At 36.9% G+C, this 72,089-nt stretch overlaps 1 protein-coding gene and 1 pseudogene across 1 annotated transcript; one reads left to right on the top strand and one right to left on the bottom strand.

The window, feature by feature from the left end:
• The first annotated feature begins 12,365 nt into the window (after positions 1-12,365).
• LOC104109577 (uncharacterized) lies at positions 12,366-47,702 on the top strand (annotated as a pseudogene).
• A 7,601-nt stretch (positions 47,703-55,303) lies between these two features.
• On the bottom strand, positions 55,304-56,304 carry LOC104097835 (steroid 5-alpha-reductase DET2). Its single transcript, XM_009604454.4, has one exon. The coding sequence runs from the start codon at positions 56,217-56,219 to the stop codon at positions 55,419-55,421; it is 801 nt and encodes a 266-aa protein (XP_009602749.1). The 5' UTR covers positions 56,220-56,304; the 3' UTR covers positions 55,304-55,418.
• Between the last annotated feature and the right edge of the window lie 15,785 nt (positions 56,305-72,089).

Below are 72,089 nucleotides of genomic sequence, written 5' to 3'. Positions count from 1 at the left end.
GAAGACCCATTTTGTGCCAATTACTGATCTGTCCAAAAGTCTTGGTACCAGATGTCAAACTTGGCTCCTTTTAAATTGGTTGAGTTCATCCAGCATTGCATTTACCCAGTCTGCATCCTGTAAAGCTTCAACAACATTTTTAGGTTCAATAAGATATAATAAAGCATTGAAAGCACAAAGATTCTTTAATGAAGATCTGGTTTTGATTCCAGAGGTTGGATCAGTAATTATGTTCTCAATGGGATGAGAACTTTTATACTTGTAGGATTTCACAACCAGCTGGTTTCCCTTTGATGTTCCTTCAGTGTTGTGTTGCTGTGGAACAGGTTCATAGACATGTTCCATTGAGGTTTGGGGATCATTTCCTCTTTGTTCTATTCCCCCTGTCAGGTTGCCCTGGGTAGAAGGACATGTTCCATCACATGTTCTTTCTTCCAGTATAGCTTCAGTCTGGGCTGTAGTTTCATTTAAGTTTCTCACCAGCCCAATTGCTTCATCATCATGTTCTGTCTCTCAGAAAGAATGTTAGTTTCATCAAAAACCACATGAACACTTTCTTCAACACACATAGTTCTTTTGTTATAGACTTTATAAGCTTTGCTATGTGAAGAATATCCTAAAAATACTCCCTCATCACTTCTGGGATCAAACTTACCTAGGGAGTCTTTACCATTATTGTGCACAAAGCACTTGCATCCAAATGCCCTAAGATGGGATATGTTTGGTTTTCTCCCTTTAAGTAACTCATAGGGAGTCTTCTCTATAAGAGGTCTAGTCATGCACCTATTTATGATGTAGCATACAGTATTTACAGCTTCTGCCCAGAAGCTATGGGGCAGTTTACTAGAAAGAAGCATAGTCCTAGCCATATCTTCAAGTGTCCTATTCTTTCTTTCAACTACTCCATTTTGTTGTGGAGTCGTAGGAGCAGAAAAATTATGATCTATGCCATGCGCATCACAAAAATCAACAAATTTAGCATTTTCAAATTCTGTGCCATGATCGGACCTAATTGATGCAAGTTTATTACCTAGTTGTTTTTGAGTTTTTCTAACAAAAGAAGTGAACATGTCAAATGCTTCATCTTTAGATGTTAAAAACAATGTCCAAGTAAACCTAGAGTAATCATCAACAAGCACCATCACATATTTTTTACCACCTCTGCTTAATGTTCGCATTGGACCATAGAGATCCATATGGACCAGTTACATTGTTTTGGTGGTGCTTACCACTTTCTTGCATTTAAAAGAGGATCTTACCTTCTTCCCCCTTGCACAAGCCTCACAAACTTTGTCTTCCTTGAACTTGATGTTAGGAAGTCCTATCACCAAGTCCTTGGAGACTAATTTGTTGAGTTGACTCAGACTTGCATGTCCAAGTCTCTTGTGCCAAAGGAGGGGATCATTGTCCAACACACTTAAGCAAGTGAGTTCATTTTCTGACAGTGTGGACAGATCTACAATATATATATATATATATTGTTCACTATATATATATATATTTGTTCACTCTTTTTCCCTGCAAAACAATCTTGTCAGTGGTAAGATTAATCACAAAGCATTTAGTAGAGGTGAATGCTACCAAGTTACCTCTATCACACAGTTGTGATACACTAATTAGACTGTATTTTAGGCTATCTATCAAATAGACATTCTCAATCGAGTGAGATTCAGTCTTACCTACCTTGCCAACCCCAATGATCTCATCTTTCTTCCCATTTCCAAAGGAGACATTACCTTCTTTGAGGTCCTCAAGTGAAAGGAACTGGTTCTTGCTTCCTGTCATGTGCTTTGAGCAACCACTATCCATGTACCATATTTGGTTGCTCCCCTTAACTTGGACCTGCAAAAGGAAATCAGGAGTTAGTCTTAGGAACCCAAACTAGTTTGGGTCCCTTTCTATAGGCAAAAGGATGAATTAAATTCTTTTTAGCCCAACCTGGCAGCCTATTTTTCCCTTGAACAAACTTTTTATTCTTTTGACTAGCCTTTTCTTTTGCAGTGCATTCACTTTTATAGTAACCTGTTTTACCACAGTGAGTACAAATCTTGTTCTCGGGAAGTGTAAGGTACTTACTTTTGGGATTCCATTTAGGTGGCAGATTCCCAAAGCCAAGTCCTCTTCTATTGCTACTATGATGTTCCTGTAGCCATGAAAGTGCATCGGAGGACCTGTTCCATTTACAAGTTATGTCTAGCTCATGCTTGACTTTGCCTAGATCCTCCTTCAAAATTCTAACCTGCTCATCCTTCTTATACAACTCATCTTTTTTACCTACATTTTCTTCTAGAGTGAGTTGTGTGCAATCAACTATTTTCTTACTTGCTCTTAATTTAAGTTTTAGGTTTTCAGATCTAAGTTCTAGGACATTTGATTCAAATGCATGAACCTGATTCTTTAATGCAGTATTTTCACTTATAGTCTCATACATTCCTTAGACAACTCTTCATTTTCATTGTTTACATCCTCAGATTCATCAATGAAATCTAGAAGTAATTCAGATAGCCTTTCTTTAGACAAAAATTTAATCTTGTCTTTGAGATGAATTACACTTACCTCAGATTCCTCATCAGATTCTCCAATGGCCATAAGTGCTTGTTCATCTCCATCTTCATTATCTGAGCTTTCATCTGAGTTTTCTCCCCACGCAGCAACCATAGCCTTTGTTGATCCTTTGTTCTTCTTGGGTTGAACCTGTTCCTTCTTCCTATTTCTTCGTTCAGCTCTTTCCTTCTTCCATTCAATTCCTATTGAGGGCAGTTCTTGATGTGGTGATTAGTTTTACCACACTTGTAGCACCCCTCATTGGTTTGCCTTTCAGGAGCCTTTGGTTTGCTATAGCTTCCACTTCTTGAAGGACCTTTTACTCTCTTTAGGTACTTCTTGAAGTCCTTTGTGATCATAGCCATTTCATCATCTTCTAGATCAGAACCTTCAGTGATTCTGAGTGCCAGTCTCATTTCCTTCTTAGGTACATCCATCTTCATGGTTTGCCTTCTAAGTTCATAAGCAGTGAGATTTCCAATTAGCTCATCCAACCTAAGAGTGGCAATGTTCTTCGATTCCTGAATGGCAGTGATTTTGCTCTCCCAAGTAACTGACAGAACCCTTGTCAAAATCTTCTCAACTCTGTCTTCTTCAGAAATAATCCTTCCAAGAGACTTAAGTTCATTTGTGAGTGTGGTGAACCTTGTATACATCTCTTGGATGATTTTCCCTTCCTTCATGGTGAAATTCTCATATTTAGAATATAGTAGTGTTCCTCTGGACCTCTTCACTTGAGGTGTTCCTTCATTGGCCACTTGCAAAGTGTTCCAGATTTTCTTAGCAGTGGTACAACTTTGGATTCTACTGTACTCATCTAGACCGAGTCCACAAACAAGCCATTTCTTGGCTTTATTATTCTTCTCTCATTTCCTCAAATCGTCAGCAGTGCAGTCAGCTCTTGTCTTTGCCAACTCTTCTCCTTCGGCAATTATCTTCATGGTAGCCAGTGGGCCATCTGCGACAATGTCCCATAGCTTATAGTCTTCTCCTATGATATGATTTCTCATCCTGTTTTTCCACCAAGAGTAATATTGACCGTTGAAAAGTGGTGGCCTAGCAGTGGATTGTCCTTCTCAGTTTCCAGGTGGTACACTCATCTTGATCTTCTCCGAAGGTGTTAGCCTCTTCAAGAATAACCCGCTCTGATATCAATTGATATTTTAACTTCAATACCATACAAGAGGGGGGTATGGTGATTTGTGTGGTGTCCGGTTTTTCGCGTGCACAGATTACAGAAGGATCTGGTTCTTCTATGTGTTCCTTATACTACTATTGTGGAATAATAAATGTAGTAATTAAATAACACAAGGATTTTTATGTGGAAAACACCCAACTCAAAAGGTGAAAAAACCACGACCTACTTCCCAATAGGATTTTTCCCAAACTCTTCACTAAATCACTGAGCCAAAAAGCTACATTTACAAAATACTTTTGTAAACCTAGGATTAACTCTAATCCCGTTGTGGCACACAACCTCTAACTGTTGCGACAACTTCAAGTTAACTCTAACTTGAATACTCTAAGTACCTATTATAATTGCCTCTAGATAAAGCTGAAAGGTATAATATGAAAGCATCTACTACAGTTGAACTAGAATAAAAGACAGACACTTGGAACTAGTTCTTCTATCTGATTCATGTAGCTTCAGGTTCGCACACTTGAATCACACACGAACTGCTTGCAAAATGCCTTGCTATTTTGCTCTCAATTCACATTTAACTTCTGCTTTTGTGCGTTCTTGTTTAATGAGAACATCTTGTGATTTATAGAGTTAGTAAAGTAAAAAATAACTAGAGTTCTAATGCTACTCTTCCTTGGTGGAAGAGTTGTAGTTAATCTCAACTTCTAACTCCTCCCTTATCTTGGATAGTATTCTCTTTGAGTAAGGAGTCCTTCTCCTTCTCAATTATACAACTTTTTCGATCAGGAGATATCAATTATATCAAGTTAAGCTTATCTCCTTCACGTGTATCCTACATACTCGATTCTGCCCGTGTATATGCACACAAGGGATGGACCTGGTTCATGCATGAGCTTCCTTTGTCAATCTTCAAAACTAACCTTCACTTGGGCCAACAGATTGATCGGTTCTTTGGGTACTTATGATATGATAAATTTCTACAGGTGTTTGTGGTAATAGTCTTTGGCTCGGTGACCTGCGTAGCTTGGTTGAGTTAGAGAGATTCAGTTTAGATGGCTTGGTTATGTGAAAATGGGTTTTGAAGAGTTCTTGATGGTTTTTACCACGGTTTGAGATGGATATTTCCTACCAGCGTGAGGAGCATATTGCGTATTGTGATTTTCTTATGGATAGGATTAAATGGAAGGTTTCTGATTATGTATTCTGCTGGACTCAGAGTTGATTTTAAGATTTTTGTACTTTTCATATGATGGCATGATCGGTGTGGTGTGTCGTGTGGGGTTAAGATTTGCATATGCAAGGTCACGGTCCAGATTTGGAGGGAAGGTCATGAATTTTGGACAACATGGACAGTTTCAGATATGTAGATGAATGTTATAACTACTTCGTAATTCCTGAAAAGGGTGCGCATTTTAGAAGGCACATTGTGTGTTGACTTACGAATGCTTCATTGGTATTGCGATACTCGCTTGATTGATTGACTACTGATATTCAAATTTTTGCTATGTGGCACAAAAGAATTTTAAAAGTATTCCTCGTAGGATGATCGTGTATGAGAGATGTGTTAGACATTCGGGCGGTGGAGTTGGGATCAGATATGGTGATTCGTGTATTCTATGGATTTGGAGACCGGGAATTTCTTAGAAGCAGATTATTTCGTGGTTATGGACTATGCATGTATGGATAAAGCTAGCCAATTGATAGTATGTGTTATAGTTAGGTCATTGTGGACCTTCAGAGGGTTATTTATCTATTTGTGGATGACCAGAGTTGATTTGGGGCTCATTTGGTGGACCCAATAAGGATGTATATTCTACACCAGGTCAGATTGGTTGACTTTGTACTGCTATTGTTGAGGGATGTGCTATTCGGTAGAGTTGAGCTTATTCGTGTTCTGATATGATCTATGTGTTACTCCTCTATACTACGAGCCATTGTGATTTGTTGGTTATAAGCACACATGGTCCAGTTCTGTTTGGGTCTTGTAGCGGGATTTGAGCGGGATGGCTATTGGTGTCTTGAATGGTTGATTACGCCTTGGTTATGTTCTCTCTGAACTGTGGTATATTGTGTTATTTTCTTCTTCGTGGTTATGGTCATGTACCTTGGGTACTTGATGTCGAGTTGCGTGTGGTTGTTGATTTTGTTCATGGTGGCTTGAGGTATTTCATGTGGACCAGTGTTTGGATGGCGTCACGTATTGCAACGAAGTTATGTTGGGATATGATCCCTTGTGTTAGATCTGTGGGTCTTGGTTCTACCATGTATGTTGTGTTCATAGCATTGCGGTTGTGGTGGTACTTGTTGAGTTTGCTGGGCGGTTCTCTCATTTGAGGCATTTTCCATTTTGGGTACATTTGAGTTGTTGCTTATTGGTGCACGGATTGCAAAGGTTTTGATTCTAGGTAGCATTGGTATGGCATGTCAATAGGATAGTTGGTCTTGATAAAGTAAGGTCATTGTACCTAGAATGGGTGCTATCGGATTTGTTTGCGGTATATTTGGAAGGATAATATCGTTGATCGGCTTATAAATTGGCTATAGTTCTTGTCGAAGGAGAGGGAGCTCCATGACTTATTGATCTGATAAGTGGTTATGAGTTTCTGCCTGTTTATTTCATCATTGGCAGTGTACAAAGGTTTTAGAATGAGGTTTTGTTTGATATGAGGTTTATTACCAGTACCGGGTTTGTTTCGAGCAGTTATTGTGGTCGGAAATTATTTCTATGAGTATTTGAGTTTTGTGGTATATCATGTGATTACATCTTGGGCTATGGTTATGCCTTGATATAGCTTGTTTAGACTTATAAAGTGTGTGGATGTGATATTCTAGTCATGTAGGGAATTCCGTATATTTGAAATTGAGTTCCAAGGTTTATGGGCAAAAGTTGGATTAAGGATCTTTAGTTTGGTTGTGTCGTCAGGCTTATATGAATAAGGGTGACGCGGGATCAACCCTGGGTATGTGCATGGTAAGGTTACACGGTGGTATGATGGCTTTGGAAGGACTTTTGGCACGTTCGAGGGCTAACGTATGTTTAAGTAGGGGAGGATGTAGCGACCGGTCACATTTGCATTTTGCTTGATAGTTTGGGGGCACGAGTAGCTCTGTATGATGTATTAAGACTTGTGTGAATCGTCGGTTTTGGCTTTCAGGTTATTCGAAATTGATTTGGAAAAGTGCATTTCATGATTGGAGCTTTAAGTTGGAAGAGTTGACTAAGTTTGACTTTTGTAAATTTGACCCAGAACGGAGTTTTGATGGTTCTGTTAGGGGGCAAGAGTAGCTCCGTATGATGTATTATGACTTGTGTGAATCGTCGGTTTTGGTTTTCATGTTATTCGAAATTGATTTGGAAGAGTCCATTTCATGATTGGAGCTTTAAGCTGGAAGAGTTGACCAAGTTTGACTTTTGTAAATTTGACCCCAGAACGGAGTTTTGATGGTTACGTTAGGTCCGAATGGTGATTTTGGACTCGGGCGTATGCCCGGATTTGCAATTGGATATTTCTAGAAGGATTCGGCACTAATTGGCGAAAGTTGGAAATTTGAATGTTTGAAAAGTTCATAAGTTTGACAGGAAGTTGACTTTGAGGATATGAGATTCGGATTGTGGTTATGGGAATTTGGAATAGCTTTGAAATGTCATTTGGGACTTGTGTACAAAATTTGAGTTTATTCCGAGTTGATTTGATATGTTTCGGCGCGAGTTTTGGAAGTTGAAAGTCCAAAAGTTCATTAAGTTTGATTTGAGGTACGATTCGATGTTTCGATGTTGTTACATGTGATTTGAGGCATCGAGTAGGTCTGTATTATTTCATGGTACTTATTGGTATATTTAGACGGGGTCCCGAGGGGCTCGGGTGAGCTTCAGACGAGGTTCAGATTATTTTGTTGCCTGTTACAAATTGTTGAGGCTGTTGGTTCTGGTGTGACCGCACCTGCGGAGTTATGGGCGCAGGTGCGGAGCCGCAAAAGAGGCAAAATACTCGCATGAGCGGAAGTAGAACTGGGAGAAGGGCTCCGCAGATGCGAGAAATGGGAAGCACCTGCGGAAGCACAAAAGCGGTGCCTTGGGTCGCAGGGGCGAGGTATGGCGCAGGTGCGATGGCAGAACCGCACCTGCGGGCGTGTAGGTGCAAAGTGATGTTCTGCAAAAGTAATGGCTGCTGAGTTTGGTTTGTTCGCAGAAGCGAAGATTGGGTCGCATGTGCGTGTCCAGGGAAGCGGAAATTTGGTTCGCAAATGCGAAAACCGCCGGACAAACCTATAAATCGAGGTTTTGGTTCTTTTATCATATTGTGAGATTTGGGGCTCCGATTGAGGCGATTTTTGAAGTGATTTTCACCACGTGGATTAAGGTAAGTGTTCTCTATTCGCTTTTGATCATATTTCATGAATCTATCTTCTATTTTGGCATTTGGATTATGAATTGTAAAGAGAAATTGGGGGTTTTAGCCTAAAGTTTCATAGCGTGTGTTTTTGAGTTTTGAACATCGATTCCGAGTCGGATTTGGGTAATACTAATATAGTTTGTCGATTTTGGGCTTTTGAATTAAGGATTCGGCCTTTATCATTTGGAATTATTTCCTTAGGCATTATTTGATGTATTTGAGTTTCTTTTAGCTAGTTTCGAGCTGTTCGGAGGTTGGTACGTGCAGGATGGCATTTTTGGATCATCATTTTGCTTGCCCGGTATCAGATTTGACTTGTTCGAGGTAAGTAACACTTCTAAACTTAGTGCTGAAGGTATGAAATCTCGAATTACGTGCTATGTGATTGATGTTGAAGTGATGCACATGCTAGGTGATGGGCCTGTGGGCGGGCACTGTGTGAATTGTGATTTAGTCAAATTCCATGGAACTGCATAGTTGAATAATCTTGTTGTTATCCGTATATTCCCCATGTGCTAGAGAAATTTAGTTGCAGGTCATGTTAGAAATCATGCTTAGGCTATATGTTGGTACCGTTGGGACACACAGAGGTCACATTACATGTTGAATTATTTGCTTAATTTGAAATCACGCACTCAGTCACAACTATTAATTTCATATCATATCTCAGTCTTCGTTATCATTTATTTATACATTATATCATCATTGTTTGGGCTGATTATCATGATTCTTGTGAGCCTGAGAGACTGGAGAGATTGATGACTGAGGGCATGATTATGGGAATATTTATGGGATCGGGCAGCATGCCGCAACATGTTTATTCTATTCATGACATGTTTGGCTTATTATAGCGCTTGGGCTGGAATTGCCCCTCTGGAATCTGCACATCCATAGTGGGCACAGGTACTTATTGAGTGCGAATACGAGTGCTGAACGATTGGGAGGATTGTGTGATTGTGATGACTGAGTGACTGTGAGGACTGAGTGATTGGGAGGACTGAGTGACTGGGAAGACTGATACTCTGAGAGTATGTATATGGTTGTTCACTATGTTGTATTGCATTCGACATGCGCACTTGTCATACAGGCATAGAGATGCATTTTCCTCATATTTTACGGTATCACAGTTCATGACTTCTCATACACATTGACATATAGGCATAGAGATGTACTTTCCTCATGCCATTTGATAATGAAACATTTACCTCAATTCAGTTTTGTAAAAATCTAAATCTTAGAAGCTCATGATTTGTACTACCGGTCCTTGGGAAAATTGCTATATAAAACAGTTGTATTATATTTTCTTCTCTTGATCAATCTTATTAAATTGGATAGTTGGTTATTGTCTTACCTAGTGGGCTGTATTAGGTGCCATCACGATTAGTTGGATTTTGGGTAGTGACAAAACTAGACTATGCGGTCTTCATTAAAGTTGTATATATATGTTTTAGGGTTCTGGGGAGTCGTGAATCAATCAAATATCAGTTTCGTAAAAAGAGTTATGCTAAGAATACTAACAGTAGTACATGAAGGGTTTGTAAAATAGAAAATCTTGGCAGCACTTGCCCAGTACTTTATCATCCTGTTTCAGGTAAATATAAGCAAAACTTGATTTTGGTGCCTGAATAAGAGTTATAGAGATATGAAATATCTTTCTATAAAAGCTTGGATCACTTAAGATGGAGCTCTATACAAGAAGATATGAAGAAACCACTAATAGTTGTCTAGTATAAAAACGAGTTTAGTAACTTACCACAAAAGAGAGGAGCAACTTGAGCTTCACCAAGAACAAATTTGGTTGGTTGGTTTAGTGAAATTTTTTGATGGTTTTCATGTAGTGTTTCATGTGATAAGAAGGAGAGAGGGTAGGGGTTTTATTTGGCATAAAGGAATGAAATATAAGAGAAGGTTATAGAAAAGCAAGTCACAAAAGTAATATATATGAACTTTGGATAAGTATGAAAAAGAATGACTGCCCAAACTACTAAATATCTTTAGATAATATGGAAGATTTGTTGCCTAAAATATTTATATATATATATATATATATATATATATATATATATATATATATATATATATATATATATAGAATGACTGCCCAAACTACTAAATATCTTTAGATAATATGGAAGATTTGTTGCCTAAAATATTTATATATATATATATATATATATATATATATATATATATATATATATATATATATATATATATATTGTATTTAATAACAATTAATCAAAAACACCATGAAACTTCTTTGTACATATTAACACAATCTAGAGTAAGCAACTTTTCTATATCGTCAAATTTACGTTTAGGAAGTGCGAAGTAAAATCTATCCTCGTTATAAAGATGGTCAATTGAAAATGCAAATATTAGTCTAAAAACTATGGGGTGTTACATCGTGATTCTCTTTCGTCACTTTTTCAACAACACGGAGGAGCCCCGGTTCACTATCGACCATCTGCTCTGCATCTATGACCCCTGAATCTTTTGAGGGTGGTTAATCAAGCTTACCTATCGGGAAAAGAAGGCTCCCTTCTCGAGAATCGATGAAGACAAAGATCGAGGCTGGCAGGGGAGATTCATTCGGGTGAAGACCGAAGATCTCATTCCCTCTGAGTTCCTGTCATTCCTTGAGAAGTGGAATCTAACACGTAAGCTCATCTCTACTCAAGTTGTTAAAATCATTCTTTGAATTTATTTATTTTCCTCATCACCTGACTTTGCCGTTGTGCAACGGTCGCCCGAGTCCCCAATGTAGTCCCCTGTTTCAATGAGTGGATCGAGGGAATTTTTAAACATTTGTCATACTCCGAGCGCGAGTGGCGCAAACTTTCAAAAGGAAAATGGGAGGCCCATTTCCATGGTTAGTATCCTTCTTCTACTAATTGAATTTCCCTTTCACTCCATTGTCATTTTGGCTAAGTTCCTTTATTCCTTCCACAGGTTTTCCCAAGACCACCGTGCTTCAGGTAGTGGACGAGGATGAGACCTCGTCCCCATCTGCAAAACCCTCCTCTTCGGGACAGCCTGTCGCTGAGTCCGTTATGAAGAAGAAGGAGAAAAAGAGAAAAAAGAGGGGGGTCTTCTGTATCCTCGGATGCTCCATCCAAGGCCAAGAAAAGAGGATCACAGTCAGGGTCCAAAAGAGCACCAAGAAGAGCACTTGGGCCAGGGTACCGGACCTTGATTCTCTTTAACGGCTCAGGGACTACCTTGAAGATGACGATCTAGAGTTTATCGTCCATGAGCCGACCATCGTCGTAAAAGAGCGGGCAACACCAGAAGGAGGCGGCCGTAAGGCTGAACCCTCTTCAGTTCGGGAGCCCGAGGAAAAGCCTATGGCTATTGCCTTTCGAGAAGATACTCCAGTTCCGAGAGAAGCTGCCGACGCCATTGATATTCCAGAGTCACTGTCTCACACGGAGTCTCTTTTAGACGAGGCCTAGTCCGTTAGAGAAAAGATGACCGAGGCATCACGTGCCACTGATAAGGCCCTTAACCTATTTTTTGAAGGTATGGACGTCGATGCACTGGAGGACTACTCCGATTTTGGTCACCTGAAGATCCCAATAAAGGACGTGCTGCCGGGGTCAGATGAGCCGAGCTTAAACCCAAAGCTTGTGAAGAAGTTCCCCGCCCCGAGCGCAGACCCCGACCGTAAGAGAATGGTCATATTTACGATATTGGCAGATACCAGGGTGCTATCCGGGCCGGTTGGCATGGCTAGCTACCTTCGTTGTTTTGTAACCAAAGAGGAACAAGCGAAGATGAATGAAGTGGTCGCACCGAGCCTTTTTAACGAGGCACAACAGGCGCTGAACAAGGTATGTTTCCGTTTCCTTATATCTTTAAAGAGTCATTTAGCTTTAGCATACTTCAATGATTTCAACATTTTTATTCCTCAGGCATCGGTGCTTCATCATGAGAGCTTACATCGATCTCGGATGGAGGTGGGTTATCTTGAGTTAGAGCTCAAGGAGCAGGTCCAGCAGAAGGACATGTACAAAGCTCTTCGTAAGCAAAAAGATGAGGCCCTCAAGGACCTCCCCGTCCTCCAAGCCGGGCTGGAGAGACTTCAAAAGGAGGCCTCGAAGGTAAAACAAGAGCATGCTGTTCTGGTAAAAAAAGTAAGAGTGTTTGAGATTAATAACAAGAGGCTAAGCGCAACTGCTAATGCCACAACCTTGCAGGTCCAAAAGAAGATAGAACTAATCGACCAACTTAAGGTCAAAATGAACGAGGTCAAAGCCTCGGCTGAGGAGTTGACGAGCTAAATGGATCTCCTGGCCTCGGATCTGGATGGCACCAAAGAGGATTTGGCATCGACCAAAGATCAGTTCCGAGTGATGAAGGATAAAGCTGACAAATGGTCTCGGTTGAACGATGAGCTTCGAGCACAAATAGACTCGGCCGTCACGGAATGGGATGCCCTCAGCCAAAAATACACTGCACTGAAGTCCATGTTGGAGGCAACTTCAAATGAGTCCTCCGAAGTTCAGGATATGCTGGCTCAGTATAAGAACGACGTAGAGGTGGTCGAGGCATGTATAATAACAAAGGCTGAGTATATGAAGTGGTTGTCCCAGAGGGAAACCCTTGAGGAGATTCATGCCCGGGGGGTTCGTTCTAGCGACCGAGATTGAAGAGGCCGAGGCCAAAGAGATATACAAGGCCGAGGGTTCGGGTAGCGAGTCGGGCTCCGGTGAAGACTAGGCAGGAAATGCCTTAGTTTATTTTTTGTTTTCCCTTGTATATTTTATTTATTTATTTATTTTGGGGCCGCTTCACAATGCCTCTGTGAATACCTTTTTTGTACATATGTAAAAAATTTCTCTTCGACTATATTGTGTCCTTTACTTTTCAGTACTTGCTTTATGTTCGAGACTTATAACTTGTGTTTTCAGTCTTTAAAATATGCCATCGATGCCTTAGCATAAAATTTGATATAACTAATACTGTTCATTCCCCCAAAGCCCAAATGCGGCCTGGGTTAAGTAATAAGTTCGAGTTGTTTTGACTTCGGAGGATTCAATAAAAATGAAGTCTTTATTAAAATATTTGAACGTTTTAACCGGACAAGATTATTCTTTGCCGAATGGGGCTCTTTTCATGGCCAGGTCTGAAGTAATCTTTCATAGATTAAAAATGTGTAAGGACATTACTTTTATGTATGGAATCGGACGTCTTTAGGCCGTGTAAGTTGGACGTAACCTTTCGTGTTTGGGCTCTGCCTAGTAGGCTCGGTGCCCCTGGGATTCCGTTGTCACGCCCCGACCTCGAGGAGCGCGGCCGGCACTCAACCGAGATAATCGGGCTGAGCAAGCATGCTAGATTTCCTTCTAACCAACTCACCATAAATAAAGAGAAGGTAAACTTCATTAATTAACACCAAGAGGGTTCATGAACAACACTAATTCCGTCACTATTTGTTACTTCATTTATAAAGTCTCAAAATACATACACTTTCATAGTTGAGGTGGAATATGTAATACACATACGACATTACTATCTTGACTTTCCCAATACCAATTCACAACCCACACTATGTCTACGAAGCCTCTAATAGATACAAAATAGTATAATGATAGTGTCGGCAATAAGGCTCCGGATATACCTCAAAACATAATACACATACAACAAAAAATGAACGGCCCCGAAATGAAGTGGGGCACACCAAGCCAACATGGAAGAGAGTGTACCGCTATCACTGGTCAATGCCCTCCGTTGTGGAACCACCTGCATCCATTAAAGATGCAGCGCCCTCGGAAACAGGGATGTTAGTACATGTCGAATAGTACTAGTATGAAAACCAAACACCTATGCAAGGACTTGGAAATACAACATAAATATGATGAATCATGGTAACAATAAAAGGCTTAGTTAGCCATTAAAGCCATAGTAAATTTATTAAGAGCCTTCAATAATATTTATAAATTCTTAAGTCGGGGATCCTCTACAACTACCTTTACACAAAGCGGCCCTATCGCCTCACCCCAATGTATGTGGGTAGAGGTGTAATTACAATACCACAAACTCTACAGAAAGCGGCCTTGCCACCTCATCCCAATGTATATGGGTGGAGGTATAATCACAATACCAGAAACTCTACACAAAGCGGCCATGCCGCCTCATCCCAATGTATGTGGATGGAGGTACAATCACAATACCAGAAACTCTACACAAAGCGGCCCTGACTCCTCACCCCAATGTATGTGGGTGGAGGTATATTCACAATACCACAAACTCTACACAAAGCGGCCCTGCCGCCTCACCCCAATGTATACAGGTGGAGGTGTATTCATAATACCATAACTCTACACAAAATGGCCCTGCCACCTCACCCCAATGTATGCGCGTGCATGTGTATTCATAATGCCACACTTCGGATTCCCAAAACGATAATAGTTGGTACAAAAGAGTTCCCTTTCAAATTAACCATTTGGCACCTTTGGCCTTAGCAAGAGTAGGTTCATAAGGTTTCATCATATGATAAATAAATGTTTAATCATATTGATTTCATACAAGATCTTCTTCCCCAAAGGGGTATAACATAATTAAGTCAAAAATAGAGAATCATTAACACACGAAGGTTCTGACACGTTATGCGAATCAGAAATAAGTTTTACTAGTTTGTATACCCCATATCAATAGCGTTCCATATTTGAACTTCACACGATGGAGTTTTGTTAGAACACGGGAATTCCAATACCAGAAAAAGAGTTTAGCCTTCATACCTCGCTTTGAGATTTCTTTAATTCAATACATAGTTCCGAAAACCCTAGCAACTTTGATCTATTTGGAGACATAGAAAATTGAACACAAATTAAGAAGATATTCATGGTTTCAGCTCATTTGAGAATTTATCAAGCACTAGGTGTACGAATTTGATTACAAGGTTCTTCCACAAGATTTCCTTCACTCCACAACTAATTCAATACCAAGAGTTTATTCATACTAGTTCAATTACCTCCCCACCATCCTCATAGCTACATGCATGCATAAATAACAACTCTCATACCCAAGAATCATACTCCCAATTACCCATCTTCTACCTAAACTCGAAATTGAATACTAGGGTTAGAACCTTACCTCTTGGATAAAAATCTTGTGAGATTTCTTGTTGAATTTCAAAGCTTGGACAAGATATTGATGAATAAAGTACTTGGGGCTTACTTCTCTATCTATAGAACACTCCCCTCTTCTCTCTAAAATGATAGGTTTTTGCCTTCAAAATGAGCCCCAAGGGCTTTTAATCAAAATAGGGTCGGGTAAATAAAATTAGAAAAATGAAGCCTAGACATATATCTGCGGTCGCATATGCGACCGCATAATGGCCCTCCGGAACTGGGCACTTCTGCCTCACTCTACGACCAGTCTGCGATCCGCAAACCAATTCTGCAATCGCATAATGCGCCGCAGAACTCCCCTACAGAAATGTTCATGCTGAATCTGCGATGGGTTGTGCGGCCCACGAAATGTTATACGGCCGCATACTGGACCGCATAATGGTCCGAAAATTTGCCCATATTTATGATTCAGTCTGCGGCAGATCTGTGGTCCGCAGATCAGTTCTGCGATCGTAGAATGGACCGCAGAAATGCCCTGCATTTCCAAAAAATTTCTTCAACTCCCCAAAGCACTATTTAACCCAAAAAAGTCCGAACCTACAATCATCAGCGTATAAGTCTACCTCGGCATCACGAAACCTCGAGTTTTGGGTGAATTATTTTTTGGGGGGCCTTACATCGGTGGCCCGAATTGTCCGATCTTTTTGTCGGGTAGCAATCCCTGATTTGGGGAGGCCCGTAGGATTAAGGGGTTTGAATCCAATATTCACTCTAAGTAACTAAACGATAACATTTCTGGTGCAAATGTGAACCGATGAGACATGGAAGGCAAACTTCTTTTATTACTTTTAATGTAGTGTACATAATCGAAGGTACAAAAACTATTTGCCATGGTGAGAATGAGCTACACGGGCACGGTTCGTTCAATCGTTTGACTATTACAATCAATTCTAATATTCAAGCCTTGGCTTTTGATGTCGAAAAAAAATTCAAACTCAGGACCTTGACTCAGGGTATGATAGCCCCCTAGTATTCGAGATTGAGTTTATGAGGGCTCGAATACTATTGGTATAATACAGGTGATCCGCAGTCCTCGGTCTCAGGCCAATCTTCAAAACTAAGGTAGCACATTTTACTATTGCCTCGTAAAAAACATTGCCACAAAACCCATTTCGGTACAAAATCGGTCCAAGGAAAAAAGAGTGCAACGCGTGCTTTCAGACCTAATCCTTGAATTTGATTTTGACTGAGTACCTGCAAGGGTTAGTTCAAAGCGTGATAATCCATAAAGAAGATTGTGTTCATACCTTAGCAGTAGTATTGTTTTAAGTGTACCACATTCCAATTATTGGGTTGTTGCACCCTATTTCCGGATTCAAGCTAGTACGAGCCTTTCCCAATTATGTCAGTGACTATGTACGGTCCCTCCCAGTTCAAGCCTAGTTTCCCTTCATTTGGGTTCTTGCTATGTAGTTTAACTCTCCTCGGTACCAAGTCCCCAATTTGGAAGTGTGGAAGGTTTTCCCTTCGGTTGTAATATCTCCCCATGCGTTGTTTTGGGGCTGCTAATCAGACTAAGGTGGCTTCTCGCCTTTCGTCCGATAAGTCTAAGCTCGTGGCTATGGCCTCATCATTTGACGTCTCTGTAGCGTATTAGAACCTTAGACTTGGTTCTCCTACTTCTACCGGAATCAGAGCTTTTGCACCATAGACTAAAGAGAGCGGTGTTTCTCCGGTGCTTGACCTTGAAGTCGTTCGGTATGCCCACATGACCTCGGGCAAAATTTCCTTCCACTTTCCTTATGAGTCAGTCAATCTCTTCTTCAGGTTTTCGAGTATAGTATTGTTTGTTGATTCCACTAGACCGTTCCTACTTGGGTGGTACGGTGTCGACAAAATCTTTTTGATTTTGTGGTCTTCAAAAAAGTTACTAACTTTGCCGCCAATGAACTGCCTCCTGTTGTCGCACATGATCTCGGTCGGTATCCCGAACAATATATTATATGATCCCAGATGAAGTCAATGACCTCTATTTTCCGAACCTTCTCAAACTCATGTACTTCGACCCACTTAGAGAAATAATCGGTCATAAGTAATATGTATTGTGCTTTGCCGGGTGCCCACGGCAAGGGACCAACGATGTCCATCCCCCATTTCATGAACGACCAGGGGGAGAGGACCGGGTAAAGCATCTCCCCCGATTGGTAAATCATGGGAGCGTGCCTCTAGCATTCGTTACACTTTTGGATGAAGTCTTTATCATCTTTTTCCATCTCATTCTAGTAATAACTGACTCTGATCAATTTCTAAACTAAGGACTCCGCTCCCGAATGGTTTTCATAAGTACCCTCGTGTACTTCCCTCATCACGTAGTCGGTCTCTCCCGGACCCAAGCACCTTTCTAACAGTCCTAAAAATGATCTTGGGTATAATTTTCCACCAACCAAGCTAGACCTGGTAGCATTAGTACGTAGGGCCCTAGATTCCTTGGGATCCGATGGAAATTTTCCTTTATGAAGGTGATGCAACCTATTTTGCACAAGTCAAAACAAGATTCAACTTGTGGTTACTTTGTTATTGATGAAAGAGAGTCGCCACCTAATATTTAAAGGTATACTAGAGTACCTATTTCATTACTAAAGTTATATTATTTATTAGTCTGCTAATCCGTGAGATTTTGGGTAAGGATTCTTATTCTTCTAAGGGAAAGGTATTAGGCACCCCTTAAAATCTACTTGAGGTAGCTCCATAGGACTTAGACTAGGTTTAAAGGGTTAGTTGTTTGCATTCTTCTTAATTAGTATTAGAGTGGCACGTCTTACTATTTATCTAAGTGAGAGTATGATGTTAATAAAAGGGATCCGAGATTTAAAAGGGGTATAAGTTTAGAAAGAGTCTTGAAAACTACTGTTGGTGTAATTAAAAGAGTTTTAAAAATGAGTGGTTTGTATGAAACATGTAGAAAACACTTTGTTTTTTAAAGAATGGATGTTCATATAATTCTAATAAATAAAGATGGTATAAGCAAATGAGTCTAAGATATACCTTGGCTTCAGAAATCACTTAAATCTTAGACTTGAGGGAATAGTTTTGAAAGTCGTTGTTAGGAGGTAGCTCTTAAGTTTTGAAAGAGTTGATTTCTTTTAGAAGGCTAGTCTTGCGATTCATTTCTGGTTTTGAAAAAAGGACTGTCGTCTTTGCTAAGTTATTTTCACCTTCAAAATCTTCATGAAAAGATTAGCAAAATATAGCAGATTAGTAATGTGAACAGTACATGATTAACGAATGGAGAATGGGTTACTACTTAATATTTCTTTTAGCTCTATGTCTTTTAAGGCTTGCCTAAGTTGTCTATATAATTCAAAAGATAAAGTAAAATATTAAATCGAATATAATGAGAGTGGCATCATATACATATAAAAGAATATAAATAATAAAATATAATGAAGCAGTAAAGGAATGATAAGTGACTCTAGATTGGGCTTGAAAGAGATAGGCCCGGTACTCAGAAGGAATGGACAACAATAAGCTCCAGATTTCCAGATGCATGATACGGGGTTTGGGCTCGAGTTCCTTGAGAACTCAGCATGCCCAATGGTTGTACATGTTCAAAAAGAAAGAGAGAAAGTCATTGGAAATAATATCTATACATACAATCATACATGAATGTAAGTAAGTGACTTGAACAAAATATAACAACTAACAGTACTTAAATATTATGAAATGTTATATTAATGAAGAGGTTACATATAGTAAAATGATTTAAATTGAAAACCTTTTGTTGTCATTAAACACTAGACCCAAAAGGAGTAATGAATATCAATGGATTAGAGGCTAAGGGTAGAGTTTCACTCAAGGTCAAAGTCCCCATTAAATCCCCTGATACTTTAAAGTTCCCAAGGATCTCAAGGGCCCAGGGCAATGCTTGTGCCAGGGAGAGCATCCCAACCAAGAGTTAAACTCTACTCCCAAATACCCCTAACCATTAATGACTCACTCTTCCCCATATGTTTAAATGCCAATGAGGCACTTTCAATGTAAACCAATCACCATAGTAATACCATACCACATAAGTGTATACCTTTCTTATGAGGACCAAACAGAATATCATGAGGCTATAAAGAAGTTTATCTACAACTATCATAACCATTCCAAAACTAAATGGATGATTAACACATTAAATAGTTCCAAAGAAGATAAGCTTCGAACATACTTTATCATGCTGCTATTAAGAAATCAAACATCTGAGGCCAAGCATCTTAAAGGTAAAGGGAACATAATTCCAGTATGTAATAACTCATAAGCACATGTGTATTTGTCTTAATAGCACTCAATTATACTAATCACAAGTTGATTACGCCTTTCCCCCTTAAGTATACATAGGTTAACAACATTGATTAAAAATTTTGAAAAATGTTAACAAAAGGTGTAAACTAACAGTTGCAACTAAACACATGAGGGAATTAGGAGAGGGTAGGTTAACAATTACAACTAAAAATCCTCAGAGTGTTAACCACATGACAGGTTCATTACCACAGTTAATACTTTCCAAAGAATGCTAATACAGATATAGTTTAAACAGCTTCAATGATAAATGCATATCAATAACCCTAGTCATGAGGCACAAGCTAACAATTTTGAATAGAACATTCAAGGAAGTATTGACAGAATTTAAAAGCAGTAACCGTAATTAGAACTCCAACTGGTACTAACACAGATTATCACACTACAACCAAGATTTCTGAAGCATTGACAGGATCATAGATTAGCAATAACTATAATTAAATTTCTAAGGACATCAACAAGGTCATATGTTCACAAATCTAATTAGAGCTCCTAAGAGTGTTTAATAGGGTCTCAAATCATCAATCTTGCCTAACTTTAAGAATTAATGACATATCCACCTCTTTTGAGAGTTTTAACTTCAAACTCATTCCATTAAAATGAAGCAGGCAATTATATCCAAACAGTAGTAACAAAGAGTTTCTCTGGAGTGTGGTCATGAAAGTCAAACAGAGATATTGGATAACATAGCTGAACACAGGATCACAAACACACATAAATGGGACTTAGAAGAGATCATATCATGAAAGTGTTACTAACAGTGCCATCATGTGAGGTCCAAGAAAGGGTAAAGATATCATCACATCAAGGGAACACATGCTAATTGTATTTGGGATTAGGCCTGAGGTACAAAGGAAACTTAGCAACAGTGTTTTAAACGAACAAATTTGTTATCACAACTTAAGTACATTTCAGCAGCTTTCATAACTTAGATTCAATATAAAGCAGCCTCAGAATCATACACAAATTCAATATGAAGATCCAACTAACTCAATATATGCCCACATAAATGGTCATGAGTTCAATCAAGTAATCGACAGAATCACAGAGATATATTAAAGAGATGAGAGTAGATTCAAAGGTCATAGCTAATACAACAGTACCATAATAACAATCTAATTTTAACCACTAACAAAATCATACTCTATTAGATTGAATGAACCAATGTGAATGGTGAATGATATTCAAACCAGGTTAGTGTAATAATCATGACAATATTATCTGAACATATAAGAGAGAGAGAGAGAGAGAGAGAGAGAGAGAGAGAGAGAGAGAGAGAGAAATTTGGAACTAAGTATTAAGATAGACAAGAAATCATTTCAGAGTTAACAATTGACATGGATCAACATATGCATATTAGTATTCAAGTGTTTTTTTTAAAAGAAATTCAGGGTTGCAAAATCTACTCATCAGTCATTAACAGACATATAAAACAACTAAAATACATGAATACATTATCAATAAGATCGATGGGCAGAGATAGTAAAGTATTTCATATTCATAGACTTAAACTAGTAAAAAAGAGTAACATTGAAGTTTACTGACCTCCTTTGGGGTAGCAAACCAAACGAGTATTCAAATTAAACTTTTGGAAAGCAAGAGATCAAGTTATTAATCAGTAATACACTCAGAATCAGAGAAGAGCAGATAATTGTCTAAGAACTCAGCTTAGTCGAAATCTTCCTAAAACACTAAGTTGCGTATTAACTTCTTAGATGCTAGGTATTGCTACTAGATATATCTTATCGTGTGTTAGGTGAAGGCATTAAAAGCCCAAATTTATAGTGGTTGTGAAGCCCTAGGTTTTCAGATTCAAAATCAATAGTGAAAGATGACGAAAGATAGATGATGATAGCGGAGAGGGTAAAATCAGAGTGGAATCCGAGTGAATCAGAGTGAATCTGAGAGAAAAACGAGTGAAACTCTTACCTCAGTGCACGACAACCATTATAAGTGAAGATCCATCGGGCAAAGACTAGAGATCCAGAAGTTATTTCATTTGATCTCTGGTTTAGAATAATCATCATGAGATGTGTCATGCATGAGAGATTTTGTTGCAACATCGAAGGCTTTGAAGATTTGAAGTTTCATGTTTGTGTTCGAGTTTAGAGAACTCGAGATTCTGAGTATGTGTGATGAAATGGGAAGGTTCCAGTGGGATTCGCGGATATGGGATTAAAGAGGACGATTCTGGGTCAAGATTCACGACCTTGCACGGTTTGGTGCAAGATTTTGAAACTGATTTGGTTTGGGACTTGAGAGAAAATGAGAGAGAAAGGGGAAATGGCGTGGCAGAGTCAAAGGAGAAAATGATTAAGGTTAGGGGATTGGGGTAATCTGTCTCTAGGATAAGGTTAAGATAATGAATCTGGGTCGTTGGATCATTGGATCAACAACCCTGATAATTCCGGGTTGAAAAGCTTTTAAGGAGAAAATATGAGGGCCGTTGGATTTTCTGACTTCAACGGCCATGATTAAATCTGATGGGTATCGAAATTAAAGGGAAAATGGGGATAATTTTGGAGCCATTGATCTATAAGATGGACGGGTTGAATTCATTGTGTTTGTTATGTGAGTAATTGACATAGGTGACATGGCGCACCACCATTGGTTTATAGAGAATGGCATGGATTGCCAAAGTGGAGAGGAAGGGGTGTTTGGACTAGGTATTTTCCGGATTGAACTTGGGTATTGGGCAAAAAATAGTTTAAAAGATAGCCATTTGGTCTTTAATAGAGAATTGCAATTACAACCTTTAGCCATTTTAATCCCTTTTGAAATTAAATTACACAAACTTAATTATTTTCGATAAAATATAATAAAATTATAATTATCATATACATTACTAACTATTATAATTAATTATTTATAAATACTTTATTTTTCGGATTATAGCAGTAGCTTCAAATTATTAACATAGCAATCCAATTAATTAGAATTTTGAGAAATAATTCATCAAATCAAATATAAAGCATATGCGATGTTTTATAAAATTAATTAATTATCTAAAAATAGCAAGCATAGTATAATTATAAAATTGAATTATTAGTTTCAAAAATACTAATACTAAATTAGTCTTGTCAAAAATAATTGTTATTGATTGAAAATATTTTCAAAAATATTTATTGTAAACTATTAAGTATAAATAAATTAATTTTAAAAGGGAGGGTCAAAATTGTCCGTCAACAGAAAATACTCTATATATTTGTTTCTCCAATCCCAAGTCAAGCTTGTTGAGTTTACCTCGGCGCGACCTTCCTCTATCATTGAGTTTATCAATTGCACTACTGCTCCAGAATTGAATTCATCGGAGTCGACAAACGACCCTCGATTAGACAATGCATCGGCCTCGTTATTTTGATCTTGAGGTACATGATGTAGAGTCCAGTCCCTGAATTGATGTATGATCACATGCAACTTATCCAAGTATCTCCGTATCCGGTCCTCTTTTACTTCGAACGTCCAATTGACTTGGTTAACGACGAGGAGGAGTCACACTTCGCTTCGATCACCTCAGCCCCAGGCTCTTAGCCAGTTCTAAACCTGCAACATGGCCTCACATTTAGCTTTGTTATTAGTCAATTTCACATTTCTAATAGATTGTCTTATTACCTTACCTGTAGGTAGTTTTAATACGATTCCCAACCTGGACCCTTTCGCGTTAGAAGCATTGTCCGTAAATAGGGTCCAAAACCCCGAGCTAGTCCCCGAGGCGAGCAGAAATTCGTTCTCAACCTCGAGGCAAGGCCCGTGTAAAGTCAGCCACGAAGTCTGCCAAAAGCTGAGATTTTATAGCAGTTCGGGGTTTGTACTCGATATCGTACCCACTAATCTATACGGCCCATTTGGCTGGTCGACCCGAGATCTCGAGTTTATGCATAACATTCCTTAGCGAGTACAAGATCACAACACATATGGAGTGACACTAAAAGTACGATTTTAATTTCCTAGATGTGCTCAATAAGGCGAGTGCTAATTTTTCTAAATATGGATACCTTATTTCGGCATCGCCTAAGGTTCTACTAACATAGTAAATAGGAGATTGCATACCTTCTTCTTCCCGAACCAGGACACCACTTACCGCTACCTCAGAAACTGCCAAGTAGAGGTATAGCTGCTCGTTCGCCTTCGAGGTGTGTAGCAAAGAAGGGCTTGATAGGTATCGTTTGAATTCTTCTAAAGCTTGTTGACATTTCGTGGTCCAAGAGAAGTCGTTCTTCATCTTTAGTAATGAGAAAATCGGTGGCTTTTGTGGGACGATCTCGAAATAAATCGGCCCAATGCGGCTATCCACCCAGTCAATCTTTGTACTGTCTTGACGTTGTCAACTATGATGATATCTTCTATGGATTTTATCTTGTCTGGGTTGATCTCTATTCCCCGGTTGGATACCATGAAACCAAGGAACTTGCCCAAGCCGACTCCAAAGGCACACTTCTCCGGATTCAGCTTCATGTTTTATTTCCTCAGTACGTCTAAGGTTTCCTGCAAATGCTTCAAATGGTCCTTTGCTCGCAGAGATCTAACTAACATATCATTAATATAAACTTCCATTGATTTTTCTATTTTTTTCTTCGAGCATCCAGTTAACTAGGTATTGATACGCGGCACCAACATGTTTTTAGCCCAAACGGCATTACGTTGTAACAACAGGTGCTGAATTTAGTTATAAAAGAAGTCTTTTCTTGGTCGCTTGGGTCCATCTGAATTTGGTTGTACCTGGAATAGGCATCGAGAAAACTTAGTATCTCGTGCCCGGCCGTCATATTGATCATTCGATCGATGTTAGGCAAAGGAAATGAATCCTTTGGACATGCCTTATTTAGGTCCTTATAATCTACACACATTCTAAGTTTGTTTCCTTTTTTAGGCGCGACCACTACGTTAGCTAGCCAATCAGGGTATTTAACTTCCTGAATGGAACCTATTTTCAGAAGTTTAGATACCTTGTCTTTAATGAATGCATGTTTGATCTCAGACTGCGGCCTCCTCTTTTGTTTGACCGGGGGAATTTTGGATCCAAGCTCAATTTATGAGTTTTCACCTCCGGTGGGATCGCTGTCATATCTAAGTGGGACCATGCAAAATAATCGGCATTAGCTTTAAGGAAATTAATAAGTTTTTTCCTGAGATTGGGAGTTAGCCCCGTGCCTAGGTATATCTTTCTATCTGGTATGTACTCGATCAGTATGACTTTCTCCAATTCCTCGATTCTCAATTTGGTGGCATCGGTATCATCGGTCGCTATAAAGGATCTCGGGACATCGTAATCATCCTCCTTGTTTGCTGTGTGCTCCTCCTGTTTCCCCGACCCGGTTAGGGTCGGGACTGCTGATAGCTATTTGGTTTCTTTCTCTTCAACCAGTTCCCTACTTTTCGATGTCATGACCGCGGGCAACGGGGTTTCTTCCTTGACATCGAACATCTCCTTTGCGGCCGATTGTTCCCCGTAGACCGTTTTGATTCTGCCCGAAGTGGGAAACTTCCGTGCTTGATGTTGGTTCGAAGGCACCGCTCTTGCTGTGAACCCATGGCCTCCCGAACAAAGGTGTTGTATCTCATACCCCTCTCAATCACATAAAATTTCATTTACTAGGTGGTACTGACAGTGTTTACTGGTAGGGTTATTTCACCCTTCGTCGTCTCGCATGCAATGTTGAACCCGTTCAATACTCGTACTACTGGTACGATTTGCTCCAATAATCCCAATTGCTCTACGACCCTCTATCGGATGATGTTGGACAAACTACCTGGATTAATTAACACAGATTTAACTCGAGATTTAATAATAGTACAGATATTACTAGTGCATCATTGTGAGGCTGGATGATGCCCTAGGCATCCTCGTCATTGAACGAGATAGAGCCCTCCGGGATTTAATCCCCAGTGCATTTTTCCCTTATGATAGAAACTTTGGTGCGTTTTATCATTGGCCCTTGTGGGACATCCACTCCCCAAATGATCATGTTGATCACGTGTTGAGGCTCCTCCTACTCAATTTGTTTGTTGGCATCCCTGCTTTTAAATGATTTTTGGCCCGCTTACGTTGGAATTCCTGAAGATGCTCGTTGTTTAATAGTCGAGACACTTCCTCCCTTAGCTATCGACAATCTTCGGTCCTGTGACCGAGAGTACCATGGTAAATACACTCCAAGCTATGATTCCTTTATGCGAGATTAGACTAAAGTGGCCGGCCATTTGGTCTCCTTGATGCGACAATGGCCGACATTATACTCGCAGCGTCCACGTTGAAGTTATATTTCGATTGTCTCGGAGATTCCCTGCCCCCAAGTGATCTGTCCAAACCATTTTTATTCATCAGACCCTAGTTGCTAGGTCCTTGGTCGCTTCTCCTGTAGTTCCTGGTTGGCTGGTGACCGGCTCTGTTTCCCCTTCTATCCGAGTTGTATAACTGATACCGATCTCGGACCAGCCTTGGCTCCTGGTCCATAATTCTTTTAGATATGTCGTCCGCTCTGTTGGGGTAAACAGACCCCGAGGGAGCCCCCAGCTGGTTGTCCTCGAATCTGATCTTCGACTGATACATATTATGGACATTGGCCTAAGTAACCGTCGGGTACTCCACCAAGTTTTGCGTCAATTATTAGGAAGCAATGGAACTTCGGGGGTTAAGCCCTTGAGTGAATACCTGAATGGCCTAATTATCTGCGACCGGGGGCAGGTCCATTCGCTCTATCTAGAACCTCGACACGAACTCCCTACACATCTCGTTATCTCTCTGCTTGATTTTTAAAAGGTCTGATTTCCTCATCTCGACCTTGATGGCGCCAGCATGGGCTTTAACAAAGGCATCTGCAAGCATAACAAATGAATCAATAGAATTTGAAGGCAAGTTGTAACGACCCGGTCAGTCGTTTCGAGAGTTATAGCCCTATTTCTCCCCATTTCTGCTTCTTTTTGTGCTTTTCAGCTATATTAAGATATACCGGGTTAGTTGATTTGGGTCCGGAGTGGATTGAGATACTTAGTCTCTTATTTAGAAGCTTAAGTTAGAAAAGTCAACCAGATATTACTTTATGAGTAAACAATCTCGGAATTGAATTCTGATGGTTCCATTAGCCTCGTTAGGTGATTTTGGACTTAGGAGTGCGTCCGGAATGTGATTTAGAGGTTCATAGTGGAATCAGGCTTGAATTGGCAAAACTTGGAAATTTTGGCAATTTCGATTGGCAGTGAAAAATTTGATATTGGGATCAGAATGGATTTTCGGAAGTTAGAGTAGGTTCGTGGTATCATTTGTGACGTGTGTATAAATTTTGAGGTCATTCGGACGTGGTTTGGTAGGTTTCGATATTGTTTGTGAAATTCGAAAGTTTAGAAGTTCTTAGGCTTGAATCTGAGGGTAATTTGGTATTTTGATGTTGTTCTAAGTGATTCAAAGGCTCAACTAAGTTTGTATGTTGTTATATGACTTGTTGGTATGGTTGGTTGAGGTCCTGAGAGGCTCGGGGTGATTTCGGGTGGTTAACGGATTGTTTGAAGTTGGAAAAATGCAGCTGAAGCTGCTACTACTGGTATTTCAGCACCTGCGGAGGGGGAACCGCAGGTGCAAGGTCGCTGGCGCACTTGGTGAGCCGCAGATATGAAAATAGAGGACCTGGGCTGGAACCGCAGGTGCATAAGATTGGTCGCATCTGCGAGCCCGCAGATGCGAGGCTGAGTCACAGATGCGTAAGTGAGGAGGGGTGACAGTGGCCGTAGGTGTGAGGTCTTTTCCGCACCTGCGAGGTCGCAGAAGCAGATAGGGAGCGCAGGTGCGGAGATAGAAACTTAAGTGATTGTCCGCAGATGCGGAGATTTGTGCACAAAAGCGGCTCCGCAGGTGCGCGTTTTTGAGCCGTAGGTGCGAAAACCTGGGCAGAACCTATAGATAGGTGACTTCAGGATTTTTGCTCATTTCTACCATTTTCAAGTCGGACCTTGGAGCTTTTGGAGTGATTGTTTAAGGGGATTTAAGGGTATTAACCGAGGTAAGTTGCTTGAGCTCTATTATCATTAGCTATGGTATTTTTCCGTTAATTTCTCACCTAATTAGTAGGAATTTTGGAGTGAAATAAAGAGTTAGGGCTTGGGATTTTGGAGAGAGTAATTTGGGGATTTGAGAGACCAAATGAGGTCGAATTTTGATGAATTTAGTATGAGTAGACTCGGGAGTGAATGGGCTTTCGGGTTTTGTGACTCTTGTCGGATTTCGAGGCATGGGCCTGGGGGCCGAGTTTGAGTGAATATCGGGACTTGGCCTATAAATTGATATTTTTCTTGTGGGATTCATTCCTTTAGCTCATATTGATCGTATTTTATTGCTTGTGGCTAGATTCGGGTCATTTGGAGGCCAGTTCGAGAGGAAAAAATATTCCGGAGTAGGAGTTCTATACTGTTGAGGTAAGTAACAGCTTTAAATCTGATCTTGAGGGTATTAAACCCGGAGTTTGGTATAATGTGACTCTTTGGAGGTGGCACCCATGCCAGGTGACGGGCGTGTGGGTGAACGCGCGAGGGATTGAGACTTGATCCGTCCTGGGAGACTGTGAAGTTTAATAAGCTTTAATTGTATTTATATGCATTCCTCTCTACTAGAACTTGACTGTTTTCATGTTAGAAATCATGGTTAGGCTATATTCTTTCTCATGGTAGTTATACTCAGTCATAGTGATTTTTGTACATGTTTACCTCAGTCTCTGTTATTTGTTTTCCCTGATGATATACTGTAACACTTGGATTTGGGCTGTTTTCCCTTTCTTTATTGAGAGCTATGAGACTAGAGAGGTTCATGACTGAGTAAGACCTAGGACCTGGTTGTGAGATATCGTTTTATGGCACGTGAGTTATCCGTGCGGATCCTTATAGTTTATACTAGGGCACGTGAGTTATCCGTGAAGATCCAGATATGATATTGTAGCACGTGAGTTATCCGTGCAGATTATAGTGCTTGGGCTGTAAGAGCCCCTCATGAGTCTGAACACCCCCAGTGAGCGCAGGTACCTATTGAGCGTGTGCATTGAGGGCTGAGAGTTGAGTGTCGAGTTGTTGAGAGTTGGAATGACTGTTGCCCTGGGAGGCTGTACTTGTTTTTTATTTGTTGATGCACTTAGTTTCTATCTGTCTTTGTTGTGAAATTTCTGAAAGTTTCTATATCCGGAGTACCTGCATTTTAACTGTATAAAACTGATTTGACTTAAACTGCCGAATTTGAAAGTATGTCTAATCAAAGCTTGAAGCCTATATCTTTGCTTTCTTTCTATTCACTTGTACATGATGTTGAGCACTCGGTAACAGTTGCCCATAAGTTTCAAATCTGGATTCACCTCTGAATAAAAGAGTTCTATCAACAAAGTTAATGGCTCGTACTAAAATAAAAACCTAATTGACAATCTATTGTATGTATGTGATTTAATTGTGGTTATATCAAGAGCTTTCATAAATGTTAGAGAAGTTTGGGAGTTTAGTCTCTTAAATATCAGCAGAAAATAATTTTGGTCGTCAATGTAGTATATGCATACTACTATATTTAAACTTTAATTGCAATTTTGATCCGTCTTCTTATGAATGTTTTTCAAATTTAGCGAATTAACCTTTACACTATTTAATTATTCATGTGTTATATTAAATTTGCAGCATTATCTCATATTTAGGGATGTAGCTCTAAAATAAGTCTACACATAACATATTTTTTGTATATAAAGATACCAACAATTAATATTTTTCTAATTAAAAATAAATGTATTAGTCATATATTACAAGGATCAAAATTAGAATTGACTATGGATGATGAACCAAAAGTGCTAGTATCATGTTACTCTCTATTGATGAATTTTATTTTCTGCTGGTAGAAAAAATCGAAAGCAATTTTTATTTATAAATTCGTTGTCATATTAAAGAGTTTAAATGCTACAAAACTTTAATCAATGAGAATTTAGGAAGGGCAAAAGGCTCTCGGTAAGATATTAGTAGTAGCTTTTATCAGGTACAACAGGAGTAATAATAATTATAAAATTGTCTCTTATAAATAACACGGAATATCGATAGCCTTCCAAATTCATAAAGTGTACAATACTTTTGACTCCTTTCGCAAAAAGGGTTTAATTTTACGGCGAAGGACCAAATATACCCTTGTACTTTCGAAAATGATCTAAAAATACCCCTCGTTATACTATTGGGCTATATATACCCTTCCCGTCATATTTTGAAAGAAATATACCCTTATTTTGGATGGAGTGTCACGTGTCAGCACCAGATGAAAACGATCCATTTCTTTTTTTTTTTAACCCGATCCGTTTTAAAAAATCCGCCACCCGACCCATTTTAAAATTTAATTTTTTAAAGCATATATTTTGTAAAAACTAAAATGTTTTTTTGTAAAAACTGGAAAAAAAAAAAGGAATTTGCAAAATATATATTTTTAAGTCTTTTCAGTTTTTTTAAAATAATTTTTTTGTAAAAACTAAAAATTCAGTTTTCTTAAAGCATATATTTTGTAAAAACTGAAATTTCTTTTTGTTAAACCTGGAAAAAAAAAAAGGAATTTGCAAAATATATATTTTTAAGTCTTTTCAGTTTTTTTAAAGTATTTTTTTTGTAAAAACTGAAAAAAAAAATATTTTTTAAAAAAACTGGAAAAAAAAGACTCTCCTAAAGCAATGGATTACATATGCATTAGTTTTAAAAAATAAAAATATTTTGCAAAATCTTTTTTTTCCAGTTTTTACAAAAAAATACATTAAAAAACTGAAAAAACTAAAAAATATATATTTTGAAAATTTCTTTTTTTTTTTCCAGTTTTTACATAATATATATTTTTCAGTTTTTAAAGCATTTTTTTAAATTTTGTTTTTTCAGTTTTTACAAAAAAACATACGTTAAAAAAACTGAAAAGACTTAAAAATATATATTTTGCAAATTTCTTTTTTTTTTTTATTTTTTACAAAAAAAAATCAGTTTTTACAAAATATATGCTTTAAAAAAACTGAATTTTAAAACGGGTCGAGTGGTGGATTTTTTAAAACGGATCGGGTAAAAAAAAAAAGAAATGGGTCGTTTTCATCTGGTGTTGACATGTGGCACTCCATTCAAAATAAGGGTATATATCCCCCAATAGTATAACGAATGGTATTTTTAGACAATTTTCGAAAGTATAGGGGTATATTTGGCCCTTAATTTTAAGGAGGTGTGTATACGTGCTTCTCACATGACTTGTTCCTACTTAAAAGTAGTCCAAATGATCCTTTGTCTTTGGGGTACATTTAAAATAATTCATTGTGCCTAGCATAAAAACATTTATAGTCAGTAAAAGTTGTCAAAAGTCGAAAACATTTAAGGCAAATTTACACAGTATAGTTGTCCTTTAAAATAATAGCCACTAGCATAGACGGATCTAGAATTAAATTTAATGGATTCATCGGCCTTTAAGATTTTTATATTGAACCCATTAAATTTTTAAATTTATGGGTTCATATCTACTCGTTATTATAATTTTAATAAATTTTATACTTAAATTAATATTCTGCATCAAAAGTTATAGGTTCAATGATCCCGTCAGTATTATGCTACATTCGCCTCCAGCCACCAATTATATATTTCTTGTATATTACAGTAATTTGTAATATACATATAAGATATATACATATTTTATAGATCATTAATGTATATTTTTTTTCCATTGACCAAATATATTAAAAGTCCAACATTTAATAGTGCTGCATCATGGTCCCCAAGCACCAATATCGGGTGTGGATAACCCACAATATGGGATCAAGGCTCGAGTGTGTTGCTACGGGACTTAGGAAGATCCAAAATTTGAAATTTATAAGTTTCACCTTAATTAAGATACTTTATAATGATAATTAAGTTTACAGTCAAATAAAAAAAGTTACCTTTCTCTATACTAGAGTATATGGGGAATCAAATCTAAAAATCAATAAATATTTAATGAATATTTTAATACATATACAGAATTTGAACAAAAATTATTGAATTCACGTGAATACATAACAAACATATTACAAATCTGCTAGGGATGGGAACTCGAGCAATATGTAGTTGATTTCAAGCGACAGCTTCCAAGGTTAGGTTGATTGATCAAGCTTCATCATATATAGCGAACATATCTTCTACACATGTGATATACCGATCATATCTTGATATCTCCGACTCCAAATGGATCATGTTCTTGAGGTACTTATTAAGTACTTACATTAAAATTAATTTCATTACCTCTCGAGTATTATAAAATAAACTTGTGATATATTTCTAGTGGAAAATTAAAAGAAATAGATTAATTAGTAGATGACGTCTCATGTATATATTTTAATAATTCATATCATATTCAAATATGAAAAATTATATCAAATTTGGAGGCCCCAATAATTTTAGTTTATTATTGGTAGGAACACTATTGCTAAGATAATAACTTCTATATAAAATGCTGATATGGATCGAAAAAGGGTAGTTTAAATGACAACAAGTGATGACATAGAGCATATCAAAGTGTGATTTCATGCTAAGCTTGTAAAAATCATGAAAGGCAACCAGGCAAACGACGCTATTTGAATGTGTTCCTTGACCGAGGTGTTTTAATTTCTAAGTTATATATAATCGTGCTTCAATTCATTTTTTCAAAAAGGTTGTCGAGTATATAAGCCTTTTTTCATTCTTTTAGCTCAACTTTAGTCATGTCTAGCCTTTGCGCTCAAGCTTCTTCTATGGTCTTCTTAATTTGTTCACGTGGAACAATTAGTACTTATTTGGTCCATATTCCAACATTCAACATTTTACTTTGGAGCACTAACATTCACTTACTGTGGCTTTGCTATGTTTAAATAGACACTACATGGATGAGAATAATCATATGCTGTAAGATGAAATTAATGCGATGCAAGCATGGATATGTACTATAGATTAGTACATTTTGGATAAAAACAAACTTCGTGGAAAGTATATAAAAGTATATATATCACGACCCCAGTTTCCCCCGTAAGATGTCGTGACGGCACCTAGTCTATAAGACTAGGTAAGCCTAACACTTACTGAATTAATAGAAGATATCAACCATCAAACGAAGAATATGAGATAAAAATCTTATATATAATTTCAATTCCCAAAGCCGGTAGTACAAGTCATAAGCTCAACTCAGTTTGCTACTAAAACCTCTAAATACAATTGTTTCGAAATAGAGATAAACAGTGCAAGTACAATAACAGAAGGTGACTCCGAGGCATGTGAACGCAGCAACAGGTTTACCTTGAGTCTCCTCAGCAAGATCCGTACAGCTAGCTAGCGATCGACTGACTCTGAATTATCTGGATCTGCACAAAATATGCAGAAGTATAGTATGAGTACACCACAGCGCTACACAGTAAGTATCAAGACTAACCTCAATGGAGTAGTGACGAGGGACAGCCACGACACCTACAGGACTAGATAACCTGAAGAAGTATAGGTATAAGACTAACAGAGTATGATATATCCACAGAACTACGCATAATAACAATAATAATACGGTAATTGCAATAGGAAATAGAAGAAATAATTTATAGCGGGACACCACAAGTAATAACACAATAGAGTAAGTTGGGTACAGTTTAAATCCGGTGAAAAATAAATAAAGGAAGACAAGTAGCAACTTGATAAGAATAACCGCTTTCGCACCAGGTTTATTCAATAATCCCCACGAGGTACCAAACCTCAAAACTCACACAATTCACGGGTCCCAATTCATGAACCCTAATCACTTGGCATCTTGTGCCCTCATCATAACTGATAACTGCACGAACGACTCACGCACCAATAGAACAAATCTTACATATAAGACAAGTAGACGGAGTATGTACAAATTATCGGTAGCTTCAGTGTTCATCTTCTTAAACCGATAGGGTGATAAAGTACGTATATGCTTGTGCAAGTGTTCTATCGCAGTTCGGGCCAATGAATAAGAGTAGAGAAAAAAATAAACGACACATAAGGAACGATCCCCACAATTTTCACCAAGTAAAACTCACACAGGTTTCGCACGCCTAAGTCCAAAATCACCATACGAAACTATTGAAGCCATAAATATTCCATTCTGGAGTCGTCTACACAAAAAATAAATTTCGATCAACTATTGCCGCCTAAGCTTCTAAAACACAAATCCTTCTTCCACATCAATCTCGAATCACCCGAAGTCCGAACTCGACTACTCACGCACGTCATAACACATAATACAGAGTTGTTCGAGACCTTAAGCCACTGAACGGAGCGCTAAGACTCAAAATGACCGGTCGGATCGTTACATTCTCCTCCTCTTAAACAAACATTCGTCCTCGAACGTGCCAAGAATCGTCCAAAAGTCATCAAATCACTAAATGTATTCATCCTATATACACCCGCGGGTGATCCACGTCACCCCAATGCACATAAGCCCGACGACACTACCTCAACTGAAATTTACCCCTTCCACCAATATTAATAAGCCTTAGAACCGAAATTCTCACCATCATATCATCTCCAAAAGACCCGATTCCTACATCCACACCCGGTATCAGCCTCCACCAGCTGCAACAACTTATGTCTACACCCACAAGGTACAACCACATGACGTAACACATCACACATGTGCCCATAACAACATCTCTGATCACCATAATTGCCCGTAATCAAATCCAGTACTAGCAATTAGCCTCATATCCGTTAGAACCATATTTCAAACCTTCACAACACTGACAACGATGCAATAAACATGAAGACCTCAACACTAATCACTCGAATCAACAAGTCACACCTAACACCACCGGGGCACACACCTCGCAAGCTAAAACTCAATAAGCACAGCACGAATACAGCTAAATATGCAAGGAGGAACACGTAAGAGAAATATCAAACATGCCCGACAGACACAACTCCCTATCAGTACCATTCTACGAATCAATTTAACAAGGAAGAATCAAAGTATATGAACAAATCACAAGGATCTCATTCTGATATAACTCCATCGCGGCTCATATCCCGGTTCAAATGTATCAAATCTCATGAAGACGCGAGGATCCCATCCTCAGCTCTGAATTGCAGGTAGCATACACATCATACAAACCGAAAACTTTCACTAATTCAATTCCGCCGACAAAATCACAACACATACTGAACTCTCACACCGGTAGAGCATCTAAATCATAAATCATAACCCATCACCCAGAGATCACATCAAAACTACCAAATGAGGAACAGAAAGTCACTCAAAATCTCATAACTCTCAATAATGAATAAAAATAAAATGGTAGACACGGGATACCACTATAGAATCTACCAACAGGGACAAACACATAAGTAGAGTACTAAATCACGAAACTCACTCACATGTGAAGCAAAATAAGAGGACTCATCCCGGTAAGCAGAACCGAAATAAAATACGAATGATGCTGCTCTATAATAAATCAAAACCATACATGTACGACATCATCTGGTGCAACTGCATCAGGCCTACTATAGGAAACACATCAATGGGTCGGGACTCCCCCTCTTGGGTGCCCTCTACTTGCCTGACCTGTACCCTAAGCTGGCGGTGCATGGATAACAACAGTCGAAACTGAACTTGTAGCCTAAATACCCTGCTATGACACATCTATCCGGAGTCTGGGACAATCTCTCTCCCTGTGGTTGGTAACTCCACACTCAAAGCAAGCTTTTTACTGACGTGGTCGTGTGAAGCCTAAAGTGCAAAGTGAACTAGCTAACCCACAAAACCTCTACCATGTCGTACCCTGCCTCCAAAATAAGGGCCAGTAGATCCCCCCCGGTCTGCGATACCTCTTAGCCTCCCTGTCCTCTCTAATCTGCGGGCGATCTCTACCACCTTCTGAAATGGAATATCTGACGCCAACTCCCGAGCCATGCTGAACCGGATATCATGTTGGAGCCCCTCAATGAATCTACGGACTCTCTCTCTAACTGTAGCGACCAAAGCAGATGTATGTCTGGACAAATCACTGAATCTAACAGCATACTCTGACACGGACATAGTGCCCTGGCGCAACTGTTCAAACTCCGCTCGTCATACATCCCGAAGGGTCTGAGGAACAAACTCTCTCAGGAATATCTCTGAAAACTGAACCCATGAAAGTGAAGCTACATCGGTCGGGCTACCCAACCCATACGCTCGCCACCAATGATATGTTTCTCCCTTAAGCTGAAACATAGTAAAAGCAACCCCACTCATCTCCACAATACCCATAGTGCGGAGAATGCGGTGGCACTTCTCTAGAAAACCTTATGCACCAAAAGTTGCTCAATAGTGAAGTTGAAATCCTACAAGGGTAGGTCATGGTTTTTAATCTCGTTGAGCTGGAAATGTTCCACGTAAAATTCCTCTTGTCATCTACTTACTGTTGTGTGCGTGTGTTCTAGTGGAATTGATAGAAAACCTGGTTCTCTATAGAGTTTGGTGGACCCTTATATTCTAACAAAAAGCAAACAAGTCCACATTAACAGTTAAAAATTCATGAAACTTACCCGGTTCTTGAAGTTTGCAACTGATTTAAGCTTTTTTGTTGGGGTCGTTGGGGTCTAATTGAATGACGTCGAGATTCTCTATATTCGATCCTGCGGCCTCGACCATGTCGGGGTCTCTAATGACATCCTCGCTGTCATCGCATACCGACCTCGACCTTGTTGATTGCTATGCCTATTTTTCTTTATCCTTTGTTTGTTGAGTGGTCGTACAGTCTAGGGCAATGTGGTGTTCCCCTCGTATACTGAATATTCCCCATGGAGTTTGGAATTTAATGACTTGGTACAAGCTGGAGGGGATGGATCTCATGGTGTGTATCCATGGTCACCCTATTATGGCGTTGTATGTCATGTCCTGGTCCATGATGTTGAATGTGATTTCCAGAGTGACGCCACCCACTAAGACGGGGAGTGTGATCTCGCCGGATGTTCGCTCAACTGCATTGTTAAAGCTTGTTAGTGTGATAAAGTGTGTCGCTATCTTATCCTCGAGTTTCATTTGTGCGAGTACTCGATGATGGATAATACACGCGCCGCTCCCATCGTCTACCATAATTCGTCTAACATTAGTAACTAAAATTTGTAAAGTGATAACGAGAGCATCATAGTGAGGGAAATCCAAACCGTCAGTATCTGACTTATCGAAGATGATACTTTCTTTGAGTTCATATGCAATCCTGTATTGGCGCATCACGTAGTAATTGATACGGTGTTTGTATGTTGGAAATTGGCCTGGTAGAGAATTTCGGATATTGAAATTTGGCTCTAAGGCTTATTTGACTAAATAAAAGGGAGGATCTTCAGACTGGCTCAAGCTAATGTGATCAATTGGGTTGTGGTAGAACGGTTAGGTGCACGAGGTGCTAAACAGTAATTTTAGACAACTCTGGAACAATTCTTAGCACATTCGAGGACGAACGTAGGTTTAAGTGGGAGAGAATGTAACAACTCGTCTGGTCGTTTTAAGCTCTAACACGTCGTTCAGCGGTTTGAGACTATGAAAAGCCTCACTTCAAGTATTATGACTTATACGCATGGTCGAAATTTAATTTCGGGAAGTTCGGAGTCGATTTGGAAAGAAAATTCTAATTTCGAAAGTCTTAAGTTAGAGGAATTGACTAAAGTTGATTTTTGAGTAAACGACATCGGAATCGGGATTTGAAGGTTCTAACAGGTTCGTATGATGATTTTGGACTTGAGCGTATGTCCGGAGCGGGTTTTGGATGATCCAAGAGCATTTTGGCGCTTATTATGGAAGTTGGCATTTTGGAAGAATTTTATAGATTTGAGTTGAAGTGTATTTCAATGTTATCAATGTCTGTTTGGGATTCTGAGTCCGGGAATAGCTCCGTATGGTAATTCTGGTACTGGGAGCGCGCCCGGATATGGATTTGAGGATCCGTAGGTCATTTTGAGGTCATTTGGCGAAAGTTGGAATTTGAAGGGTTTTGAGAAGTTTGACCGGGAGTAGACTTTTTGATATCGGGGTCGGATTCCGATTCCGAAAGTTGGAGTAGGTCCGTAATGTCAATTATGACTTGTGTGCAAAATTTGAGGTCAATCGGACGTGATTTGGTAGGTTTCGGCATCGAATGTAGAAGTTTGAAGTTCTAAAGTTCATTTAAGGGTGCGATTCATGATTTTAGCATTGTTTGATGTGATTCGAAGGCTCGACTAAGTTCGTAATGTATTTTGGGACGTGTTGGTATAATTGGTTAAGGTCTCGGGGGCCTCGGGTGGATTACGGAAGGTTAACAGATCAATTTTTGGATTTAAGAATTTCTGAAGCTTAATGCTTCTAGTGTAACCGCACCTGCGTGACTTTGGCCGCAGGTGCGAGATCGCGGGTGCAGCAAATTTGCTCGCAGAAGCAAGAGTGGACTGGAGCTGGGCAAGCCACAGAAGCGGACTAGAGCAGCGTACCTACGTGTGCGCAGAAGCGACACCACTGCCGCAGGTGCGGAAGATGTGCAAATGCGCTAGGGTGTGTCGCACCTGCTATTGCGCATGTGCGGAAGAAGTGCCGCAGAAGAGGAATGCGTAGGAGCGGCCAAGGAGTCCGCAGGTGCGAGCGTCGCTGGGCAGAATATTTAAAGTGTGGGGTTCAGCCATTTTTGCCATTTTCTCTTCTTTCTTGGGCGATGTTTGGAGAGCTTCAAGGGGAGATTTCCATCATCTAAGGTAAGTGATTCACACCCATTTTAAGTTAAATACACAGTTTTTATATGGATTTAAATTTGAAAATTAGTAGAAATTTGGGATTTTGAAGAAAAACCTAGAATTAGTATATTTGGATTTTGACCACGAAGTTGGACATGGAATTGAAAATAAATTATGTATTTTAGTTCGTAATGCTATGGGTAGTGTTTATCTTCGAAATTTTTTGGAATCCGGACACGTGGGCCCGAGGGTGATTTTATCGACTTTTCGAGCGAAGTTGGAAATTGTTGTAAATTGAATTATAATGAGTATTAGAGAATATATTTATGGATTCGCACATTTATTGAATAGTTTTGGAGCGATGGGCATCAGTTCAAGTTGTTGGAAAGGCTTTGCAGCCGGTTATGGAACTTCAGAGTGAGGTAAGTCTCTTGTCTAACCCTGTGAGGGAAAAATTACCCCCAGGTATTGTAAATCGATATGTGCTACTTGTTGTGGGGGCTACGTACGCGCGAGGTGACAAAAGCCCGTACGTAGCTACATTCATGTTATTGTCCGGGTAAGCTTATGTTCACATCATGCTATAGTTGTACTATTTGAGCAGTCTCTTGCCTATTAAATTCCTCTTATTTACATTACTACTTGAGACTAGACTTACTATTATAGAGACTTCACGAGTTCATGACTTGTCACCGAATAATTTTACTCCTCTTACGAAATGCTTTTGTGATATATATGGTTCATTCAAAGTTTTTGTAAAAGAAATTTCAACTCACACGTTTATTCGTGAGTGGGGTCAATGACCCATCAAAACTTCTTATTCTAATAGGATCGGGTTGTTCGCCTCGGCATGATTATGTACTTCTTATTCTAATGGGATCGGGTTGTTCGCCTCGGCAAGATTATGTACTTCTTATTCTAATGGGATCGGGCTGTTCGCCTCGGCATAATTATGTACTTCTTATTCTAATGGGATCGGGTCATTCGCCTCGACAGTTTAATAGATGTATCTATGGTTCGCGTCGTTCGACCCTCGACAATGCACAGTTTAAATTTTATGTTGGATCGGGTCGTATGCCTCGGCATTTCCTATATCATATCCTCATGGAATCGTGCATAATATTTGGCAAGAAGCCAGAGTATCTATGAGTTTCCCCGATTTGGGTTATGAAAATCTATCTGATGAGATCCACTATATTTATATATATGCTCCGGTTAATGAGGGAATTTCAAATGGAGAGCTTGATTTCCTCATAAAGAGGGGTATTTGTACCACATGATTTAAACTTGTTTATCTCATTTATTTACTCTGCCTCATATTTACTTACCTCTTTACTGTACATGATATTATTGGATCACTAGTAAGTGTCGATGTCGACCCCTCGTCACTACTCATCCGGGATTAGGCTAGATACTTACTGAGTACACGTTGATTACGTACTCATACTACACTTGTTGCACACTTTTGTGCAGGTACATATATGACTAGTGGTCTTGTGAGAGCAGAGGCATGTATGCATGCGGGGACTTACGTGGGCTTCATTCCATATTACGACCCACAGCCGGCAGAGTCTCCTTCAGAGTATTTATATTTCTCCTGTCCAATTTTGTATTTCAGACAGATGCTGTATTTTATTTTTACATTCCTGGTTGATACTCATGCACTTGTGACACCTGGTTTTGGGGTGATTATGGGTTGTCCTGTATTGAAATTGTTAAAAATATTATTATTTACTCTGTAAATTCCATCTTTTACTATTTAATTGAAGGAAATATGATTTTAAAAATATTAAAATATGAACCAAATTAATATTTATTTTTGGCTTGCCTGACAACGGTGTCTGGCGCCATCACGACCTTTAATGGTTTTTTGGGTCGTGACAAGTTTGCAAGAAATATACAACCACCAGAAGTGGTTATGTTTCGTATATCTCACTGTAAATAAATTTTGTTAACCACCAGAAATGGTATATGCCTATAACTACCAGAAGTGATAATTTAGGCTTTCTATGGTTACAATTAAAGATAAGCTAGAGATATATTCTCTATATTACATGCACGCCTCGATTTGCTCCTGAAGTAATAAATATTTTAAAAGAGGTTGAAGCATCACAATTTGATGTGATTAACGTGCGTTCAGTTGATTATGTTTAATTTCCTAAAGGATGAGAATATTTGATAAATATTAATCCATTCACTGAAGTGAATATGATAATATTAGTAAAGTCGTAAATATGAACGCACTATTGATGTAAATATATTACAATTCACCTCCAGAAGAGTTAATATGATTGAGAGAATATATACTCAATATTTCGTATTTTAAATTTATTTCTGAAGAAGTAACACAATTGAAATCTCCTCCTGAAGTAGGAAAATATTATGAAAAGATGTTTTCTTATGCTTAAACAATTGCTTTACATTGTTTATTTGATTATAAGTTTCTCTCATGATACCAGAAGTGTCTGAGCAATATTTGATAGGACAAAATGTATCAACAACTCCAGAAGAGCTAGCTGTTTGTCTAGAAGACACATGACACCAGTAGTGTCTGATAAATATTAGATTGTGGATAATAAATGAAGGCTCTCGAAGAGCTTATATACAAATATGTCATTCATATTATATGATTATGGTCAAAACATATGTTGTAGTAAACCTGAAGTTTACTAATACAAATGGCTATTATATTGAGAGTACAAATGACTGGAAGATTGAAAATCTTCATGTTTCCACAATCATAGGGGGTAAAATAATATGTATGTGAGAGGTGATATGCCTTATTCTTCAATTTATACTATATCATGTATCATAGTAAACCAGAAGTTTACTAATACAAAAGCAGTCACAGTAAATAAGAAGTTTTACTGAGGCAAAAGTAGTTATAGTAAATAAGAAATTCGTTGATACAAAAGTAGTTACAGTAAAACAGAAGTTTACTAATGCAAAAGTTTATGCCATAGTAAACCAGAAGCTTACTAAGAGATGTCACATGCCATGATAAACTTGAAGTTTTCATTTGCCATTTTTAAATAAGCTATTTGAGAATTCAGATAAGCATATACTGAAGAACTAGAAGATTCTTTAAGAATTCTCTTGTGTTACTTGTTCTTATAATAAATTGATTATACCAGCTAAAGTTGGGACTAAAATCCCTGAATTCTGAAATATATAAAAGGTGAATATAGGTCCATTCACCTATCATGTGAACCACTTATAGATGCATATATGAGATTGTTACATGTGTGTTTATTGTCAACCTGTAGTTTGGCATTTGAAGTTACTTTTCTCAATTAAGAGCATAATTTTCAGATTATGAAATCAAGATAGTTCGTCTTAATGATGCTGGTTTATATCCAAGCTAGTTTAGCATCAAATACCTCCTATTTAAGGCTAAACTATTGTTTATGAGAACAAAGCTTCATGTGTTGGTCTAAGATTTTCTAAATTGCATACAACAACACCTGTATGCATCAGACCAACAAAATATGATAAGTCCTCCCCTCACAATTGGTTTAGGATCAGAAATCAAATATTTTTACTATCTAATAACTTTTGCTGTGTGGAATATGATTAATTTCTCTACCACAATGCACAAAGATAGATTTTTCAAAGAATATTGGGGATATGTGTTAGTTATTCTAATATTTGGGGGATGAAATAAACAGGTGAAAAATATGTTATATGAATCGAATTATCATTAATATGATCCTCACTTAGAAGATAATTCAAGTCAAATGCTAGAAGCATTTGCTGATCCAAAAATAAATATCATATTTCAGCTGCAAATGCTCCTATTAAAATTAAAGTCCCTGAAGGATAAAGTTTACTGCACGCATGAAGCATAGTAAACCGATCGGTTCCAAAGATAATAATTCTTGAAAAATGATAGGAGCAAATGATCAAAATGATCATAATGAGGAGGAAATGAACTCTAGAAGAGCCCACGACATAACATTTCATGAAACTCCAGAAGAAATTCAGGTACCTAAAAATAAAGAAAGTGATGAGATCTCAACAAGTTATGTCGCTTAGGAACCGATACAAAATGATCGTCGACGATATATTTAATCCAATATAGTGCACGATATTATAAAAGATTATGAGGATCGGGCCTGTAGTCCAGACACTTGAAGATGCCTCACAATTGGTTTAGCAGACGAGATCTTTATACATCAATCTGCCTATACATAAAGGGTCTTAAAACGCTTTTACATGGACAAAGCGCACCCATTGAGTACACCAATGGTTGTTCGATCACTTGAAGTGAATAAGGATCCGTTCCGACCTCCAAAAGAGGATGAGGAACTCATTGGTCCTGAAACACCCTATCTCAGTGCAATTGGTGCACTTATGTATCTTGCTAATGCTACAAGGCCTAACATAGCATTTTATGTTAATTTACTAGCAAGATATAGTTCTTCTCCTACACAGGGACATTGGAATAAGATTAAGTATATTTTGTGATATTTAAAGGGAACTCTTGATATGAGTTTGTTTTATACTAACAAAGGTAGTGCAGATCTTGCTGGTTATGTAGATGCAGGTTATTTATCTGATCCCCATAAAGCTCGATCTCAAATCGGGTACATGTTTACATGTGGAGGTACTATCATATCATGGCACTCCACAAAGCAATCTATTGTTGCTACTTCTTCAAATCATGCCGAGATAATAGTTATTCATGAAGCAAGTAGGGAATGCGTATGGTTGAGATAAATGATTCATTTTATTCAAGAAAATGTGGTTTTGAATGTGATAAAAGATCCACAATTTTATACGAAGATAATACTGCATGCATAGCCCAATTAAAGGGAGGATTTATAAAAGAAGATAGAACGAAGCACATTTCACCAAAATTATTCTACACACATGATCTTCAGAAAAATGATGACATTGATGTGCAACAAATCCGTTCAAGTGACAATCCGGCAGATTTATTCACTAAATCTTTGCCAACTTCAACTTTTGAGATGATGGTATACAAGATTGGAATGCAAAAACTCAAATATTTGAAATAAGATTTTTATTAGGGGGAGTAAAATGCGCGCTATACTCTTTTTTCCTTACTAAAGTTTTTCCCACAGGGTTTTTCTTATAAGGTTTTTAATGAGACAACTAGTTATGCGTATTACTAAATATGTGTACTCTTTTTCCTTCACTAAGATTTTTTTTCCACGGGGTTTTTCTTAGTAAGGTTTTAATGAGGCACATTATCTTTTAATGAACATCCAAGGGGGAGTGTTATGAATATATTATATTATGGATGTTCATTTAGTACTCCGTTATAAATAAGTTTCCTGAAGAAGCTTATCCATATGGGACTCCGCCGTAAAAATATTTATCTATTTAATACTCTATTAGAAATAAGCCTCCTGAAGAAGCTTATCCTTTCGGTACTCCGTTATGGATAAATATTACCCCGGTAGAAGATTATCTATATCTGGTACAATGAGCTTATCCTTTCGGTACTTCGTTATGGATAAATATTATCCCGGTAGAAGATTATCTATATCTGATACTATAACAGCTTACGAACAGCTTACACGGGAGCTTGCAGTAGTACTTTACAAACAACTTACGTAGCAGCTTGCAGTAACAGCTTACACAATAATTTTGCAGTAGCAACTTACGCCGCACTTTACTTTCTTACGTAAACACAGGAGATTTGACTTCATTATCTATATGAGTTTCAAAAATTGAATAATATATAAGTTTGTCGTATTTATTTTATAACAACTCTTTCTTATTCTTGTATGTTCTTCCCAGTTTTGTGTCATTCACATTCAAGAAACAACCGAAGCTATGGAGAAGAATGTTCAACTTCGTGCCTCTGACACTGAACTGATAATGCAACTGTTAGAAATTTGTGGCTGGAAAATGCTTACCAACTGAAGGTCTCATTGGCTTTGCAGATGTTTACAGCAAAGAGCCATGGCAATAATTGGAGAAACTTCCAACAAAACCCATTACTTCCTCACCCAATTAAAGAAGAAGAAGCCCAGTGATGGCCGATTCAACAGAACTACTTGTAATGGGAGTTGGATACAGCAGAATAAAGGCAAGAAAATTCTTGATGAAGATGAAAATCTGGTTATTGGGTATAAAAGAAGCTTGAATTACAAGCACAAGAAAGACTCCTCTTTGAATGGCCGTTGGATGATGAAAGAGTATTTTTTGGCTGACTCTCTTCTTCGGGAGTTGAAATCCAAGGAAGCAAACGAGTTTGTAATTTGTGCGATTAAGAAGAACCCCAGATCAGAAATCAGAGGAAACAATGTTGCTACTGGTATAGAGTATAAGAAGTTCATTGATCGTGTCTTTCAAGAAGGGGTTCTTCTCCAAACATCACCCGCAGAATAAAGTACTATGATATTATTTGACAACAGTCCTGTGATGTTGGAGAGTACCTCCTCTGATGTTTTTCCTGTAGAAAAATTAGAACAAAATGATGGAATGTTGGTTCTTGTAAATCAGACTGATTTCGATGAATTCTTTGGAATGTTGAACGTAGAAGATGAAGAACGCTATATTCAAGAAGGTGATGAGGTGGAGTTTGATTGGGACTCTATATTGGATCTTGGGGATCATGGTTTAGAGGAGAACTGCTTGCTTTACTAATTCTGAAAAATTGAAACGTGATGGGAGTTTTTGAAAAGGGTTTTTTTATATATATATTTTGGAGTTTCTTTGAAACCCAAGATTTTTATATTAGGGTACTTTTAATTGGGATTTTTTGTGATTTAGGAGCATGATTCTAACATTGATTTATGTTTATTTTTTTAATAATTAGATTAGGTTGGTGTTTAAGTAACAACCAACAAATTGTTCGGTAACAATTTTGCAGTGTAGGTGGTGTGGTCTTTGTAGAGTTCATTATTATGTTTATATTGTGAAAGGTGTTCAGTAGTACTCTTCTTTTGCCCATTTCTTGATGTTCAGTTTCTTTGAATTGTTTGACATTTTCTCTTGATGTTCTGTTTTGTATTTTCCTGTTTAAAGAATTATGTGGTTTCACTATTTTTGAGTTGTTGGTATTGGATCACTCTTCTTATGATCTGTAATATTAAGATGCTAAAAGTAAAATAACAGCAGTAAATAAGAGAAGTCAAGTTAATTCAGTACCTGAACAAAAAGTTCCATTTGTAGCAATAGTGTAGGAGGCTTGAAGATGAGTCTTAAGGAGTGAAAACAGAATGCATTGATCATTGATGTTTGAGCTATGCATTTTTTGGCATCTAAAAGTAATACTTCCTCAAGTGCACTCTTGTTAACAACATTGAATTCGATAGTTAGTCATTTTTGTATGTCTTGTTGGCTAAATGGCTAACTTATGGAGTGTTTTCTCTTGTACACTTCATTTGTGCACTCTATTTTACCTTAAGTTGCTTCGTTGATCGCTCTATATACTATTTCAGCTTCTTTAACTCTCAGCAACAATTTTATAAAGTCGTATTTCCTCCAGAGTAGCTTGTATTACATTCTGAACCAGATTGTTCAAGAGGTGATCTATAGAGCAAGCTTGAAGCCCAGATTGGCAAGGAGAAAAGAGTAGCTCAATTTCTACCCTTAACAGATGTGCTGTGTATGATAAATACTAAGTAGTTTTGTTTTTGAGATTTACATATCTCTTTGGTAAATAAAATACTTTTGATTACCAAAAAAAACTGCCACATAGCGTCTCTTTCATGAGCTCTAATGGATGTAGATATAGTTATACTCACATGATGATAAAAGATGAAGGACTGTGGTTAGTAGTAGACTAGTGGTAATAGTACAATTCAAAAAAGAGAGGCACTGCATGTGGAGCATAATACCTTGTACTTTCTACTTAAGTTGTTGCTACTGTTGGGAAAATAGGCGCCAAAACAAGGTTAGTATTGCTGCAACAGTCGCCAGGCTGGAGAAATACAATAAGTAAGCTTATTTTGATGTTTCTGGTTCTGCTCCCGTTGTGTTGTGGTGCTAGACAGTCTTTATCTGGGACTTTTTATGTGCTTGGATATTTTGAACTGAATATTGGTTAGAACTTATATCTATTTTCATTCTTATTGCATTTCTAAAACTACCTGTTTATGTTTACTGTTAATCAAAGAAAGCTGCTTGTTTACATTAGGCTTGGTGAATCTCGGAGAATGTATCTTCCCCCTGCATCTGCTGGTTGAGTAAAAGATGATAATTATTTAGGGTTTATGTACTTGTATGTCCTCTGTAAAACCTTTTGATAAGGTGCTCGGTACAAGTAAGTTGTGAATAAGTTTTTCCTGAAAATTTTCAAGTTAAATGTGATCTGACTGCAGGTAAAGGGAAAATTTATTGATAGATGAAACCTAGAATCTGAGATGGTCTTTTAGGTCGTAGATTACGCTGCCGCTATTCAAAGATCATAAACTCCTGACTGGTCTACGTTGCTTAGTTGAAGACACATACTTGGATGACTTTCTGTTAATTTTATTACCAACTCTTTGATGAAGAGCATCAGTTATGAGATGATAGAGAGATTGATTATGAATTTTCTGAGGCTGCTAAAGCTTTGGTTTTGGAGGAAAAGTTTGTCATGCGAGCGAGAAGAATTTGCAAAAACAAGGAACTCAAACGACCAGTCAATGCATCCTGCTCTGAAGGAAAAACGCTTGACCACCTTAAGGACAAATTCAACAGAAACATTTCTAATGCTCCGAATTATGCTAGTCTAAAGAATAAGCTTGAGATGTTACAAGAAATGTCTAAAGCCCACAAAGTCTCCGAGAAAAATAACAAGGTAAACAAAATTAAGGAGGACATCAATAAGAGGTTAAAAGAAACCATGAATCTCCTTGATTTGAAGGAGAAGATTGATAAATTGAAGGCTGAAATCGAGAGTACTGGGGTATCAATAGTTATGGATCTAGACCAGGGGGCTAAAGGAGAAAATTGTGCGAAATGGAGACAGAATTTGCTGGTGTTTTTGAATCTTTAGGTTTGCATGAAAGAGAAACATGAAAAGCTGAAGGCAGAGATTGTTGAAACCATTGAATCCCCTCAAGGAAGTTTGCTCGCAGATAATGATGGTTCTAAGGCAGAAGTAGAAGTTAATGTAGATGCAAATCGTAGCTTTGCCTGATGTGAGTTTGTACAATTTCTCCACATTTCTTGGTTTCTTTCGCATGATTGAATAACTCTGAAATCTTTGCAGTTCAAGCATGATGCAGATTAGCTACTAGCTGTTGCAAAAGATAAATCTGTGAAACTACTTCAGCATGTGGAAGATGGAGTCTCTTTCTTCGCGGTGCACTCAATTTGCACTTAGTATTTTCCTTTGGGGTTTGTCTTCTGATCATATATCGAACTATAGATTCTTTTTTTTTTTGGCTAGGCTCTGCCATGTTTTCCTGGATTTTGTTTTCTGTTACTTTAGAATAATTCACATTTGTTTAAAGAGTTTTAAGTTAGATTGAACTGTTCCTTCAATTGATATTTAAAGGCAAGATACTGTATAAATTATGTGTTCGAAGAGAAGGTTAGAACATGCTGCGAAATATCTATCGATGGAGTTACCATAAATGTAACCTTCCATATACTATATATCTTTTTGGATGTCGGAATAGATTTTGGTCAAATACTCAAAAAATCATAAGAGAACTTAAGTAGAACATTGCAGAACGTATGTTAATAGTTTGTATGAACTTAAGGTAAGATGAACATATGTTTTTCTAACACTCCAGAAGTTTGAAATCAAGTCCCTTGTCAACTACCACTTTCGATCCCACCTTCCTTGATATTCATATCAAAATACTGGCGTTGCTGCCGTATAACAGATGCCAATTCTGCCACTTGTTGTCTAACTATCTCCATCCTCTGCTTCATAATCTGACAAGCCTGTTTGTCAATTATTTTTTTGCCAAAAGTACTTTTTTTGCCAAAAATTGAAGTGTTTGGCTAAGCTTTTAGAAGGATAAAAGTGTTTTTGAGGAGAAGTAGAAGCAAATTTTGAGAAGCAGAAAAATATAGCCTCTCTCCAAAAGTATTTTTCTGAGAAACACTTTTGAGAAAAATACACTTAGAAGTAATTTTCAAAAGCTTGGTCAAACATTAATTACTGCTCAAAAGTATTTTTTAAATTAATTAAGCAAACACAAACCGATTCTCACAAAAAATATTTTTTTGAAAAGTACTTTTAAAAAAATCACTTATCAAAATAAGCAGATTTTAGAAGCTTGGCCAAACAGGCTATGATTCTTTGCCTCTTGAGCTATCAAGAAAGCCTCGCGCCCTGCAAGCTCAACCTCTCGCTTCATCAAGGTACTGAGCCTTTCGCTCCATCAACTGAGCCTTTTGCTGCATCAACTAAGCGTCTCGGTCTATTTAGGAAGTATTTTCTCACGGCTCATCTTATTTGAAATTCAACGTCAAAGTATCATCAGCAAATCATTTCAAGCAAACAACAATCAGATATATCAGCAACAGAATTAAATAAGAAATGTCAACAAATGATGAAACATGCTATGCTCCGTTCGAATTTGACTGCTACAACCAGCTTTAAGAAAATAAATAAACTGTGAAACAAGACACGTGAATTCAAATCATCTTACACTCCTTTAATCCTACTCGATCGTCAGTATGATTATAGCCAAAGACCCCAAACTTGGATTTGCAACCGGAAATTATTTTTAGCTAGCGTTTGGTCATAAAATCCCAAATATGTTCTAAAAAATCTAATTTGGGTGAAGTTTGGTTTGAAAATAAAAATGTGTTTGGACATCAGTTTTCAAAACATATTTTTCAAATTTATTTTGTAAAAACATGAAACATGATTTATACCCACAAGTTCTAAAAACCATCACAAATACTCAACAGTACCATTATCAATAATATTCATTATATTATCGCAAATCATAGTCCTGAACATAAATAAATTTGATACAAAATTGTCATTTTTATAATGAATTATATAATACACTATCAGGTGACCGAGAAGACGAAACAACATTGTTACAAAATAATAAATGGTGGGCTCTTTTATAAAATATAAAAGTTTGGGGTAATTTTTAAAAAATATAATAGTAATATTTTGGCCCATTGAGTTGGTTTTGGGATTTGGGATTTGTGATTTTGCCAAAATATAGGCAAAATCTATGGCCAAACATGTGTTTGCCAAATAAAACTTAAATTTATTTTGGCAAAATCTATAGCCAAACGGGTCCTTAGAAAATGAAACAAGAAAAGGACAAAAGGTATGGACTTTCTCTATGATGAAAGACATACTTCCTCCGTTTCAATTTATGTGAACCTATTTTCTTTTTAATCTGTGCCAAAAAGAATGATCCCTTCCTTATTTGGAAACAATTTACCTTTATGCAATAATTTATAGCCACACAAAATATTTGTGCCTCATTTTACACTACAAGTTCAAAAATCTTCTATCTTTTCTTACACTCCGTGCCCAGTCTAAAGAAAAATACCTTCTGGAACTCTAAACATAAACTATGTCAGAAACTAAAACAATTATTTTTTGGAAAATTTAAGCCTAAGCGCAATGCTGAAAACTCTATCAAATATGTGAAACAACAAACATGTTAGAAATATGCTTTAGAAACTGCTCTGGATAAAATTATTTTACTGTTTCAGCTTAACAGTTATTTACTGCAGTAATTTAGTTTGAATTTTAAATAATTTTGAACTAGTCTTTAGAAGTGAACTAGTTTATAGGAGTTTGTTATTTTCAGCAGATTTTGCGCTGATTTTTAGGTCTTTTAAATTAGTATTTCTCTTATAAATTGTAGTCCAAATGCAGTGAAATAAAATAGAATTTTCAGCTTCAATTTTTTAGAGTTCCTTTTACATCTATTCCAGTATATTGTTAGTATTTTCTGTTATCTTCCCCTGTTATATCCCTTAGTTTCTTTTATTAAGAACCAACAATTGGTATCAAGATTCATTTTCTTAAGGGACCTAAGTAAAATATTTTCTTGAGTGAGATGGAGACTGAAGCGAGTTTTTCTCAATTGGATCCGAGGCCGTGGAAGAGGATTATGATGTTCTTCCGCTGCCTAACAATCCCACCGTGGCCCAGATCAAGAGTCACAAGGAAAAGAAAATCAGAAAATCAAAGGCGAAAGCAACTTTGTTTCCTGGTGTATCTGCAATAATTTTTACGAGAGTTATGACTCTCAAATCAGCAAAAGAAATTTGGGATTATCTGAAGGAAGAATATATATGAGATGAAAAAATACGAGGCATGAAGATGTGGAATTGAATAAGGGAATTCGAGTTGCAGAAAATGAAAGAATCTGAGACCGTCAAAGAATATTTAGATTGGTTGCTTGGCATTGTTAACAAAGTAAGGTTGCTTGGTACTAAATTTAAAGATTCATGAATTGTTGAATTTTTTTTGTTACGGTGCCTGAAAAATGTGAAGTATCCATAACTACCTAGGAAAATACGAAGGATTTATCCAAGATTACTTTGGCAGAATTGTTGAATACATTGCAGGCACAAGAGCAAATGAGGCTTATGAGGTAAGATGGTATGTTAGAAGGAACCTTGGCATCCAACCACAAAACTCAAAGCAAGGATAATAATGCAAAGAAAAATTACCCACCTTGTCAGAACTGTGGCTTAAAAGGTCATCCGCCGTTCAAATGTTGGAAGAGGGGAGATGGAAAGTACAAAATTTGCAACCAACTGTCATGAAGCTGTAATTTTCAAAGGCAAATATCAAAAGCATGAAGCAGATGCCCAAGTCGTTAATGAAGAAGAAGATCACTTGTTTGTGATAATTATTCTTTCAACCAAGAAATCTAATTTTTGGTTAATTTGATAGTGGTTGTACAAACCACATGACATATGACAGAAATCTTTTCAAAGAGTTCACGTCTATGGGAAATAAGAAAGTCAGAATTGGGAATGGTGATTATATTCTTGCTAAAGGAAAAGGAACTATTGCAATCACAACAAATTCAGGTACTAAGAAAATTTCAGATGTTCTTTATGTTCCTGATATTGATCAAAATTTATTGAGTGTTGGACAACTAATGGAAAAAAGATTTAAAGTATCCTTTGAAGATAAACATTGTTTCATTTATGATGCAACTGGACTTGAGATTTTAAGGGTTAAAATAAGAGGTAAAAATTTGATCCAACAAAAGATGAGAATGGAGCCAAAAGAATCTACAAAGTACAGATAATCCTCCAACTGAGGACATATGTGAAAACAGGGCAAAGAAGAAGTTGTCAACATTTCAGAAAAATAAAATATGGAAGAAAGTTGACAAGCCTCAAAGCAAAATACAAATCTGGAAGAAAGTTGACAAACCTCAAGGCAATATGCAAATGAAGCCGAAAAATGAGCCAACTTATTTCATTGACAAACATGAGATGACGCAAAATAGAAAAGTGAACTCAATTTACTGCAAGTCCAAAGATCAGTTGGCAGATTTACGTACAAAGTCGATTCCAATTAAAGGTTTACAAGGCATAAATTCAGAATTTGCGTCTTCAAAAGCAAGGTTGAGTATTAGAAATATGTTTTAGAAGCAGCTCTCAGTAAAATTATTTTAGTGTTTCAGCTTAAGAGTTATTTGCTACAGTAATTTAGTTTGAATTTTAAATAATTTTGAACTAGTCTTTAGGAGTGAACTAGCCTCTAGGAATTTGTTATTTTTAGCAGATTTTGTGCTGATTTTTTGGTTTTTTAAGTTAGTATTTCTCTTATAAATTATAGTCCAAATGCAATGAAATAAAATAGAATTTTCAGCTTTAGTTCTTTAGAGTTCCTTTTACATATCCAGTATACTGCTTTTATTTTCCTGTTATCTTCCCTTGTTATTTCCCTTAGTTTCTTTTATCAAGAACCAACAAAACAAGATCAGTGAACACGATTGAACATTCAACGAAGTTACAAACATTTAAACTCTTTTGAACATGAAGAACATAAAATGTTTTCTAATTTTTTCATGTTTGGTTAGTTTACAACTTGTTTGGATGGTTGTTACCTAGTGTATTGTATAATTACTTTAAATACGATGTTTGTTTTGATTGTTACTTAAATTTATTATATCGTATCGTTAAATCCGTCGTTACGTAACGACAAAATGTGCCACTTTATGTAACAACCGATTTGGTGTGGTCGCGTCGTTACCTTATCTTTATCTCTCATCTCACTCTTAATTATGATTAAATAATTTTATTTTATCATTTACCCTATCTTTTTATATAATAATTTTTTTTATAATATTGCAAGTTTATTCTTCATATTGCTGGTATGTGATATCATGAAACAACCACAAACGATACAATTTATCCAAACATTGTATTCATCAAATGATATAGTACAATACAATACAATACAATACAATACAATACAATACATTATGAAACGATATGTAACAATCATCCAAACAAGTTCTTAAATATTTTTCTCGTGAACTTATTTTCCTCCAATTGGAGGGGAATATTTTTCCTACCAAGAGAAGGGAAAATATTTTCCAAAACTTTTTTTCAACTTTCCCCACCCTATTTCCCATCCTCACCAACTCACCCCACCCCCACCCCCACCCACCCCAACCCCCGCCCCACACCCCAAATTGAAATATTATTAATAATACTTTCTTTTCATGTTATAGATAGAGTACTTTTTTTCATTTCAGCAAATGAGTATTTTCTTTTCATAATATAATTTTTTTTCATTTTAACAAAAAAGTACTTTTTTTTCATGATATAGAAAAAATATTTTCTTTCATTTCAACAATTTTTTTTTTCCATGATGTAGAAAAGTATTTTCTTTCTTTTGAACAAAATAAGTACTTTATTTTCATGTTGTAGAAAGAGTACTTTCTTTTTCAACAAAAAAAGTATTCTATTTTTAGTTATGGAGCACAAATTTTAATATTTTTTTGCGTAAAAAATAAAGCAACATATTAGTTTTTTTGGGTTTGTGTGAATTTTTAGAAGAATAATTAAATTCTTGAAGAAAATAGAATTTTAAAAATGTTGGATATTTGGGGGGGGGGGGGGGGGAAGCACATACCACATGAGGATTGGGGGAAGAGAGGTGAGAAGAGTAACATAAAAAATTATTTTCCTAAAAAATATTTTTTACCCTCTAACCTAATACTAGAAAATATTTTCCGAATTTTTTTTTTCACTCACCAATCAAACAAGGAAAAATAAGTGATAAAACCACTCATTTTCCATAAAAATATTTTCTAGCAAAATATTTTCCATGAAAAACATTTCCTTCCTACTAAACACACCATAAGAGTAAACATCTCAACCGAACGTTGATTGGATATCATACTTAAACCCGATAAAGAAAACCTTAAACGGAAAAGGGCCCAGTTTTCATGCTTAAAAAATCATAATGACAGATTTAACAAGTAAAGAGTGGGAGAAGGGTATGGACCTTATAGCAGAAAAATACTAATGAGACTGTTCAAACGTCACCATTGCATTTTCTACTAGTACTTAATTTCATGTCTTATTTTCAAAATTAGAGTTCAGCAGGAAGATTGAAGAAACATTACACACATTTATTTAGTTATACGACTCTTTTCATATGAGATCTATAAAAAAGAAAAATCAGTGAATGTTCATATGAGTTTATTTTCACTTTTACTTGTTCAAATAACAATTAAGGTGAAGCAAGATTAGGAACAACGAATCTTTTTATGATAAACAAATCCATTTTACAAGTTCTTTATTACGGGTAGTTCCTACAAAATAACGGACTAATGACGTATAAAATACTTGAATTCCCAATGTAGATGCTACATAGTTGGATTTAACTTTCAGAGACCGTGAGAATAATAAGAATCCCTCGAGAAAACAATTACCGTAAGATGATAATCTCGTGGCCATTGAGAACGAATTGAATCAGATGGTTCTATCCCTCAATCTTTCTTACTTGCTCCTATCTTTCTTACTTGCTCCTGCGAAACCAAGGTAAAAAAGATTGAAAAAATCAGTCATTCACAACTGACCCCAATCTCTTCGCATTTATTGAGCATTGCCAAAACTAACTTAGTCGTCAAACAAAAAACCAATGTTTTAAAAGGCGGGGGTGTGAGGCAAGACGTTTTACCTCTGACGAGGCGAGGCACAAGCTCTGATACATGGGGCGTAAGTACCACAGATCTTTAAATTTTTCTTATTTCAAGAGATTTTAAGATAGTATAAAATATAAAATAATTATAAAAATTACATTAAAATCACAAAATTATAACAAATAATCTATTTAAAATATTTATAAATTATAATTCAACTATGAATAATACGAAAAGTATGATATATATCATAATATGCAAATTAGTTGCAACGCCGTTACAACTCAAACATTAAAAGTAATGTATTCGATACGAAATCTTATATGTATCTCTTAAGGAGTAATAAATCTTGAAAGAATTTTAATATTATAATTTGATATTTCTTTTAAAATACTCCTTTTATTTAATATGCTTTCTATTTGAAAGAGATTTTATATAAAAACAAAATCCTCAATATAAATATAATTCCCTAGCATCATTTATATTTAAGTTTCAACAAGTTAATAAAGTGACACATAATTCACCATACAATACAATGATAACTAATTATTTGTAAATAGTTAATAGCTAATGCTGAGCTATTAAATTAAAAAGTGTTGTATCTCATAAACGTGAAAAAATAATATTTAAAAAAATAATTATAAAAAGAATTATGGACTAATATATAATAAAGACATAATAAAAGTTAATAAATAAATATTTTTTAAATGAAAGATTTATTTAAAATTTACTATCATAGCAGTCTTAACGTGCAATAATTTTTATTTTAATTATTACATAAAATACTCTCAACTTAATGCTTTATGATTAAGAAAAAAATAATTTTGAATTCAACGATTTATTAAGAAAATTTGAGGATTTACAAGATTAGTTACACATAAGCCTTACACATAAGCCCAGGGGCGTTTTATGAGTGCTCCGCCCCGGGCGAGCCCCGGACGAGTCCCAATTCTGCTTTTTAAAACAGAGCAAAAAACACTGAAAAGCCTCCCATAAGGGTGGCATCGAGCACTATATTTTTCCCAAGAGAATACACTTCAATTGAAATGCTTCAAAAACTGGAGATAAAAATACCAGTAATGACATATGTGGAAACAAGCTGACAAAAAAGATGAACTAAAATTTAGAGAAGGCTCAAAAATCTAATATCAAGGTAAAGCCAAATACAGTCCATAAATAACAATAACATTAATAGAAACCATTAACATTGCATGATCACAATCACTTCTTAAAAAACTTAATATAAAAATGGAATAACAGCTTTTCTTTTCCTAGGATAATCTTCTCCAAATTTCTGCAAATACCATTCATGATTAGCACAAGCTCTAGGAACCAAATTAGCAAATGTATACAGAAAAAACCCAAACCCAGCCCAAGACCAGGTCATCAAAGCCCAGCCCAACCACTCCACTATCTCCCCCAAATAATTTGGACAGCTCACATATTCAAAAAGCCCACCTTTTGGTATCTTATATCCACCCCCTTCACCCTTCAGGCCCACTAACACTTTATCAGCCCAAACGTTTAACGTCATACCGGCGGTGAAAACCACTATCCCGCCGGCAAACCGAAGCCAAAACCACTCATCAGCATTAAAGTCAGCATAATGAGAAACCCATCTAGCTTGTACATAAGCATTCAAGAGATTAAACGCAAAAGCCATCATCGCGATACTCACCGGAAAGCCACTTTCCGGCGGGGGATTCTTGATTTCCCGGCGAGCAATTCTTGATTTTCCGGCGAGCTTAATTGGGTAAATGATGGTACGATTGATGTAATGAAAAAGGTAAGGAGAAATGAGGATAAATGATAATGGGTTGTTGTGATTTTGCCCAAAGGGAAAGAGGAGAAGCGTGAGCCAAAGTGTTGGACTCTCCATTAAGAACCAAGCTAACGGTGGTGAAATTGTGGGACCCCAACCGGACCGGTGGTGTTTTCCATAAGGGGCGGTGAGGAATTGCAAGGCTAGGAAGGTGGGTGGGGCGATGACGAAGAGAGAGAGGAGACTGTAGTGATAGATATTTTGATCTGTAAACATGGTGGATGTAATTGTTATCTATTTTCTAATTGGTTTTGTAGCAAAATTTGATTTCTCAGTCCAAATGTTGCTTTATAGAGAGATGGTTCTCCATGTGAAGAATAGAGTAAATTTAAGTAATTACCATAAATTACTTAAATAAATTCTCATTTTCTTAATTCAGATATTATCTACCCAATATTGGTAACAGAGCTTGTTTGGATTAGATGAAAAAAGCGACTTTATATATAAACAGTTATTTATTTGAATAGAAGTGCTGTGAAACTGAAAAACAAATTGTTATTGTGTTTGGTAAGGTAAATACTTTTTCTGTTAAAATAATTGAAATATCCTTAAATCTGTTAATATCATAAATGAGTTGATTACTACAAAAATTTTAATTTCAAATTGATTCAAATATAAAACAATTTATATTTTAATTTACTCTTAGTTTAAACTGCCTAAGATAATGTTTATCGATATAAGATACTTTTAATTTTTAAATATAAATTAAAATTTCTAGAATATCTATATCTATCTATCTATCTCTCTATCTATATTATTATAAAAGTACGAATAATTTATACTAAATGTTGAACGACTAAAATATCCCCGAAATATTGATCGATTTTTATACCCTTAAATATTTGTATAATTTAAAGATTTAATTGTAAATTACATAATGATGGAGTTCTTTTTTATTTAAACTATACATACACCGATCCTACAAAGTTGATCCTACTTGTATTAGAAATGTACGATCCATAATTGTTGTTATTGCTTGTAAGGTTGTGTTTGTTTCTATTCATATTGTGATGACATCATAGATGTATAAGAACTATCTTATGAAATATAAAGTATGAAAAATATAGACTTTTGGATGTCATTTGGTGTTCAAATTTTAAGGTATTCAAGGGAACAATTTCTATTATATGATCTTTAATTCTATTTGATTTGGCGAAAGGTCTATTGCTTAATTTGGTTCTCTAAGTTTCAAACATAACCAACTGATTATGCGTTAAGGTATTCTCTCTTTACTTGAGAAATTATCTTTCTTTTGCACTTTCTATGTTATTTATCTAATTAATAATCAAAATTATAGTATATGTCCTTTTCTTTTTTATAGTATTTCTTGCGCATAAAAAGAAAGAAACTCTTAAATTGTGTGAGACTAAATACTGCTGGCTCATTAGAGTGAGAGTCAAGGTATGTGTTATTTCTAATATTAAAGCTCATGTAATATTCTCTTTGATGTTAATTATATTATCTTTTTATTTTATGGAAGATGAGAAAGTTCGCTTTAATTTGCTTAATGATTCATATATTTAGGGCACTCTATTTTTTTGACATATTTTCTTTGCTTATTTTATTATGTAACATCTGTGTGCAGTGAAATTCTCTCACTATTCTCACCGAACATAGCAATTAATTTTTCTTTTGAATTTTCAATCTTTTTAAAAGATGACTTTTTTTTTTATTAAAGTCAGTAATATTGTAGATATGCTTTCAATAAATCTTGAGCGTATGTAATATTTTAGCGGAAGGCCAGTAACAACTAAAGTTTCTTCTTTAAAGATATCGGATAATTAGAAATAACAAATTTAAGATATATAGATGCGTATTATACGGGATGATGTAGTTGTCGGGAGTTTGTTCTAGCTGCATGTTGGAATCAAAAACATGTGAAAAATAGAAGGTTAACAATATAGACATAGTTGATAAATAAAGTCATGATTGATGCTAATATGAGGTAAAAGAATTTGGAGTGACGTAAAATATGTGATGATGAATATGGTGTCTGCAAACGCACATTAATTTGTTACATTAAGTTGTTATATTAATTGTAGTAGTGTTGTATAAGATAAAAATTGAAATGTTCTGTCACATAAATACTTGACTTAAGATTTACGTGCAACGCACGTACATAGAGACTAATACTATATTAAAAGCACGAAGACCCTTAGCAAAATATCGTTCATCTTTTATACCCTTTAAAAAATAATTTCACACTAGACAAAATAGTCATTTAATTATTTTTCTAATTTTTAGGATTTTGAAATCAACTAAAGTTCTACTTATTATACCTTTCCTTCTTTGGGCTATATAAAAAGTCCTAATACCTCAGCCAACATGTAACTAACGTGTATAGTTTATCATCCAAAGCAAAGCTAAACTTCAATTGATAGATATCCTTCAATAATTTTAAAAGCAAAAAAAGAATAAAAAAAGACATTGAATTGGATATTACATTACTTAATTTAATTTTAAAAATATAAAATCATGAAGGCTCTTAGCGAAATCATACTTGCCTTTTATATTTTTAAAAAATAAATTTCACACTCGACAGAATAATTATTTAATTATTTTTCTAATAATAAGAGTTTAAAATTAGCTACATTTTGACATTATTTTTCTAATATTTAGAAATTTAAAATCAACTAAAATTTTACATAAATAAATATTTCCTTAGTTGAACTTCTATATAATGAGTCCTACATGCAAGCTATAACATGACATGTCAAAACAATTTCCTTTTCTGAGGAAAAAAAAAATTTAAGGTTTCGTTTATATCCTAATTTTGAAAGAAAATATTCAAATTCAACTAATTTATTCTACTCACTATTACAAAAGTATGAGGAAAAACAGGAAGACTAACAATTAATATTGTAATTACAATTAGTGTTAAGTAGATGCATTTTTTATTAGGATATTAAGCATGAAAACCTAACAAAGCTAACGAATATAATGCTAATGAATTAGCATTTTCTAATTCCTTATGCTATTCATCGAGAATACACATCATACTTACTTTTGAAATTCTAATCCCTATCAAGTTTTAGTTTTTTAGATATCTCTTTTTTATAATTTCTAAAAAGTACACGATTAGTTTAAAACAAATTACTGAAAATATATTTAAGAATACAAAAAATAAAGAGCGAATGAAAAGTGATTGACAAGAGTTAATGACATTGATATTTCTCCCAAAAGTAAATACACATATAAAGATCCAAAAGTAAAATATTATACCAACATTTTACCCTTTCAGAATACAATTCTTGTTGGATAAAATTATAATTAAAGTTAAATATAGTAAAAATACGGATGAACTAATATATAAAGAATTTGAATTAAAAAAATAAACTATTTTCTTTAATATTTAGAACAAATAATTAATTTGAATTAACTAAGTAATAAAAGAGTTTAAATTTAATTATTTTTTAAATTCATCATGTAAGTAAAGTTATTTTTCAGGTTGACAAAACTCTTAGGATACATTAGTTTATCTACATAAGAAGAGCATTGGTGGTGACAAAAATTAAAATACACAGAGCAAAATTAGTGTATAGTATAGTATTAAAAGTCAAATTGGTAAAACCACAAACTTGAAGTGATAAGGATAAAACACTAGAAGGAAATATATATTCTATATGAGTTGTCATTAATAATAATAATAATAATAATAATAATAATACATTATTATTATTTGTATTTGTTCCAACAAATGACAACGCACTATATTTATATATGTTAAGTTATTTGTTGTAAAATATTAGATCAACATTAGTCATTTTTAAACTTTATATTGTTACTTATTAATTTTTGTCTATGAGCTATAAGGCAAACCTCTTCTTTCCAAAAGACCAAAAGATTAAATTTTTAATTTGTTTTATTTACTTGTTGATAAATGTATTTTTTATAATGTTTGTCTGTTCTGATATTAAGTCATAAAAATAAAAATAATTTTCATAAAATATTCACGTAGAAGTCCTCATAAATCACAATAAAGTATATAAGAATTATAAGAATTTTTTTTGGCGGGATTCCTTTCCTTATTGATGTAACACCATGAAAATATTTCTAAGTATTTTAAGACCATTAAGAATTATATCAATTCGAGTATGAACAAGACTGGTAATTTGAATGATATCAATTGATCATGATAATATATGTATGGGGTGCATTAAAAAAGGTTTAGGGTCTAAGAAGAGCCCTAAGGCTAAGTCAAGTTGAAAATTATATGATGGGATAAAGTTTCAAGTGAGTTGCATAAGATCTAACTTCAAACGAGCATAATTCTAAAGATATGAAGATTTAGATGTTGTATAACCAATCAAATTAAAGCTCTTTGAGTCTAGTTTCCAACGCATCAAACCGTTCGTCATTTGGAGATTTCTAGAAGAAGTTATGACCTTTTTACTAAGGGTGGCAGAACAGCTACGCGAGTCTTGCGTAGCCTACGCATGGTGCGTAGGCAAAATCAGCATGGAAGTGAAGGGGAGGGTTAAGCTGCGTAGCTAATCTGCGTAGGCTACACAGCCAGCCTACGCAGCTCATTTTCTATAAAACAGGGGAGGTTCGGGGAGAGAGAAAAAGATAGCATTTTTGGCAATGTCTATAAATAGCAGCACTTTGCCTCACACAGCCGTAAATTATAAATACTGAAAGTCAAGAAATAAGAGCTTACCTGATGACCTACTAGCCTGAATAGAGTTGTGCTGTAGCATCTCATCTCAAACCATATCTTCAGTTTGAATTAGGTGGGGGTATTTAGACTTTATTTCTTCCTCCGCTTACCACATCATCTCTTCCTCATTCTTGCTTCTCCATAAAACCTTCACGGAGGCTACCTCCTTATTTCGTAGCTTGCGGATTTGTCGGTCTAGGATGGCAACTGGAATTTCCTCATATGACAAGTCCTCCATAATCTGTACATCATCTGTGGGCACCACTCTGGTAGGATTGTCAATGCACTTTCGTAGCATAGATATGTGAAAAACCAGATGGACTGACTCCAATTCTGAGGACAATTCTAACTCATAAGCTACTTGGACCCCTCTCTGAATGATCCTATAAGGCCCAATATACCGTGGGCTAAGTTTGCCTTTCTTGCCAAACCTCATCACGACCATTATAGGTGATGCCTTTAAGAATACCCAGTCATTAACCCCGAACTCTAAGTCTCGTCGCCATATGACTTCTGACGACTCTGAGCTGTCAACAGTCGCTCCCGGATAAGCTTTACTTTATCTACGGCCCACTGAACTAGGTCTGGCCTATGTAACCTAGATTCTCCAACATCAAACCACCCTATAGGAGATCTGCACTTACGCCCATACAAAGCCTCGTACGGAGCCATCTGGATACTGGAGTGGTAACTGTTATTATATGCAAACTCGACAAGAGGTAGATATTCATCCCAACTTCTTTTAAAATCCAACACACATGCTCGTAGCATATCCTCGAGCGTCTGAATTATGCGCTCGGCTTGTCCATCAGTCTGTGGATGAAAAGTTATGCTGAGATTCACCTGAGTCCCTAGACCTCTCTGAAATGACCTCCAAAATGTGTTGTAAACTGGGACCCACAGTCAGATATAATAGATACTGGTACTCCGTGTAGCCGCACTATCTCCTTAATATATAACTTTGCATAATCTTCTGATGTATATGTAGATCTGACCGGTAGGAAATGAGATGATTTCGTGAGCCTATCGATTATCACCCATATAGAATCGAACTTACGATGAGAACGAGGTAAACCCATGACAAAGTCCTAAGTTCTAGGTTCTAGAGACAAGGTGGAGCATCCTCAACCCAAATACACATCAAAGGTGAGTTTTATGATATTTTTACAATGGATTAACACTAGTTAATGGTAGTATTAACATCTACATAGATTGAAATTCATAGGGATTTCTCTAATCTTCAAGAATCATTCAAAAGGGTTCAAGTTAGGGTTTGAGATGCAAGAGGTAAATTCTCCACCCTACACTTAGATACAATTATGGATTAAGTATTTGGAATGTATTGTGAAGTAGAAAGTACCAATTGGTTGAAGAATTATGCTAGTCCTTGAAATGGGTATTGTGAGTTAGGGTTCTTGAATGGAGAAGAAGATGAATAGTGAATTCTTGAATCTTGTTAGGATGGTTGGTGATTCTAGTGCTTCAATAGCTTTATAATGATTAAATATTGAATCATATAACCTAGATTGGGGCTTAAAGGCTAAGGATGAAATCTATTAAGGATAAAAGGGATATGTATGGGTGAATTGGGCTTGTTGAAGACTTTAATTGAAGATTTGAAGGTCGAGTTAATGTCGGAATTTGGTAAAATTTATATGGTTGGACTCATGGTTGGATGGGCATTCATATTTTGTAAGTTCTGTCGTGTTCTGAGATGTTGGCCCCACAAACGATTTTTGGATGAAAATTTGGATTTTTATGGAAAAATTATATTTTCATATGGAATTAATTCCTACAAATTTTATTGACTGAATCGAATTATTTGTGGCTAGATTCGAGGTGTTTGTAGGCCAATTCACGAGGCAAAGGCATAGCGGAATAAGAAATTACACAGTTTGAGGTAAGTAACCGTTTTAAATTTGGTCCTGAAGGTATGAAACCCCGGATCATGTGTTACGTGATTGGTTTTGAGGTGACGCACATGCTAGGTGATGGGCGTGTGGGCATGCACCGTAGGAATTGTGACTTGGTCAAATTCTATGAAACTGTGTAATTGAATTATCTGTTGAATCCATACATTCTCTACGTGTTAGGGAAAATTGAGCTGAGACTCGTATTAAAAATTATGCTTAGACATATGCTGTTATTATTGGTACCCGCTAGGGTCATTTCTGTGGTTGAATTATATGTTCAAATTATAATTTCACACTCAGTCATGTTTATTCATTTCACATCATATCTCAGTCCCTGTTGCTATTTATTAAAACATCATATTATCAATATTGGGCTGATTATCATGATTTCTGAGAGCCCGAGAGACTGGAGAGGTTGATGACTGAGTGAGGCCGATGGCCTAATTGTGAGGATATTTATGGATCGGGCTGCACGTCGCATCATGCTTTATTGATTTATGCCATGATTGGATTGATATAGCGCTTGGGCTGAAGGAGCCCCTCCGGAGTCTGTGCACACCCCCAGTGAGCGCAAGTACCTATTGAGTGCCGAGTGATGAGTGACTGTGAGGAAAGAGTGACTGTGAGGTTGGAGTGAATGGGAGGACTGAGTGACTGTTACTCTGAGAGGATGCATTGATTTCATTATTTGTTGCATTTCAACTGTCATATATCATTAGTTTGAAAATTTCGAAAAAACATTATTTTCTGTTTCGGTCAAATTTGTTAAGAAATTTCAGTGAAATCTTAAATGTTAAAATTGAGAGCATGTCTACTCTTTTATGTTGGAAAGTACTGTATTTGGACTTAGCTGAGAAGCTCGTCACTACTTTCAGTTCCTTATTTATTATTGTTACTTGCTGAGTTGGTTGTACTCATACTACACCCTGCACTTCGTATGCATATCCAGGTGATCCCGGACACAGTGAGTGTTGATTATTTCACACAGTTGATTTTTCGGAGATTCAGAGGTAGCTGCTATGTTTCGCAGACCTTGTCTCTCCCTCCCTACCCTTTTGTTTATTTTATTTGGTCTCCGATTATTATAGATCGGGTTTCCCAGACTTGTAATATATAGATGCTCATGTACTCAGTGATGCCAGGTTTTGGGAGTGTATTTATATCAGTATGTGTGGGGTTTTCTCTTAAATTAAGTATTATATTTTCCGCATTTAAAAGAAATTGTGGTTTATGGAGGTTGTCAGCTTGCCTAGTATTAAGATAGGCGCCATCACGATAGGTGTGATTTTGGGTCGTGACAATTTGGTATCAGAGCCTAGGTTACATAGGTATCACGAGTCATGAGCAAGTTTAGTAGAGTCTTGCGGATCGGTACGGAGACATCTGTACTTATCTTCGAGAGGCTGCTGAACCCTTAGGAAAATTTCACTTTCTTGTATTCTATCGTGCGGAATTGATTTAGCTTGAAACATAATCCTTTGAATTCCTTCCACGCATTCGTGTACGCATGTGAGCGCTCAGTATCAGTTGTGTATCGCTGGCTTGTGATTTCATGAACGATGTTCGAGATGAGTATTCTGTATTTTGTTGATGGGTCAGTCTGGAGTAATTGAGGCCGGAGTTAGACTGCAGCTTATGCTCGGTAGTTTCGATTATGAGAACTAGTGTAATTGGACTTATGCGTTCGGTAGTATTCTTATGAGTGGAATTTATGGTTCGATGAGCGGTTGAATGACTATATGATAAGTATAATGTGAATGTGGGATGTGTTCAGATGGATTGAACGAGAAAAATAAATTTTACTTGTGACTCAAGAGTTTGCTATTGGGTACTTGATTCCTGTTTTGATGTGACATACAGTCTTGAGTTGTGAGTGCGTTGAGGGATCTGTCATGCTGTTTAATTGTGGATCAAAGTAGATATTCATGTCGTGTTGATGAGTTCAAACTCAGAAATATTAAGTGATTCTGTGGTAATTGTGACTGCTGTATTATGGCAGTACTAAAGTATGATATTGTGAGTTATGGAGTGTTTTGTTTATGGCTTTGAGCCAAGTGGGGGAGCCTGCTATTGACAATTCAATTTCATAGATATATGTTAAATTTTAGTTTTGGTCTGAGGCATACTTGTGGGTTAGTTATGACTTGCAGAGGCGGAGATCGAGGATGACTCGGGTAAAGAAATTCCTGGATACGGGTTACATTGTACTTTATGAAAATATATAAATTATGGAATGATTAAGTTGTTATTTTGAAGGATAAGTGCGCATGAATTATGAATTTGATTGGTCGTGTTAAGGCAAGGTTACTTTTTTGAATGTTGAGTGTGCTAAAGGAACATGTGTCTTTCGGCCCGTTTGGGCGGAGCAAATTAGATTTGAACAGAGTGGATGATTCTAGAGAGGGTTCTAATAGATTCAAAATGTATATGTGGCAATTGAAATTTTTTCGAATTTGTATATCACTAGAATCAGTTACTTACACTGGATAGTATCGAGACATGCGATAATTCTGTTTGACTATGGATTCTACATTTTAGTATAAGAAAGGAAGGAGGAATAATTTTAAATTCACATAAGGTCCTTAAGAATGGGTGTCTCGGTTGTGGTATTTATAGAGGTTCTTAAGAAGAATATAGTGAGTTTTGGCTAAGGATCATAGTGTTCTCACAAGGAGAAGTGTCAACTTGAGGGTAATTCAGAAGAAACTCGAAGAAAAATAGTACAACTGGGTAGTAGGCTAGACCAGTATGGTAATGGTATGTTCGGTTCTTTTGGGATAATTATGATGTGGTGAGACTTTACAGATGTTTCAGTGGCAATATTCTTGGGTTTGATGACCTGCGTGGATTGGTCGAGTTAGAGGAATTCCGTTTTGATAGCTTGGTTATGTGCAAATGGATTTGAAAGTGTTCTTGATGGTTTCTACCATGGTTTGAACTAGATATTTCTACCGGCGTGGGAGACATATTGTGCATTGTGAATTCCTCATGGATGAGAGGAAATGGAAGGTTTCTAATTGATCGGGTATGTAATTTGCTTGTGACTGAGAGTTAATAAGGAGATTCTCATGCTTGTCACATGAGGGCATAATAGATGTGTTGTGTTGTGCGGGATTAAGACTTACATGTACAAGGTGGCAGTTCATTCTGGAAAGCAAAACCATGAATTATGGACAGAATGGTCAATTTCAGATGTTTAGATGGATATTATAACTACTCGGTAATCCCTGAGAAGGGTGTGCATTTCAAAAGGGCATTGTGTTTTGACTTTCGGATGTCATCGGTATTGCGATACTCACATGGTTAATAGACTTATTCCAATTATTGCTATGTGGCACGGGAGAAAATGTGGAAGTATTCCTCATGGGATGATCGTGCGTGAAAGATGTGTTAGTCATTCTAGTGCTGGAGTTGGGACCAGTCACGGCGATTCCTATGTTCTATGAATGTGGAGACTGGGGGTTCTTAGAAGCATATTGTTTCAGGTTTGCGGCCTGTTTGAGGTGAGTATTTTATTTTAACTCAGTGGAGGCACTAGTTGCCTTTGTGATGACTACGCGCTACAAGTGCGTATATATATATGTGAGGTTTGAGCCCATGTGCGGGCATCGGGGCAAGTATTCAGACTCGGGAAAATGTTTAGACTATGATATGCCTAGAGTTGAGGATTAAGCATAAAGTTATGACGTTTCTCGTATTCGTACCTTTGTTGAGAACCATATGCGCTATACTTGAGGTTACAAAGAGACTAATTCCTTGAATAAACTGGGTAGTTACTATTTTTGCATTCACTTGCCGATTTGAGTTGATAGGCGCACTTTGCACATGCCTACTCTATGGCGTGTTATTTATACCAGTCCAAGAGAATGTGAATTTTATTTCATTTATCATAGACATGTGTACTTAATTGGTTTCTCCTATATGATATGCTTGGACTGGAGGCCTGCGACTATGCCAGGCGGATTATGTTATTGACACGTGAGTTGTCCGTGCGGATCCATATATTGATACGATAATACGTGAGTTATCCGTGCGGGTTGATCTTAATGTGAGCTCTAGGAGAGCTGGTTACCGTTATTAGATTCGTGTGTCTTGGTTTTGCCATGTATGGTGAGCTCATAGCATGTCGGTTGTAGAAGTGCTTGTTGAACTTGCGAAATGGTTCTCTTCTTTGAAACATTTTTCCATTTTTGGGTACACGGATTGCGCAATTTGCGGATTGGATTAGATTGGTGTGGAATGTTTGTGGGATAGTTATGCTTAATAATATATGGTCATTGGACCTAGAATGGGTACTATCAGATTTGATTATGGTATATTTGGGAGGATGACATTGAAAGTCGGCTTAGAAAGTGATTATGGTTCTGGTTGGGGCAAGATAACTCCATGACTTATTTATCTGATAAGAGGTTATGAGATTCCACGTGTTTTTTTTATTATCAGTAGTGTAGGAAAGTTTTGGAACGAGGTTTTGTGGGATATGAGGTTTAATATAGTACTTGGTTAGTTTGGAGTAGTTATCGATATCGGAAATGGTGCTGCGAGTATGCGAGTTGTGTGATATATCATGTGATCACATCGTGAGTTATGGCTATGGCTTGATACAGTTTGTTCGGACTTATACAGTGTGTGAATGTGAGATTCGGGTCTTGAAAAGAATTCTGGATGTTAGAAATGAGGGTCCAAGTTTTTTGGGCTAAGGTTAAATTAATGATTTTCAATTATGTTGTGTTGTCAGGCCTATGTAGAATATGATGACGTGGTATCACCCCCGGGTATATGCGTGGAAAGGTGGACTAGTGATTTGAAGGTTTAGGAACAACTCTTAGCACGTAGTTTACATCACAGTTTTGGAGGGCAGTACGTCGAGAATTAGGTACACAGGTTCAACTGAGTACACCATTTCACCCTCAGAAGGACGGACAGTCTGAGCGCACTATTCAGATATTGAAAGATATGCTACACGCTTGTGTAATAGATTTCGGGAGTTCTTGGGATCAATTTCTGCCACTAACAGAGTTTTCCTACAATAACAGCTACCAATCGAGCATTCAGATGGCTCCGTATGAGGCTTTATATGGGAGACGATGTCGGTCTCCGATGGGTTGGTTTGAGCCGGGTGAGACTAGACTATTGGGTACTGATTTGGTTTAGGATGCTTTGGAGAAGGTTGAATTGATTCTGGAGCGGCTTCGCACGATGCAGTTTAGACAGAAGAGTTATGCCGACCGAGAGGTCCGTGATGTTGCTTACATGGTTGGGGAGAAGGTTCTGCTCAAGATTTCACCCATGAAGGGTGTGTTGAGATTCGGGAAGAAGGGCAAGTTGAGCCCTCGGTATATTGGGCCTTTTGAAATACTTAAGAAGATTGGAGAGGTGGCTTATGAACTTGCATTGCCATTTAGTCTTTCAGGTGTTCATCCAGTGTTTCATGTGTCCATGCTCCGAAAGTATGTTGGGAATCCGTCTGATATTTTGGATTTCAGTACAGTACAGCTGGACAGTAATTTGACTTATGATGTGGAGTCAGTGGCCATTTTAAACCGGCAGGTTTGAAAGTTGAGAAATAAAGAAATTGCCTCCGTGAAAGTGTTATGGCGAAACCAACAGGTTGAAGAGGCCACTTGGGAAGCTGAGGAGGAAATGAAGAAGAAGTACCCTCATTTGTTCGAATAGTCATGTATTTATAAATTTTTGTTCTACGAAAATGCTAAGAGTTACTTTCTATGAATTATGTATCAACTGTATAGCTGATGTTAAAGGTGTTCCCTTTTGGTAGTATACTGCTCGTAAGGCCACGGTTGGCATTTTTGTTTAATGTTATGTTGCGTCGTTGGTTCATGAATATGTTGTTAGGATTGGTTTTGGTGATTCTCTGGCAGGTGGTTAGGCTAATTGCAGAGGACACTCTGCCAAAATTTCTGAAAAAATTGGGAGTTAGCCAAATTTTGTGGCCTTAAGGAAGTTGAAATGTTGGAAGAATATCTAAGATCTATATGAAGTCAAGAACGATTAGAGATGATGGTTAAGGTGAAAAGAGGATAATACTGTGCCTAATAATGACTTGTAAAACATTCGAGGACGAAGGTTCTTAAGTGGGGGAGAATGTAACACCCCGGAAAAATTTCTAAGTGTTTTAAGACCATTAAGAAGTTTGGCTGGTGCTAATTATATCAATTTGGGTATGAACAAGATTGGTAATTTGAATGATATCAATTGATCATGATAATATATGTATGAGGTACATTAAAAATGGTTTAGGGTCTAAGAAGAGCCCTAAAGCTAAGTCAAGTTGAAAATTATATGATGGGATAAAGTTTCAAGTGAGTTTGCACAAGATCTAACTTCAAACGAGCATAACTTTCAAGATATGAAGAGTTATATGGTGTATAACCTATCAAATTAAATCCCTTTGCGTCTAGTTTCTAACGCATCAAAACCATTTTTCATTTGGTGAATTCTACAAAGAGTTATGACCTTTTTACTAAAGGGTGACAGAACAGCTACGCGAGTCTTGTGTAGCCTACGCATGATGCGTAGGCAAAATCAGCATGGAAGTGAAGGGGAGGGTTAAGCTACGTAGCCAATCTGCGTAGGCTACGCAGCCAGCCTACGCAGCTCATTTTCTATAAAACAGGGGAGGTTCGGGGAGAGAGAAAAAGATAACATTTTTGGCTAAGTTTTGGGTTCTAGAGACAAGGTGGAGCATCCTCAACCCAAATACACATTAAAGGTGAGTTTTATGATATTTTTATAATGGATTAATACTAGTTAATGGTAGTATTAACATCTACATGGATTGAAATTTATAGAGATTTCTCTAATCTTCAAGAATCATTCAAAAAGGTTCAAGTTAGGGTTTGAGCTACAAGAGGCAAATTCTCCACCCTACACTTAAATACAATTATGGATTAAGTATTTGGAATGTATTGTGAAGTAGAAAGTACCAATTGGTTGAAGAATTATGCTAGTCCTTGAAATGGGTATTGTGAGTTAGGGTTCTTGAATGGAGAAGAAGATGAATAGTGAATTCTTGAATCTTGTTAGGATGGCTGGTGATTCTAGTGCTTCAATAGCTTAATAATGATTAAATATTGAAACATATAACCTAGATTGGAGCTTAAAGGCCAAGGATGAAATCTATTAAGGATAAAAGGGATATGCATGGGTGAATTGGGCTTGTTGAAGACTTTAATTGAAGATTTGAGGGTCGAGCTGATGTCAGAATTTGGTGAAATTTGTATGGTTGGACTCGTGGTTGGATGGGCGTTCATATTTTGTAAGTTTTGTCGGGTTCTGAGACGTGGGCCCCACAGACGATATTTGGATAAAATTTCAAATTTTTATGGAAAAATTATATTTTCATATGGAATTAATTCTTACAATTTTTATTGACTGAATTGAATTATTTGTGGCTAGATTCGAGGCGTTTGGAGGCCAATTCACGAGGCAAAGTCATAGCGGAATAAGAAATTACACGGTTTGAGGTAAGTAACAGTTTTAATTTAGTCCTGAGGGTATGAAACCCCGGATCATGTGTTACATGATTGGTTTTGAGGTGACGCACATGCTAGGTGACGGGTGTGTGGGCGTGCACTGTAGGAATTGTCACTTGGTCAAATTCCATGTAACTGTGTAATTGAATTATCTGTTGATATCCGTACATTCTCTGCGTGTTAGGGAAAATTGAGTTGAGACTCGTATTAAAAATCATGCTTAGACATATGCTGTTATTATTGGTACCCACTGGGGTCATTTCTGTGGTTGAATTGTATGTTCAAATTGTAATTTCACACACAGTCATGTTTATTCATTTCATATCATATCTCAGTCTCTGTTACTATTTATTAAAATATCATATTATCAATTTTGGACTGATTATCATGATTTCTGAGAGCCCGAGAGAATTAAGAGGTTGATGACTGAGTGAGACCGAGGGCCTAATTGTAAGGATATTTATGGATCGGACTGCACGCCGCATCATGCTTTATTGATTTATGCCCTGATTGACTTGATAGAGCGCTTGGGCTGAAAGAGCCCCTCCAGAGTCTGTACACACTCCTAGCGAGCATAGGTACCTACTAAGTGCGAGTGCCGAGTGATGAGTGGTTGTGAGAAATGAGTGATTGTGAGGAAAGAGTGACTGTGAGGTTGGAGTGAATAGGAGGACTGAGTGACTGTTACTCTGAGAGGATGCATTGATTTCATTATTTGCTGCATTTCAGCTGTCATATATCATTTGTTTGAAAATTTTGGAAGAACATTATTTTCTGTTTCGGTCAAACTTGTTATGAAATTTCAGTGAAATCTTAAATGTTGAACTTGAGAGCATGCCTACCATTTTATGTTGGAGAGTACTATATTTGGACTTAGCTGAGAAGCTCGTCACTACTTTCGGTTCCTTATTTATTATTGTTACTTGCTAAGTTGGTTGTACTCATACTACACCCTGCACTTCGTATGCATATCCAGGTGATCCCGGACACAGTGGCTGTTGATTATTTCACACAGTTGAGTTTTCGGAGATTCAGAGGTAGCTGTTATGTTTCGCAGACCTTGTCTCTCCCTCCCTACCCTTTTGTTTATTGTATTTGGTCTCCGATTTTTATAGACCCGGTTTCCCAGACTTGTAATGTATAGATGCTCATGTACTGAGTGACACCAGGTTTTGGGAGTGTACTTATATCAATTTGTGTGGGGGTGTATCTTAAATTAATTATTATATTTTCCGCATTTAAAAGAAATTGTGGTTTATGGAGGTTGTCAGCTTGTCTAGTATTAAGATAGGCGCCATCACGATAGGTGTGATTTTGGGTCGTGATAATTTGGTATCAGAGCCTAGGTTACATAGGTCTCACGAGTCATGAGCAGGTTTAGTAGAGTCTTGCGGATCGGTACAGAGATGTCTGTACTTATCTTTGAGAGGCTGCCGAACCCTTAGGAAAATTTCACTTTCATGTATTCTATTGTGCGGAATTGATTCAGCTTGAAACATAATTCTTTAAATGTTTTCACGCATTCGTGAGCGCTCAGTATCAGTTGTGTATCGCTGGCTTGTGATTTCATGACCGATGTTCGAGATGAGTATTCTGTATTTTGTTGATGGGTCAGTCTGGTGTAATTGAGGCCGGAGTTAGACCGCAGCTTATGCTCGGTAGTTTCGATTGTGAGAACTAGTGTAATTGGACTTATGCATTCGGTAGTATTCCTATGAGTGGAATTTTTGGTTCGATGAGCGGTTGAATGACTTTATTATAAGTATGATGTGAATGCGGGATGTGTTCAGATGGATTGAATGAGACAAATAAATTTTACTTGTGACTCAAGAGTTTGCTATTGGGTACTTGATTCCTGTTTTGATGTGACATACAGTCTTGAGTTGTGAGTGTGTTGAGGGATCTGTCATGCTGTTTAATTGTGGAGCAAAGTAGATCTTCATGTCGTGTTGATGAGTTCAAACTCAGAAATATTAAGTGATTATGTGGTAATTGTGACTGCGATATTATGACAGTA

Source organism: Nicotiana tomentosiformis, chromosome 7 (assembly GCF_000390325.3).
Source record: "Nicotiana tomentosiformis chromosome 7, ASM39032v3, whole genome shotgun sequence".
NCBI classification, from domain to species: Eukaryota; Viridiplantae; Streptophyta; class Magnoliopsida; order Solanales; family Solanaceae; genus Nicotiana; species Nicotiana tomentosiformis.
The sequence above is the reverse complement of the archived record's forward strand: the minus strand, read 5'-3'. Positions and strand labels throughout refer to the sequence as shown.

What these genes read in the sequence shown, in the direction of transcription:
- LOC104097835 (XM_009604454.4), bottom strand. Translation starts at nt 56,219, where the DNA reads ATGTTTACAGATCAAAATATCTATCACTACAGTCTCCTCTCTCTCTTC.